Source organism: Ananas comosus, linkage group 24, assembly GCF_001540865.1.
Source record: "Ananas comosus cultivar F153 linkage group 24, ASM154086v1, whole genome shotgun sequence".
Classification (NCBI taxonomy): domain Eukaryota; kingdom Viridiplantae; phylum Streptophyta; class Magnoliopsida; order Poales; family Bromeliaceae; genus Ananas; species Ananas comosus.
Genome location: NC_033644.1, coordinates 3,246,485 through 3,318,573, shown reverse-complemented (window position 1 = coordinate 3,318,573; position 72,089 = coordinate 3,246,485). Strand labels below are relative to the sequence as shown.

Below are 72,089 nucleotides of genomic sequence, written 5' to 3'. Positions count from 1 at the left end.
TCCTGTTCATCATATGCATAAAAATAAAATACTACTTGCATTTGCTTTCTAGATGCATAGACTATTACATACAGTTGGAATAGTTCATGTTGTTTCCATGCACATAGAATAGTTCATTTACCTTTTTGCTTAAAAGTTTACTTTGGTTATATCATGCTTCAGTCCTTGTTCTATATTACTCTTTACCGCTCTTTCACTTAATCGTGTTCAATGAGACCTAGTGGGAAGGTCGTTGTTGTCGCCGACCGTACCCACTGGGAACTGCTATTAGTAGTTCTCATACCCTCTTGTGGTTTGCTTTCTAAAGATAGGTGCACCATCCACTAATCGAGATAAGGGGATCACGCTGTAGATAGCATCTCCTACTATCATTCTTAGACTGTAGTGGACTACCAAATAGAGAGCTACACTGAACCACCTTTTGGACTGGCGAGGGCCAGGCCCATCTATTTGTACTTAGTTTTTGGGATTTGAGTTTTATATGATGTTACTATCCTATGAACAGTGGATCAGCTTGTATATAGTGCTCTAATACATATCGTTTGGTTCCTTAATAGTTCCTTTTGGTTCTTGCAATGTGAAAAATATTCGGGATAACCCCTTGTATTACTTCATGATTGTTTAGTTATGTTGCCACTTCGTTCGGATAGGAAAAACTCTGTCCGTTCGGCGGGTCTGTTAGCGCCCCGTAGCCTTCCGCTACAAACTCGTGGCGTGACAGCCTATGTCACTTAGTGACAGGCATGCTGGGTCTTTTAGAGACAGGTGTCGACAATTGCCAATAGCCTAGGTCATCGACGTGTCAGGGACTTAGAAAAATTTCTGCGCAGCATAGTCCCTTGCCCAACTCTGCAAGCTGAAACAGGTTGTCAATGAGACCCGATTCCAGCCCTTCTATCGGAGAAGAAAGGTTACAAAACTGCTACCATTATGTCTTGAAAAACTGCCAAGAGTCATAGAAAACTCTTGGGCTTTGTATTCATGAGGGCACATTACTATGTATTAATGGGTGAGTTAGCAGATGAGTTATGGTAGACTAAATTTATTGTATCTTAGGCCTATAAATTGTGGGAATGGCTAAGGCCAAAGCACATAAGAGAGAGAGTGTGTTGTAATCCTCCTTTTCTAAATAATTGAGAGTACTTAGTTTTTTTTTTGGATAACCTCTATCCCTCTCTTTTCTTTCATTTGCATACTTAGTCGTAGGACGGAAAGGTCCAGACTAGCAACAGGGAGCAAGGCTTGTCCATCTATGCGAAGAAAGGTGGGTGCCGCACGGGCTTTGCGAGCAAAATTTCTATGTCCATGACAAACGGCTCTCCTCCTCCACGACGGCAGCTAGCACCCACGGGTGCAACCGAGTGCTCACCTCCTCAAGCCGATCTTTCCTTTGCCCTCGGTCTTGTGCGACCGTGGCCAAGCTCCGCAATCACCGCAATTTCTTCTTCCTTTGGTCAACAACAACGCGCCAGAACCATCGAATGGCCGAGACGAAAGCCAGAGTCGTCGACATTCCCTATGCGCGCCTCAGGTCGAAGCCAAGGCTTGGACGTAGGTAAATAATCTCAACTCCCCTATTTGATTCATTGTCGCATGTGTTTACATAATTAGTGTTGTTGTTTTCATCGTTGCGTTTTGGGTGTCGTTAGACATCATAGGAGAGTTGAACATGTTGAATCTGGATGAAAACATTTGGCCTTCTTGCTAGCCAAGTATTCATGGTCGAGCCCTCGTAGGCGCGTTTTGCTAGGACGAAAGCTTTAGGGCTCATCGTGTGCACGTACTGTCTCGGCACCAAAATCAGCGCAATCCAGGACCTCGGAGCCTCATTTGGAGCCAAGCCTTGTGGTCATGTCTTGTATTGCCATGCACTATCCGCAGGGGTGGAAACGAGCCGAGCTCGAGCGAGCTTATCTCGGCTCAAGTTCGGCTTGAAATTAATTTCGAGCCGAATTAATTCGAGTCGAGCTCGAGCGAGCTTAATTTTGAGTCGAGCGAGCTCGAGCCTTAAACGAGCCGTTTGAAATTCTCAACATCATATGATCAATAGTTTAATTTGTGTAGAACATTATCTACAATTTAATACAAAAATATATCTAATAGTTCAAAGTACAAAATAATTATATGAAATACGATATTATAATATGAAGAAAAATAATTTATGAGTTGAATAATTTTGGACAGTCTATCCATAACGCTGTCCCGACGCCAAAGATGGTGCATTTCGTCACCTCTTGTGGCTAAAGTGATGTGCCGGTGACATGGATCGATTATTAGTGTCATTTCGAACGCCGATTAGCGAAAACGACATCCTAAGCACGAGTAATTGGTCTTTCTGCATCCTAAACTTATCGTTTAGTGTCGAACTTGTGTTTGAGGGCTGAAGCGATGATTCGGAAAGTTGTTTTGACTATGTAATACCAAATTATTTTTATTTTTATTTATTTGATAAAGCCGGCTTATTTTGCTCAATTTAAAAAATCTATGGCAAGGATCAAAGTGCCTATCGGCACGGGCCGTATCCACTGTGTCGTATCGTACCAGTAAAAAATCAGCACGATACAGCCCCTGTGTCGAAGGCACGACTCAAACTCCTCTATTCTTGAAATTAGTAACTAATATTCTCAATGCAATTCAAAAGATTTAATAAAAATACATAATAAATAATTGGCATATTTTGTTGCTAAAAAAAATATATATTTCATGCCATTACTTGTCGACACACATATTTTTTGTGACCGGCACACATCAGCATGCATCATGCCGACAAGTTTTCGGCACGACCCCGTGCCACAGGACTTAAATCCTTGGTCTATGGGTTTATATGCAATTATACAACCCTAATTAATAAAAAGGCTCCTAATCTCTCTTTTTCTCCCTAACCCGTCGTTCTCTCTCCTTCTCTCGTTCAACCTTATTTACGCCACACCTTTCGCACACGTGCACAATCTCTCTCTTTCTCACACAATCCTCAATCTTGTCTTTCGACACTGCTGCCAACGTCGCACTCTTTCATCGTCGTCGTCGTCATTTTGTTTGGGGTCGACATTGTTGGATCATCAAAAGGCACCTCGTTCGTCGTTGTTTTCCTTTATCGTCTTAAAAAATATTTCGATGATTAATTTGATTAGCGATGTTTGACCGAATGATACTCGAATTAATTAGAGGTAAGCAACAAAACGCCTGTTAATTTATTTTTAATAAAAATTATAGAAATTTGTTATAAATGGAAATCCCTTATTAAGTAGTTTTTTAGAATAAGGGTTAAGCACGCTTATATAAATTACAAATTGTTGCTACAATGATGTTGGCCATGTCAGCATGAATTTTGTGATAGAAGCTAGCTTCGATTTTGTGCACCTCCGAGTGCAATTTTTTGACGTGCCTTCAAGTACAATTTTGTGATGAGCCTCCGCATGTTATTTAGATTCATCTTCGGGTTTGTGATCGTGCCTTCGGTGCCTCTAATGTGTGTTTAGGACCTCAGCCAATGAGTAGCTAGTTACTGAATACTTTCATTTCGAATTCTAATTCTTGAAATAAGAATGTTTTTGTTAAAACCTTATTTCTCTTAGTCTTTTGTAAAACATGCTTCTTTAAGACTCAAAATTCTGAAACGTGATTTCTAAAAGTTTGTGAAAATCAGTCATCACTATTATATTTTCAGTATGAAGATTTCTATTTGATTATTTAGAAAATTTTTTGTTTTGCATGCTTAATCATACTAATGTGGTGTATGGTTGCTTATCCAGATTTCGAGACTCTTCTACCGAGCAAGGGCGAGACTGAGTGAACGCTAGTCGAAGTTTGTCGTTTGAGTTGCTTTCTTTTGTTATTTTGTCTGTGTAGTAATGTAGATGTAAAGGGGGTTTCCGTGAATTATCATCTGATTGTTTTTTTTTTGTTTTGTTCTTTGCTCTGTACCACATAATTTAGTAAATTTTTGTGACTAACGTTTTGTCTGATTCTTGTTAGGTTTTGTAGCCTTACATATTTGTTGTTCTAGTAGGTATGTGGCACCTGTTACGTCTCGGATTTGGGGCGTGACAAAAAAAGGGTATCTGAGCTTAGGTTTAAGATTTACAGGGATTGTAGAAAATTGATCAATAGGATAATAACTAATAAGGTTCATCTTAGAACATGCAAGAATGTGCGAGTGGGGTAGAGGTTTGGTTTTGGAAGGTTAGAATTTTGATTATGTTTTTTATTCTGATATCATAAGTAATCGTGATTGAAATTCATTATTTCTATCTTAGTAATAGTTTTGACCTTATGTGTATTCTTCTTCTTTATTTTGTTGGCTAATCTTTGTTATTTGTTTGATCATGAGCTATGGTTAATCCAGTTAAGGTTCTAATCTTTTTATTTTGATTCACAATTGTAATGCATAAGCTAAGAATCTTGTCATTGTGCTGTATTCAATAAAGTTCATTTCATTAAAAAGTTTCTCACTATGAATTCGATTTTCAATGTGCTATATTTTATTCTTTGATTATGTGATTGAGAAAGTATGTTGTGCCTTTTCACATGTTTCTGTCTTACTGCAAATCTTTAATATACGTGAGAAGGTATTTCATTTCATAAATTAATTATATCTGTATTATTGTTGCTCTATTTTTTGATCAAACCCTTAGCTTAGTCAACTTGATTGACCTATGAAATAGGGTGATTTTATATTGTGGTTGCAATTAGATTAATCTTTCTAATGATTTGTCTCGAATTGTGTTAGGCCTTTCCGTTATGATTAATTCCTTCATATGGCATTTTGTTAGTGATGATTGTACTTGTCTTGTCCTTTCATGATGGATATGTTATGATTAGATTTTAACTAGTCAGCCCAAAATTTAATTGAGTTCTAGAATATTATATTGTTAAGTTTGATTTTACAATCACAGAATGATACAATTGAGACTATAATTTACTTGTTTCGTGATTCAGGACTTAGGAACTATTAGTAATCTCTATGGTATCTCATATATATTGTATGAAGTTCATGAAAATTATTTCATAAGCATAATATTTGCAGAAAACAAAAGTAGAGGATAATTATGAGTGACTTGCTAAACGTTTAGAGACCAAAATTTGATATCATGAAAGGAAGGGAAATGTACTGATGGAATTTCAAATATTTGTGAGATAAGGAAAGCATTTTATATGTAAACGATAATAGAATGATGCAAGAGTATTGAAGACATTATTCCACTGTTTTGTTTGAATGAAATATAAGTTGGAGGATCAGAATTTGATTTGAAAATCTTTTTATTGAATTGGAGTGAGATTACATACAGTAGAATTCTAGCAAAATGTTACGAATTATTATTTTGTTAAAGAGTTATTCGATATTAATATTCGATAAGTATTAGAGTGCACAGCAAAAGCACAATGTAAAATTCGATGATCGATATTAATTTTTGGCTAAATTACAGAAAACCTCCCTATCCAATACCTCTTTTTCCCCATTATTTAAAAAGCTACACTTTGCCCCCTTGAAAAATGAAAAAATGTTCACAGGGGGGTACACCGTGACAAAATGACCAAAATGCCCCTCACCATCTTCGTCTTCTCCCCCAACCTCGCTCAGTCGTCGCCCCTCCTCTTCCGTTCTTCGCGCCTCGCTCAACCGCAGCTCCGACTCCATTTTCCTCCACATGCTCCCACGCTCTTCCTGCACTCGTGTTGCCGCTCCATTTCGGCGACGATAGGGAAGAGATCGGAGTGGGCATGGACGAAGAGGCGTGCGAGGGCGAGGGCGAAGGAGCACGAGAGCATGTGTGTAGACGCGAATGGAGGAGTAGGCAAGGGCGAGGTGGCAGAGGAGGGCGAGGCGGCTGTGTAGGGCGAGGCGGCGGTGTAGGGCGGCGAGGAAGGAGGCGGCAGGGAGGTGAGGGTATTTTGGGTATAAAAATATATAATAATAGGATATAAACGGAACCCTAACGGAATACTGACGGCGGGGGGCCAAAGTGAACATTTCTCATTTTTCAAAGGGGCAAAGTGTAGGTTTTTAAATGACAGGGGGGGAAAGTGAAAAAGCGGGTATTGACAAAGGGGTTTTCTGTAATTTAGCCTTAATTTTTTTTATATTTGTATATGAGATAAGCAGGTAGATTATATTTTATAAAATTTTATTAGCGATTGTCATGTGAACTTCAATATCAGAACAATAAGACGAAATGAGTAATTGTCATATCAACTGTCTGAGCAAACTATTCGGATTTCGAGGACAGAAGTTATATTAAAATGGAATATGAATTATTTTGTTCTTAAAACTTCTCATTTAGCTCGACAGTAAAAATTTCGAGGGCGAAATTTTTGTTGGGAGGAAAATGTAATACCCAATTTTTTTATTCTTATTTATTTGATAAAAGAGGCTTATTTTACTCAACTTAAAAAAGTTATTTTACTCAACTTAAAAAGTCTAGGGGTTTATGTGCAATTATGCAACCCTAATTAATAAAAAGGCTAATAATCTCTCTTTTTCTCCCCAACCGGTTGTTCTTTCTCCTGCTCTGGTTCAACCTAATATGCACGCACATCTTTCGCACATGCGCGCGATCTCTCTTTTTCTTGCACGATCCTCAATCTCGTCTTTCGACAGCAAAGCCACCGCCGCCAATAACGCACTCTTTGATCTTCGTCAGCATCTTTTTGTTTGGGGCCAACATCGTTGGATCGCCAAAGGCACCTCGTTCGTCGTTGTTTCCTTCATCGCCATCAAAAATATTTCGTTGATTAATTTGATACTCGATGTTTGACCGAAAGATACTCGGATTAATTAGAGGTAAGCGACCTAACGCCTGTTAGTTTATTTTTCATAAAAATTATTGAAATATGTTACCGAACAAAATGCACTTTTTGTATAGTTTTTCAAAATAAGGACTAAGCGTGCTTATATAAATTACAAATCGTCGAAAGATAAAAACTACTAAAAAAATTTTATTTGGCTGCTGTGTAATTTTTAGAAAAATATGTGCTTTAGAAATTGTACTTATTTGATAAAATCTTGGTATATTGTTATAACAATGTTGGCCATATCAACATGAATTTTGTGATGGAAGCTATCTTCGAATTTTTGATGCATCTCCTAGTGCAATTTTGTGACACGCATTTGGGTACAATTTTGTGATGCGCCTCCCGGTGCTATTTAGATTCATCTCGAGTGCTTGCGCTTCATGATCATGCCTTCGGTGTCTCTAATGTGTCTAGGACCTCAACCAACGGGTCGCTAGTTATTGGAGACTTTCGTTTCAAATTCTAATTTTTGAAATAAGAATGCTTTTGTTAAAATTTTATTTCTCTTAGTCTTTTGTAAAACATGCTTGTTTAAGATTCATAAATTCTGAAACGTAATATGTAAAAGTTTGTAAAACTCAATCATCACTATTATATTTTCAGTATGAAAATTTATATTTGATTATTTAGAAAATTTTCTATTTTGCATGCTTAATCATACTAATGTGGTGTATTGTTGCTTATCTAGGTTTCAAGACTCTTTTGCCGAGCAAGGGGGAGACCAAGTGAACGCTAGTTGTAGTTTGTCGTTTGAGTTGCTTTCTTTTGTTATTTTGTCTGTATAGTTAGGTAGATGTAAAGTGGGTTCCTGTGGATTATCATCTGATTTTATTTCTTTCTGTTTTGTTCTTTTCTCAGTATCGCATAATTTAGTGAATTTTTGTGATTATCATTTTGTTTGATTCTTGTTAGGTTCTGTAGCCTTACATATTTGTTGTTCTAGCAAGTATGTAGCGTCTGTTACTCATCGGTTTTGGGGCGTGACAGACTATCAATGTCAATCCTGAAGCTTTTTCTAGCTAGACTTGCGCAAAGCTGGTTCCGACATCAAAATCGATGTTTTTCTGTTGGAGGGCAAGTTTTGTGGCCAGCACCTATAATGATGCAACTTATGTGCCGCTATCCCTCACTTAAAATGGTGTTTCGGGATTGTGTAGGGCTGAAACATTTGAAGCATCAGGCGATGTTCAGAGTCTATTCGGGAGTCGGTTAGCGGAATCGACGCTCCAAAAGCCCCAGAGCTAAATGTTATGCAACCTATATGAATCGCAGCCAAGAACTTTGGGTGCGGCTCTCCCGACACCTAAGATCAAGGATTTAAATGCCCATCAGCACACGTCGTATGCCTGTGCCATATCGTGTGAACAAGATATCGGCACGATACCGCCACCGTATCTATGGCACAACTCAACCTCTGTTCTTTAAATTAGTAGTTCAAAAGATTTGATAATGATACATAATAAGCAATTAGAAATTTAGAATATTTTGTTGCTAAAGAAAATAAATATTTTATGGCATTATGTGTCGGCACACATGCATTTTTCGCGACCAGTACGCATCGGCATGACCCATCACGCACCGTGTCGTGCCGTACTAACAAATTTTCGGCACAAACCCATGCCACGACACTTAAGCAAACTTATTCTTTTTTTAAAAACAAAGGAGCAAAGCAAGGAAAAAACAAAAAAACTAACAAAATTTCATCTTTTTTGGCCAAACAAGTGGCATAAATGTGTCATTTCATAACAATCTATCGTGCTAGTGTCCTCCATTCAAAATTTGAGTTTTAGAAAAATAAAAACAAAAGGGAAGCATAATTCCACCAGNACGCTTATATAAATTACAAATTGTTGCTACAATGATGTTGGCCATGTCAGCATGAATTTTGTGATAGAAGCTAGCTTCGATTTTGTGCACCTCCGAGTGCAATTTTTTGACGTGCCTTCAAGTACAATTTTGTGATGAGCCTCCGCATGTTATTTAGATTCATCTTCGGGTTTGTGATCGTGCCTTCGGTGCCTCTAATGTGTGTTTAGGACCTCAGCCAATGAGTAGCTAGTTACTGAATACTTTCATTTCGAATTCTAATTCTTGAAATAAGAATGTTTTTGTTAAAACCTTATTTCTCTTAGTCTTTTGTAAAACATGCTTGTTTAAGATTCATAAATTCTGAAACGTAATATGTAAAAGTTTGTAAAACTCAATCATCACTATTATATTTTCAGTATGAAAATTTATATTTGATTATTTAGAAAATTTTCTATTTTGCATGCTTAATCATACTAATGTGGTGTATGGTTGCTTATCCAGATTTCGAGACTCTTCTACCGAGCAAGGGCGAGACTGAGTGAACGCTAGTCGAAGTTTGTCGTTTGAGTTGCTTTCTTTTGTTATTTTGTCTGTATAGTTAGGTAGATGTAAAGTGGGTTCCTGTGGATTATCATCTGATTTTATTTCTTTCTGTTTTGTTCTTTTCTCAGTATCGCATAATTTAGTGAATTTTTGTGATTATCATTTTGTTTGATTCTTGTTAGGTTCTGTAGCCTTACATATTTGTTGTTCTAGCAAGTATGTAGCGTCTGTTACTCATCGGTTTTGGGGCGTGACAGACTATCAATGTCAATCCTGAAGCTTTTTCTAGCTAGACTTGCGCAAAGCTGGTTCCGACATCAAAATCGATGTTTTTCTGTTGGAGGGCAAGTTTTGTGGCCAGCACCTATAATGATGCAACTTATGTGCCGCTATCCCTCACTTAAAATGGTGTTTCGGGATTGTGTAGGGCTGAAACATTTGAAGCATCAGGCGATGTTCAGAGTCTATTCGGGAGTCGGTTAGCGGAATCGACGCTCCAAAAGCCCCAGAGCTAAATGTTATGCAACCTAGATGAATCGCAGCCAAGAACTTTGGGTGCGGCTCTCCCGACACCTATGATCAAGGATTTAAATGCCCATCAGCACACGTCGTATGCCTATGCCATATCGTGTGAACAAGATATCGGCACGATACCGCCACCGTATCTATGGCACAACTCAACCTCTGTTCTTTAAATTAGTAGTTCAAAAGATTTGATAATGATACATAATAAGCAATTAGAAATTTAGAATATTTTGTTGCTAAAGAAAATAAATATTTTATGGCATTATGTGTCGGCACACATGCATTTTTCGCGACCAGTACGCATCGGCATGACCCATCACGCACCGTGTCGTGCCGTACTAACAAATTTTCGGCACAAACCCATGCCACGACACTTAAGCAAACTTATTCTTTTTTAAAAAACAAAGGAGCAAAGCAAGGAAAAAACAAAAAAACTAACAAAATTTCATCTTTTTTGGCCAAACAAGTGGCATAAATGTGTCATTTCATAACAATCTATCGTGCTAGTGTCCTCCATTCAAAATTTGAGTTTTAGAAAAATAAAAACAAAAGGGAAGCATAATTCCACCAGAGAGTAACTATTGAAATATTGCCAATGTAAAGAGAAGCAGACCAATCTATTTAATTGAAGACAGAGAACTGTAGAGAATGAAAATTACCTCCAACTGCTTCAACATTGATTCATCTAACAAATTGCACAGTGCAAATAGAACGGAGGCATTAAACTTGTCAATAATGGAGATAGCATTATGTACATTCTTCAGCAGTACCTTCAGCTGCAAAAATGCCATTGAAGCGAGAAGTTTCTCGAGAATACGAAAAGCAAAAGCAACGCACAATAATGAGTACAAGATCTGACCTCAAATCCAGTTAGTCCAACCTCAAAATGGTCATATAGATATTGAAATTGATAACCGAGAGAGGTGTTATCGACTGAACCGCTCAGCCATTCCTTAGATATAAAATCATCACTGTAATCATTATTAGATATGAGAGAACCATGCTTGTGCTTATCCACAGATCTTACATATAAAGCTTCAACTCCCACAACCTATCAAGCATGGTTATTATAAATGTTCAGACAATATTAATCAATATGACCGAATCTACAAAATGAATTCTCATACTATGAGATGAATTAAGCTGAAAAAGAGTTAAAATCACCAAAAATTGAGCATAGCAATACAATCTAAAAAAATTGTGTGTCTTCCTATCTAACCTCCAAATAATCAACTACACAAGGATTGTCGTGCCACCGGCACGACCCGTGTCGCTATGCCATCGGCACGGCATGGCAAAGCAGCATGGGTCATACCCATGTACAGCCCCCTGTGCTAGTGGCACGCTAGTAGGGTTTAGCAGGGATTTTTTAAAACTTTTTTAAAAGTAATGTTAGCTTTTTAGGATATTTTAAGATTTGTAATGCATATAAACTTGATCCAAATTGTATCTATCATCTAGTCCATGTAAAAATGGTCATATACAACTCATGAAAGCACCTAAATACTAGTATATGACCAATAATTAACAACAAATAATATTAGAGATAAATTCAATATGCTCAAATCATAACTCTAAAGTCTAAACATTTATCTTTCATCACTAGTAGTACATTGAGGGCGTGTTTGGTTCGCTTCTTTTTCACCCTGAAATCGGAATCGGAATGGGTGAATCCGTTTGTGGGTGTTTGGTACGCGGGAGTCCCATTCCGATTCCAATTCCCGAGTGGAATGGGAATCCCCCAATCACCTCTTTTTTCAATCCGGCCTAAGAAGTCGGATTGGACGTTGAATCCGGACGGAATGGATATTTATTCCAATTAAATTTATTTTTTCAACTTTTTAAATTAAAATATGAGTTAAAATTTAAAAATTAAATATATAATTTTAAATTTTAATTTGAACTTAAATTAAAAATTAAAATTTAATCAAGTATTTCGAATCTAACTTATGAATTTGAATTTAAATTAAATTTTAATTTATATAAAGTTTTATTCAAATTTTATTTCAAACTTAAATTAAATTTATGAATTCTAATTAAAATTTAAATTGTAATTTTATGTTTGAATTTGAATAAATCAAAATTTAGTTTCATATTTTGAATTATCCACTCAACTTCAAAGATTAAATTTTTTTTAAAAAAATAGATTTAAAATTTTGACATTATTCCAAAAGTTTGATGTAAATTTTTAATATTTAATTTTTAATTTAAATTTAAATTAATATATTATAAAGATAATGTTAATATATTAATTTGATTACGTTTTTTATATCCACCTGAACCAAACACCGACAATGAGAATGATTTATTCCGATTTCGATTCAGGTGATGAACCAAACAGAATTAGGTAATGAGTCATTCCGATTCCGATTCCAGCTTATTTTGATTCCGATTCCGATTCCGACTCCGACTTCAAACCAAACACACCCAGAGTGTCTAGGTGGATCATATTGGTGATTGTCATCATTAGTTACTAGATTGATCCCTTGACTATATAAATATTGCTGATACAGGTGAAAGCCCATTTTGTGCTAGTACAGCTCGTAATCATTGCGAATATATTCAATATAGCGAATTGTATCGTGATGTACATATACTATCGTAACCGACACTGGTATAGGAACAACGATGACACCATCAAAGATCTCTTTTGACCCCTTAAAATTAAAAAAAAAAACCAATAAATAGATCCATGTCAAACCGTGCTAGTTCAGCATGAATAGGCACGGGGTGATATAGGGGCGGCACGCCGCTATACGAGGCGATACGAGGGTGGTACCCCGCAATACAAGGTGGCATGCCCACAGTTTCCGAGTACCAGGTGGCACGGACCCATGCCATGTGCCAGGCCCATGCCACCGACACAGGCGATCCTTGCCGGTACATAACTACATATAAATAAAATTCCAATTAAGATAAAAAGATGCTACATTTAAAATAGTTTTTTCACACCTTTCAGCCTGTTTTTTAAATTCACTAAAAAGAATTTGGTGATTTTTCAACATGTAAGATGCTTTCAAAACATTTTGAAAATGTAAGTACTTGGAAAACCTAAATATGAGATACTACTATAGGTCATTGATTTGAAAGGGTCAATCATATAACTCACCAGTCAGAACCAAACAAAATAGTTTTCCGCCACCGTCCTAACTTTTTTACTCACAAACATCATATCACAATCCTTTGTGTCATAGATTAGTTTAAATTGAAAAATACAAATACAGGGAAAAGAAAGTTGTGTATCCTATCAATACATACCATTATTAGTGCTTCGAAACCTTCACTATGCGATGGAAGTTTAATGATAATATTGCAAAAACTAACGTCCCAATGAAGCTTTTTACGATTATGAGATATATACCTACAACAAAGTAGAAAGTGAGAATATTTACAGACAAGAAAGTTCAATGTTATTGACTTAAGTTAAATGAAACCACTTTGATAAAGATAACATACTCAGTTTTTGATAGTACTCTGGCCTTATAATTATCAAACCTGTTGAGTGAAGACAGCACCTTCAAATCATAGAGTAAATTAAAAAAAATTAATAAAACAGAGTTGCTAGAAGTAGTATCAAATAGCACCATTATGATACAGCCTATTTACACTTTATGAAAACTGTAACAGTTTGCCAACTACACTTGTTGTTCACATTTAGGGCATGTTCGGTTGCTCGCAAGCCACTGAAGTGAAAAAGTCACCTCTAAGAAAGTCACGTTTAAAAAAGTGACTTTTGACTTTAGTTATTTGGTTCACTGTAAAGTGAAAAAGGAAAATCTGTAGTATCGTGGCTACTTCTGTTTGGTTGTACATGAGTCGTAAGTTTAAATTCAATTTAAAATTTAAGTTCAATTTTGTCACAATTTAAATTTAAAATTTTGATTTGAGTGTGAAATTATATTTACATTTTAAATTTACAACTCAAATTCCAAATGTATAATTGAACTGTAAATTTCAAATTAAAACTCATAACAGAAATCAAATTTAGAAATCAAACTTGAACTTAAATTTAAATTCAAATCTGCTTGATCGTGAAATGACATTTGAATTCATAATTCATAATTTGAATGTAAACTTTGAATTTGAAGTTAGATTCAAAACTTTAAAATTTAAATTCATAATGTCCAATTGGACTCACAATTCAAATTCAAAGTTCTAATTGAAACTCATAACTAAATTAAATTAAAAAATTAAACATAAATTTGAATTAACATTTATAGTTAAAAATTAAAACTTCAATTTAAATCTAAATCAACACACAATTTGAATTAAAAAATTAAATTAAAATGTGAATTTCTTAAACTTTAAATTTGAATTCAAACATGAATTTAAAGATGAATTTACAATTTAAAGTCAAAACATACAATCACACTTTACGGTAAATTACACTTTTGGTCTTCAAACCATGAGGCACATGACACTTTGGTCCTCAAACTTTAATTTGTTGCAATTTCATGCTCGTACTTTCTAAATTGTTACAATCAGTCCCAAAATACAATTTAGTTGGCCAAATGTTGACAAATTGTTGATGACGAAATGATGTGGAAGTACTGTGATTGATGATGTGAAAATAATCAAGATACTACATCACTTATACATTAACAATTTGTCAATACTTAGCCAACTAAATTGGGTTGTGAAACTGATTGCAACAATTCAAAAAGTTTGAGCCAGAATTGCAACAAATTAAATTTTGGCACCAAAATGTCATGCATCTCATAGTTTGAGGACCAAAAGTGTAATTTACCCTGGATTTTAAATTCAATTTTAAAGTTCAAGTTGAAAACCATAAATGAAATTATATATAAAAAATCAAAATTAAATTTGAAGTGACAATTAAACTCAAAAATCAAATTTTGAATTTAAAATAAAACCTAATAATCAATCATTAAATTCAAATTTGAATACATAGGTTGCATTCAAATCTTAATTCGTAATGAACTTATGATAATATTTTTTACTTTGAATTCATAATTTGAATTCCAAATGTAAATTCGGATTTACCGTTCAAATTTCAAAATAATTTAAGTATAGATCGAAAATTAAAAATAATTCAATTATTAAGATTAAGAACAAAATTTGTTTTTCATCAAACTCCATCACTTTACATGGATTTTCCACTTTCGATGATTTCGGAATATTTTGAGCCGAAGTCAAGAAAGAGTTAGTTATAAACATATAATTCACTTTTGTTGTCCACTTTTAAAAAGTGACTTGCTTATTTACTTCGAGAAACCAAACTATGAAGTGATCTCACTTTTGAGAGTGCCACTTTCGTCCTTTCACTTACGGATAACCAAACATGCCCTTACAATAAGAACTTTTCAGAATTGTACAGTGTGACAATCACATGACTTGCTGAAGTGATGAAACCACCATAAATTAGATAAATCAGATAAATTTAGTGACCTATGTTCTAATTTACAATGTTTTAAAGATTCATGACTCATGATTCGTGGGATTGTCAACCATCCAATTTAAACATTTTAACAGCAGTAATGGCAGACTGATGGACAACCAAAATATTATCTGCGAATAGTAATGTGTAGACCTTGAATCATTTATAGCTAATTAAAAAAGACAGCATTTATAAAGCCAATAAAGAAAAGACGGGAGTTTTGATCACTTAGAGAGTTACTATTATCTGAGAACAGATATACTATTACACATGAGAGTTGAGACATGTGGGCCCACAGGTGAATAGATCATCTAAATAAGAATACTAATCTATTTCGTCAAATTATTTTCCTCATTCTTGGCACTGGCAAAAGTGAAAATACTTCTGTATTTCCAATTTAAAGCGTGATTAATGGCATATAATGCACAAAATAGAATTTCATATAGCCAATACCAAGAATGAGGTGCATTAAGGTAAATAATTGATACAACAAAGCACAATAGCTTTTGAATCAAAGGCAGCTGCATGAAATCTTCACGCCCACTCACACCTGGATTACCATGCAATTAATCATTGTGAGAGCTACCACATCCTTTACTACTGCTTTAATCTAAGCCCTTGCTCACCTTGTTCTGGAGTTTCCAAGCTAATCATTCCACCTCACTAGTAAACTGTATGCTCTTTGTTTGACATAATCTGAACCATCTTATGCAAATTTATAGCATATTATCTTTTATTCATTCCACACAACACTAAGAGATTAAAAAAAAATAACACTGATACATCTTAGAAAGATGAAAAGGAAAATTAAAAAGACATTTGGCACAAAGTAATTTACCCTATCGTGCTGAAACTGGAACGAAGCCAACACTTCGTAAAGTTGCAAAAGGTTGAGGAAGAAATCTGATTCATAGGAAACTTCAAAAGGTTGAACCATAACCTGAGCCACAGACACCATTACTTCAATGACAGACTTTAAAAAATGTTACAGCTGACCATGCAAAGCACCGTGAGGCTTCATATAGGGTATGAAAAGAACATCTAAGTACGTTTACTGAAAGTTGCGATTGATGATTCGACTCTGTTAAGTCGATCTGAACACTGAAGAAGGGTAGCCAACGCATTGCCAAGCCATCCTGAATGGCAATCTACAAGCAAATGAAATTATAAAGGTACCACCGCAGGAAAAAAAAAATAAAGGAAAAGATAACAAATCAAAAGAATAGTACAAAAAAGCTGACCTTTTCAGCTATTAAAATCATATTATCATTCACAGGGTTGGCTATCTTAACAGAATCAATCGAGGCAAGAATAGCAGCCGAATCTTTCAAAAATTCACATTCAATACCAAGTCCACTGAACTGTACTTCAGCAATTTTTTGGTTACACATCCTATAGTATAACATTGGGAATAAATATTAACACACTGATGAAAGATTGAAAAAATTAACTTTAAACAAATGATTGTGAATTCATGAGGCAAGTGAATGCATAATTCATAAAGAAACAAGAAAAAAAAGATTGCATAGCGATACTACAAAATGAAAATAATTCACTTGAATCTTCTTTGCACAGTTCAAATGCGAGGAAAATCTCATGAAGAAAAATGACACAACTTGTTAACTTATGATAATGGATTATTCCATGGCAAATATGTCTAACATTCTCTTCATGTGAAAGTAGGGAGGGCACTATTTTGACTAAAATCTCGAGCAGTCAATACTATACACAGTATTATTCTCAGCTAAAGCCAAAGACTTAATTTATTAGTCTTGAATCAGTTTCACCCAGTATCTAGGAGCATCCATGTTGGAACCTAGAAATCAAAGCTTCAGACACTTTGCTATGTTGCACAGCTTATCGAATAAATAAGATAAAAAAAGTAAATATAAATAAGATAAATAAAAGTAAATAATTGGAAAGATGTCATAGAAGAGCTTAATAACATTTTGATCTGTATCAAATTTCCATTATTAATTTCATCCCTCTAGGTATCCTTATCATGTTTTTTTTTTTTTCATTCTCATTCTCCGAATATTTTTTTTCCATTATACTATCATTGAATCATAATAATCAAATGTTCTTATCATATTAGGATATTTTGTCTATATATAAAAAACTTAATTCCATTTTGTACCATAACACGAGAATTAAGTTTCCAATGTAGTATATATTTACAGTAATTAGAATGTTAGATTGAAAGTGTTACGACCCAATTCCCATGTGGTCACCCATGACAGAGCCCACGGCTCGATTTAACTGGGTACCCTGGACCAATAACGTGATAGGCCAAAATCCACTGGCCCAAAATGTTTAAGCCTAGTTATTCGTCTAGCCTATCCAGCCTTATGTACCCCTACGTCTAGCCATGGCTATCTGAAGCAGGACTATTATGGGACTATTCTCAAATCTTGGAATGCCACAGACTCCCCTCCCCCTCTTTTATGACCTAACATCTTCGTCGGGCTCAATTACGCACACTACCCAAGATCACCAGGTAATGTAAGACTTGTCTCCGTAGCCTTGTCATTCTCAAACCCTGACTTAGCCCGTCATTCAGGCCTTGGCTCAGCCGAAATTCATCTCTCATTTCCTACTAGTGAACCGGCTCTGATATCATAATTATCACGACCCAATTCCCAGATTGGTCGCCCATCACAGAGCCCACGGCTCAATTAACTGGGCATTGTGGACCCAATAACTCATTGGGCCAAATTCACGGCACAAAATGCTTAAACCCAATTATTATGTCTAGCCTATCCAGCCTTATATACCCCCACATCTAGTTGTCGATATGGGACTATTCTCAAGCCTTAGGATGTCACAGAAGGAGCCCCTTCAACAGCAAGAGAAGAAATTAGAGGCATCATCAAAAAGGTTGATACGTGTTAGAGAAAGATGAAACCCTAAAATATTGACAATGCAAGGTCCATATTACTTCTAAGATTTCTATTACTATGGCAATAGGACATGCCAACAACTAGTTGGAAGTTAGACACAGGTGGAGACATGCTACAACATACAGCTCCTAGCAAAGCTTCATAACAACATGAGGCATGTCTAATTATTATCTTATTGTTATTGTGCATGGTATTGGAAGTTAGATAACAAATGATAAAACAAAATGTAAAATAGATCAAATGGAACAGAAGCCCTACCACTTCACTGATATCTACGCTGCATATCTACATATCTAGTCATGATAGGTCATATGAAATAGAAAGCATTCTAATGAAGTCAATAGTATGTCTATCGTCAGTGTTAATGTAATCACTATGTTATATTTCTAAGATTGGTTACTTAAATTCAAGGTGGAATGTCCCATTTCTTTATCACACTCATTGTCTCACAACCAAAGATGTTAGGAAGTAAATGATCTATATGTAAGGCTGGCATACTAATATTGGTGTGACAGTTCAACATTTTTGCACCAATTTGATAGACTTGTTCATATTGCCACCAAACTGCAGATATCATAAGTTATGTCTAGTCCAGGGAGCAAAGAGAATATCTATTATGAAAGAACTAGGAGACCAGTGAGAAAATCACATAAAGATGTGAAGTTCTCTAACAAGGGAGTTTGTCACACCGCATTGGTTCGACATAAGAAAATGTTAGAAACATGAAGAATATGTTCTTTTAGAGCTAGCTTACTAGCATTACAGCTTGATTAAGCATTTTATTCTATGCCAACAGACCCTTAAATACGCTTGGCTAGTTAGTAGGCCAGTTAGGCCTTATAAGACACAACTATATATTGAAATCCGTTTTTAATATCTATTGATATTTCTATACTGCTAAAACAGTGAACTCCAAGAAATCACAAATTCTAATTATGTCAATCATGAAAATAAAGAAATTACTTGCCATAAACTTCAATGTACCTGGACTAACCGTCCAATAACCACATGAGCAGAGAGCCACTAATAAGCTGCTATAAGTATCTCTCTAGAAGCTAAAATTATTTCAAATTTTCTCTACAGATTAAAAAGTTTAAAGGCGCAAATAGTTTGGGAAATGTAAAGATTACCATAAACGATTCACATATAACAAATTTTAGCCAACAAAAGTAACCATTTCTTTATGAACCTTTGATCGAAACCAATATATTTTATTTTCCGACCATTAGCTGATATGTTGTGGTCTCAAATTGGTAATCATGTGAAACTTACAAGGGAAAAGAGTTGACAGTTAGAGTCCTGTAGGGACCAAGCACACAATTGGCCTTCAAATAACAAAACTGTATACATAAGTTGACCAACACAATTTTGTCACAGCTCGTCTAACAAGCGTTGCTTAGTTATTATACATAAAAAAATTTGTGAAGCTAATACCGTAGTTCTCCCAACTTCCAGTATATAAGAAGGCAAAAAAGGAGCATCGATAAAGAGTCTCAAATTAGTGAATACTTAACCAATTACATATATCAAGTGACCCTTGTGCTGAGAAATGTGCCTCCAAACAAAGCCTAAATTAGCAAAATTAGTTTCTCTTAAAATCGCAATCTACTAGAACAATAAATTTAGCCACATCATCCTTCAATGGAAATTAACTCAATACTATGGCAAATAAGTCATTCCTCACGGCACTATGAAATATCGGAATCACTTCAAGATGGATTTTACTTTATGTCAAATGAGTCCGTTCTTCACAACACTATCAAGTGCTGGAATCACTTCAAGATGGATTTTACGTGAACATTACCGATTAGTACCCACTTTTCAAAACATATATATCATATAATACATTTCATGGGCAAATGTAATAATTTATAATGATGTCGCGAGCATAATAAATAAACTTAGAGATATGCAAGAAAGGTAACAGTGCCTGGAATTGATTGAGGTTAGTATTCTCAAGACACTGAGCCTTATAGATGATGAAAGACATTTATCTCTATCTGAAGAATCTCCATTACAAGAAGACATTGGATGAAATTCAGTTGCCTCATATATATCCTGAAAAAAATAAAATAAAATGAATAAGCTCCAAGAACTACACAGAACATACTATACAGGAACCAAAACTGACCTTAATAATTTCATCTGAAACGACACCAGCAAACGAACTAGTGTCGGCTGTTCCGCCAGCTCCAAGCATGCCAAGAGATAACCAGTTTAACCACCGGCGTGCTCTACTCGCAGATTGTTCATCATTCTGGTTCTTTTCTTGAGAAGACATAATATTGTTTGCTCCGGAAGTAGAAGATTTTGATTTTAACAAAAGATCCTGTAATGGAGGCTCAGAAGAAAGCAAGCAAACAGGAGCATAGAACAAGATAAGACTGAAAACAACATAACTGGTAAAGCATTTATAGAATAGCAATGCATAACCAGCAGATACCTGCAGTTGTCGCTCAGCAAAAGATCTGTAGCTCAGAATATCATCAATGTCACACTCTTTATCCATCTTTTCTAGCTCTTGCAGGATATCTTTGCTGACAACCTGCAAATATTCCAATTTTTAATGTAAGAGCCTTAATAACACTAATAACTCAAATAAAAAATGACAAGCATAAAACACAAATCTGAAAAATGACAAATTGATGGCGGGGAAAAAAGTCAAAGATGCTAATAACCTATATTCCGCAGAAACAGGTAAAATATACGAATATCCACATGATAGGGATATGGTGATACGACAAACTCCAAAATAATAAGATACGATGTGTGAGATACGAGAATAAAAAATAACTATATTTATCATTTAGCTACAAATTTATAGCATTGTAAAATGGCACAATTCAAAATTATAATTTATTTGTGCTGAAAGTATAAAGCAATGAACCAGAAAAATTGGTTGTTTAAAAATTTGTTAAGGGCCGTTGAATATGGGCAATGGATAGGGATCAAATACAACTTTAAAACCAACCCATTATGTCGTTCCAGGATACCACCCGTATCAATGCCATATCACGCGACTGTATCGAAGACATAAATAGGCAGGGTTTATAGTATTGCCCCGTGCCGACCATGCCTATAAGGGCATGCAACGTTTTAAATTTTAACCCCCTTTTTTATTCTTTGGGCCTACTTTTGGATTATTTTTTTTGCCCCACACACATCGCTCTCTTTCATTCTCTTCTACTTATCTTCTCCTCAACTCACTCTTGCAGTCTTTCCTTTTCTTCTCACTATCTCTTTCTATCTTTTTTTTCTTTCTATTTTTCCCACCATTTTTTTATTATAATTTTTTTCTCTAATTTCTTCTTTTAGTCCCTTCTATTTCTACTTTGTTTCTACTTTAATCACTTCAATCTTATAAGAAAAGGCAAAGAAAAAGAAAATCGAAGATATACCTCTTAGGTAAGTAAAAAAAAATTACAATTTTAAATTTTTCATACATTTTGAATGTTTCTAACTTTAAACTTCCAGTTTTTAAGTAATTTAAAATTATGCAAAAATTTTATTTATAGTTTACAAAAATGTAAAAATAGATCTATTTGATTAAGTCATTATGTAGTCTGATTTTTAATTATTTTAGATAAATCTAGCATTGGGTATGAGATTTACGACATAAATTTTTTAACTTTGACAATTCTATTTTTGGATTTAGAAGAAGGAAAATACTAATAAAATAAAAAAACTAAATTGAAGCAATTGATATTTAAATTTGATTAATTATTCGTCATATGATTTATTGTTAAATTTTTAGGGATAGACCTCACAATTTTTCTTAAAAAAATAAAAAATAATTTTTTCTTCAATTTTTTAATAAATATTTTTAAAAGATTCAAAATTAAAAGAAATTATTAACAATTGTAGTGCGATTCTAGTTAATCTAGTCATCAAGCAGTCTCTCATCAAATCAATATGGATGAATCTTGCAAATTCCATAAATATTTTAAGAAAAAAAAATTTTCCCTAATTTTGTATTTTAATAATTTTTAACATTCTGAAAGAAAAGGTAAAATCAAAAGAATTTTCAAAGTTAATCGATTTTTAATTTTTATTCTCTATGAGCAATAGTTAATATTTTACTTTACATATATAAAAAACCTACTACTATATTAATTGCCGAGTGTAGTAAGCTATACATAGCCAATATTTATAATTATTTTCTAAATCTTGCAAAATAACATTATAAAAGTTTATCGGGAACAAAAAAATTAAAGAAAAATGGTGTCAAAGCGTGCCACTAGGAGGTCATGCGTATCAATTGGCACGCAAGCGTCCTACGTGTCAGCATGGAGGCTTGCCTATGCCCATACTGTGCCAGGCAACAATTGGCACACCTTCATGCCGCGGCACTTTAATCCTTGTATATATATATTATCTTTTCAGTTTTTAGAGAATCAGATACTTCTCATGTTGTGTCTCACATAGAATCGACCGCTATCGGGTACATAACTATATCCAGTAGATATTGTATACAGCCAGGGCACTCAAATACAACCATCCATGCATCATAGCTAATAACTAATCATTGTCTATAACACTATGACGCCTCGACTTCCCGGGGGTCACCTATCCTAGGACTATTTCCATCCTAGCATGCTTAACTCTCTTAACCTCTTGGGCGTAGCCATCACCCAAAATGCTTAAGCCGGGTTAAGAGTTTTAGCCCTATTATATCTTACATATAGGACTACTTGGGGTCTCACATTCTAACCTTGTGGCGAGCTACGCTCCACCCACAACAGTCAACAGCATGAGAGTCTCGCTCTCCTCGCTGTACAATCCTTGCTCAGCCGAGACTCATCTCACACTTCCGGCTAGTAATTGGCTCTGATACCAGCTGTGACGCCCCGACTTCCCAACGGGTCACCTATCCTAGGACTACTCTCATCCTAGCACGCTTAACTCTGTTAACCTCTTGGGCCTAGCCACTGCCCAAAATGCTTAAGCCAGGTTAAGAGTTTTAGCTCTATTATATCTTATATATATGACTACTTAGGGTCTCACAAACACACTAAATAACTAAAACCGAACCAGTGTCTATAACACTTCAAATAATTAAAACCAAACTGTAACTGCAGATTCCTATATATGCATTACCTGACATGAAATATACAATTGTCGACTAGAATATTTAGGTTCATAAAAGCTGAAAGGCACCAAAAGCAAATATGAAGTGTCAAAAATTTCTTCAGTGTCACCAGTTAATTTTATTTATCCCAAAAATGTGTAATGCACAAGCTATCAAAACAAAATGGCACAAGACAGAAACCATAAAACAAGTGAAACCAAGATAACGAGAATCAAGAATATAGTGCAGCTATTGTGTAAAGCATTTGTTGTACATGGAAATGATACAAATAACAAATCAGCTCCATAAGCTGCTTCTAACGAAAAGAGAAGAAACAAAAAGGAGAGAGAACATACAATCTGTGATTAGATGCATCAAGGAACTGGAGTAGCTTCTAAATATTGCTTCCTATGTTGATTTAGTGGAAATTCCCATGTGACTCATTTATATTAATTCCAAAACAGAAAATATGCATGTAAAGAATTACCTGTAGTGTATCAAGAAAAGGACAAAAGAATTCTAGCTACTTATGAATTGGATTTAAAACCACCAAATAGCTATAATAACATGTATATAAAATCCTGCTTATTGAAAGACATCTGAGCAATCAGACAAGTAGTTTTGTGTCGTTGAAAAAAGGAATTCAATATAAATAAGAGAAAAAGGTGTATATTGCATCAAAAGAAAGAAGTACCTGCTCATTTTGTAGTAGTTCCAGCTTTCTCCTATACAAATCGATGTACCTCCGACGGTAGTTTCTGTTCATCAAATGAAGCATTTAAGATAGTTTCTATACTCATGTTAAATAGCATGAAGTCTGATAACTGAACAGAAAGTCAGAGATTTGTCTAGAAATAGAAGTTTATCTGCTAGAATGCACTTGGTAAAGACATTGTTTCCCTAACAAACACTTCAATAATTAAGTCTCCAAGACAAACAGAGTGACAACAATTGCAACACATCCATCGAGTGTCAAGAATTGCACCACATGCATAAAAGCGAAGACCAAGGACAGGAAAACACAAACTTAGTTTATATACTGCAGAAAGTTAGAAAGCAGAAATTAGGAATTACATACTGGAGAACTTACCTGTCCAGAAAAAAAGGCTGATTACAGTCTGTAATCTACACAAAGCCATGAAACGAGGTACGCGCAAGATAAATGATCGGACAAGTTCTCTTTACTAAGAATGGTCATTGGAGAACAGCATTAGTCTAAAAAATTATTTAATCTATGTGACTGTAAGTGCTATATTGAAATCACCGATAATTATCTAGGTCAACCTTCTACTAGCTAAAGGTTTTATTCTAGATTTCCATTCGTACCTTAGAACAGCACCGATAGCACAGGAGATTGAAAGCTATCTACTCTGCCTCCAGGGAGGCCATCAAGGGGGCAAATCAAGAGTATTGAAGAGCTATAGCCAATTTTGCAGTGTTTGAAATCATTATCGCATTTTTGAGTCACTAAACGGGTATTTACTATAGATTATTAGCAGTCAAGACCTATAACTGGCATGGGACATTTTAGATTGCAATGGTGCTTATTAGCACAAAATTAGGACATTTAGAACAGCATATTAGAGTCAACTGTAAGTTAATCCCAGCTTAGTTATTTTTGGTCTTGAACTAATTATGTTGGGTTCAATTTGTGCCTTAGATTAGTTTATTTGAGTCAATTAGGGTTTAATTTTTGGATTATGTCCTGCCAAAATTAAGATTTGAGCTCTCCTTTTCCCATAATAGGACTGATATGTATTTAAATTTTGATTATTGGATTAGGCGGGTTTCCCTAATTGGTAGTTTGGTTTCCCTAATTGTAAATCCCCCTCTTGGCCAAGCTTCCTTCTCTTCTTCTTCACTCAGCTATCTCTACCATGAGAAGACCTTTCCCTCACTGAAGAAACGATGAAAATCTCACCGCATTACCAACACCCTACAGCTACTGCTACATACAAATACCCAAGCAGAATTGTGCCCTATTTTTCTCCATACAGCACGGTAGGCTCCCTCGTCAAATATTGAGGAAAAGAATTCTTTGTGTTTTTCCTCCTTGAATTCCACTCTTGTTTGTTAATTTCTGGTTTTCTAATTCTCCTCCATTACTTCATTCTCTAGGAACTTTATTCTCCTTTCAATGCTAACGATTCCTTCCAAGCCCTAAGTAGCTCCAAAAAGAAAACAAAAATCCCTTTAACATAGAAAGAAAAACTCTTTCAAATCCTCAAGTATTTCTTAGGTCATTGAAAGAAAATGATAGTCACTTCTCTTAGAGTTTCGAGAGTTGGGAAGATCCGTAAGACCACCTCTTGTGAGACAGTTCAGATACACAATTACACATCCTTCAAAGTTTTTACAATTAAATCCTGAACTAGACACCAAACTCTCTCCTGCATCAAGTATTTATTAGTTATTAGAGTTACAAGTTAAGAAGAATTAAAATAGGTTGTGTTGAAAAGGTGAACAAGGTTCAGCAAACCTAGTTTAAGTATTAGCAAACTCTTAGGCCGTGGATTTTTCACTCCGTTCCAGACTGCTACACTGAATTGCTTATCCTCAGGTAACACAACCCAGAAAAGCTGGCTAAATGGATCTCATTGTGTATCAACCAGAGTACATCTTCCATATCCCAGTATTAAGAACTAAATAGAGGTATAATCAAGCTTAAGAACAATCTTGCTTTAACTGTTTAGAAATGGAAACAAAGAAGTGAAATGAAGCAAACTTATTATCATTAAGAGGTTTAAGAGTAGTAGTGATTTCTCTAGCAAAAAGCCATACATGCCATGATATAGAAGACCTAAAGGTAAAAAGCAAATATCAGATATGAATATATGATAATCAAAGAACTCACAATCTCTGACCAAGATTACTCCATGAAATTCTTCTTAATCTTTGACGAACATCTGCTAAAATAGCTTGTTGTGCATAATGCCACCACAATATCTGCCATCCTTCAACTTTCTTCGATAAAGAGCTTTGAGATGGACGGTAACGCCCATATCTGCAGAAATCAATAAAGAGAATATAAGAGTTGACGATAAACATATATACGGAAAATTTTTGTTACTTTACCCTGCAGATCATATTTTGGTTCACCAATAGATTAAATCAGTAGGATCTTATCAACACAAATTTTATTAGAAGGTAAAAATATACAGAACTAACAAAAACTTGAGTAAATTAGAAATGACTACCCACCATTACAATTTTTTATTTCACTACCCAACATTTCAAATCATTCAATTCACATCCTAAAAGGTCATTTCCCACACCTGGTGCATCCATAAATCTGTGCACCACATCTTCATAAACCATCAATGCATCTTGTACTGTTAAGTGTTAACCCAATTATCCAATTATTAAGCAAAAGAAACTACAACTCATTGTATGACGGAGATTGAACAATTGAATGTAATGGACAGAATAAATTTGCAATGCACAAATTTACAGATGCATGGTTACATGCAATAGTTTCTCAGAGCCAATAAAACCAAACAATTAGGTAGTAGAATCAATATATTCAATGGTAAGGAAGTTATTTTCAAATTATCAAAGTTCCATTAGTTGCATACTTTTTACATATTTAGAACATAAAGATTCAATCAGATAGGTTCTAACGCTATACATCAATCAAGGAAATAACTTTCTCACTTGGAAAGAAGCATTGTACTCAGATATTCTTTTATTCAATAGGACTTAAGAGGCTGATTAAATGCATGGACATCTCGTTAGGCACTTCTTTTTTCTACTAAAAGGCAATGCATTGGCAGATGAGTATGATTAAATGCCTATAAAAGCATAAAAATGCTACCTTGAAGCCATTTTATGAGTACAAGATAAATAAACCCATAGGCGGAATGTAATATCCTAAAAAAATCATGAAAATCACAACCTTGCATGGACTAATAGTAAGGTGGTAGGTTGCAATGCTCAAAGAATATCCCCACACACCCACAGAGCACAAGTTTTCAGTGAAATACTCATTTGGACGTCCATATAGGGCCTAAATAATTTAAACAGCCTTTAACAGGTTCAGGTTATCTGATCTGTAGGTAAGACACCTAAATATTCCAATGAGAGCATAATGGTAACTTTGATAAAGAAAATAATTAGTTTATTTATATTAGACTTTAGAATTTTCAAACACTTCCAGTCTAGAAGTAGAAAAGTTGAAACGGATCCGCCAAAGATGTTTGTAAAATCATAAAATATAAAGAGTCCACAGTGAAGTAGATATAAAACTGTTCATGTATAGGGGTCATGTAGAAGGTAATATGCATCACCAGTTCCTGAATTTACAGTCTTGGCGTGGTACCCTAATTTTAGAGCATGCATTAGACACCTCATACTATTTGTACTATTAACCCCCCATCGTCAATCACAACAGAAATTATTGCCTGCATCCATGCATCGCCCCATTCATCAACCCATCATCCTCTCTCTCAATCATACCATTCACAGAGCTGAGGCCATTCCTTTATTTAAAATTGGATGGCCAGATTGATTTTTTCAGAACAGCACTTTAAAAGTCCAGAGGCCAAAATGAAAGTCTGCCTTAAGTTAAGGGACTAATGATGCAATGTACCCATAATGTAAAATGCAAAATTACTTATACAACTGGAGTGCCAAAAATAGTAAATTTTATATAAAGTTATAAACATAGCAAACTGAATGCTATCACCAAGGATTTAAGTGCCGTGGAACGGGGTCGTGCCGAAAACTTGCCGGCACGGTGCGTGCCGAGTAGTGTCGATGTGTGCCGGTCAAAAAAATTCTTATGTGCCGACACATAACAGCATGAAATATTTATTTTCTTTCGCAACAAAATATTCTAACTATTTATTATGTCTTTTTATCACATCTTTTGAACTTTATTGAGGAAATTACTTACTAAATTCAAGAATAGAGAGTTTTGAGCTGTGCCTTTGGCACGGAGTCTGTATCGTGCCGGTATCTTGTTGACACGGCACGGCACGGTGGATACGGCCCGTGCCGACGGGCACTTAAAACCTTGCCTATCACACTGCTATTTACATATATCTGAGAAGTTGGATGTTTATATCAAGGATTAAAGTGCCCACCCATGCCATATGGCACGGTCGTGCCCCTAAAAAAGGGGCATGGTACAACCCCTTTACTGCAAGGAGAGGAATATCGCGATATGTATAGTGGTACCCTGCGATACTTTCAGTTGGGCACACAGGTGCCGCGATACGCTGTAGTATCCAAGATATGTTTACGGTAAACTTTTAAAAAAGGGGTTGTATTTTGCAATCTGATGCGGTTTTCGATGAAACGAAAAGTGCCACTTTCATGGTCCGCCAGAATAGTAAGTCCAATAATGGAGCCCAATGCAATTTGGCACGATTTGGTGATATTCTGGAGAAGAAATTGCAATTTTTGCGAAATGTGAAAATAGGGCAATGCGCGAAAGGGTTATCATTTCATGTGAGAAATTCTAGAATTTCTATGAGTGGATGGACTCTTGTGGAAAAAGACTCAAGGAGGATCGTGTGGACTCAAGTTTTTCGAAATTTTGAAACTTATGTGGAAACTGGCATACAGTTGAAGCAGGAGAGGGAAAAATCAGTTGAAGGATCTTTTTAAGAGAAGTATGGCATTTTGTATGCTAAACTGCAAAATTTATTATGGGAGGGACTTCTGCGCAAAAGGGGTGTTAGATGCAATTGTTACAATAGTAGTATTTGTATATATATAAAGAGCACGTCTCCTGTACTTTCGAAAGTACGGAGACCTCCGTGCTTGTAAGTTGTTTTCGATAACAGGACATCCAATTTGACGATCGGCTCCGTTAGGTATAATCTATCCTATTGGAACTATCTAGAAACCAAATTTTATAATTTTTTGGCATCATTTACCAAGCGATCAAAAGGTCCAAAAAATGACTATTTTAATGGCTAATGTAGCACATTTTTAAGTTCAACGGTGTAGAAGTATCCAAATTACATGAAAATTTAATAGAAAATGCTACTTAACATCAATAGCAAGATCAATACTTTCAATTTGAAATTTGAGTCCTTTATCATTGTTTTTTATGAGATTTTTATTTTCAGTCGTTCATTTTGGGGCTACTCATTCACTAGATAAACGAAGTCAAAAAATTATGAAATTTGGTTTCTAAATAGTTCCAATAGCGTAGATCATGTCTAACAAAACCGATCAGAGGCTTCCGTACTTTCGAAAGCATAGGAGCCTAGCGCTCTCTCTCTCTCTCTCTCTCTCTCTCTCTCTCTCTCTCTANGCACGTCTCATGTACTTTCGAAATTACGGAGACCTCCGTGCTTGTAAGTTGTTTTCAATGATAGGATATCCGATTCGACGATCAGCTCCGTTAGGTATAATCTACCCTATTGGAACTATCTAGAAACCAAATTTTATAATTTTTTGACATTATTTACCAAGCGATCAAAAGGTCCAAAAAATGACTATTTTAATGGCCGATGTGACACGTTTTTAAGTCAACGATGTAGAAGTATCCAAATTACATGAAAATTTAATAGAAAATTCTACTTAACATCAATAGCAAGATCAATACTTTCGATTTGAAATTTGAGTCCTTTATCATTGTTTTTTATGAGATTTTTATTTCCAGTCGTTCATTTTGAGGCTACTCATTCACTAGACAAACGAAGTCAAAAAATTATGAAATTTGGTTTCTAAATAGTTCCAATAGCATAGATCATGTCTAATGGAACCGATCACCAAATCGAATGTCCCATCATCGAAAACAACTTACAAGCACGGAGGTCTCCGTACTTTCGAAGCATAGGAGCCTAGCTACATATATATATATATATATAAAGGTTAGGGGATACCTAATTAACCACCTAATTAACCTAGCCTGCACACCCTCCCACCTGGTGCCGCCGCCGCCGCCGCCACCCCTTTGTTCTTCGTCGGCGTTCGACGTGCTCCGGCAAGACTCCGGCCGAGAGTCCCTCCATCTTTCTCTCCCTGCATATTGATACCTATATAGAGAGAGGTGACAGCACCCCCTTCTTCCCTCCTTCCTCGGCTTGAAGCTGACGCCGCCGACGCCTCACCAGCGCCTCGCTGCCGTCACGTCTGAGCGTGAGAACCCCTGCGGCCACCTACCCCAACCGTGCCACCCCCGCGCGACGGTAGTGCACGACCCGTTTTGGGTCGTTGCTTCTGTTGCAGCCGCCGCGGCCCCAAGCGCCGCCGCCGTCCGCCGGACCTCCGATGGCCTCCCCCTGCGGGTTAGTGTCCCTCTACAACTCTTCCAACCCTCCATTAGGCTTGCTAACCCCCGGTTGAAGCTATTTTATTACCGCTGCCCTGACTTGACTTATAGGCCTTGATCTTTACCGAAGAACCGTCCCAGCCATCCGACTTCTCCGGTGACTATCTGTTGGTAAGCACGGCACTTCTTGGCATTTGTGCTAACCCGTGCTCCCCTGATTTTCAGGTAACGATACCCCGAACCACTGTTTTCAATAGTGCCCACCATGTGTTCGGCAAATTGACAGTTCTTGTTTTGGCTTTTCTGGGCAATCCAGTGGTCGGATTTGGCAACCTTGGGAGCACGACGATCAGCGAACATCCATCTTCGCAATGCTCACCTCGGTGGAGTGATACGGACATCTAGCTGAGACGCGCATCTATCGTGTACCCGTTTTGACTTCGCGCAACCGTTTCTTGTCTTCGGATTCTTCATGGTAGCTCCACTGTTGATCTGTGGCAGCTAGCAACAAGTCATATACCTCGATGCACCATTGGTTGACTCCCGGTTCATGCAAAGTTGGTAAGATTTCCGAAAACTCCATTTTCGCATCATGAAATGTGTTGGGCAGTAGTGCTTGATGGTATTAAATGTTCAGACTTAGTGTTCGAGGTTTAGAAACATTCCATGGTCGATTTGGTGCGAAATGACACAAAATCGAGTCGAAATCGTATCAATTGCGCGGTTCTCTACTTCGTTATCACGAAGTTGATTATGTGGCTGTCCGGAATGTTTGTTGAGCCTCATTGGCTGGTATATCCTTGTGTTTTGTGTCCCCTTTGGCAACGAGTGCGTTGTGGGTGGTTCGAATGCCGATAGGTACCGCCGGACCCACTTCAAGCCATATTTGGAGCTATGGCTCCCGTTTTGGTTCGCTTTGTCTGCGGCTGTTCCAACACCTTAAATAGGGTGTTTGGGGACAGTGGATGCGAGTTTAAGATGTTTTGGGTGTGTCTCAGAATGCTTCTTGATCAAAGTGGGATCCCGGTGGGTTTATATGAAAATCGACGGGTTCGGCAGAACGGTAGGAATGTTCAATGTTCCGCTTGTGTCGTGGCACATAGTGGGTGCACATTGTGGGTGGCTTTATGTCACCAATTGGTGATGTTGCAATATTGCGAGCATCATCGAGCCAATTGTACAATGTGTGCATGGTTCGACACCAAAGTGGTGTTCGGATCATCGGAACGACACCTATAGGTTCAATTGTAGCCTTGTATGATGGTTGTAGTTCAGTTTATCGAGCACTGGATGTGCGATCGTCCCAATACCTAAGGTGGTGCTTTATGGGACAGTGTATGCATTGAGGTGACTCCTAGTCGAGTCGACTTGGCTTGTATGCCGGTTTATGGAACTAATGTTCCAATCGCACAATGTTATAGTAGTACAGGTTGATCGTGTCGAATTGATATAGATGACATGTAGGAGACTCATTGTGGCATTTGGTGATCGCATGTCCTGTACAGGTGACCGTTAGATACACTGATCGAGTCGAGGACTCGGGTAGTTGGTGAGGTGGGTGCTCCATTCCTCTTGTCGATAAAGTTGTATCTTACTCGGTTTTCTTTTCGCTTGATCCCTTCTATTAATTGAGTAGGACAACTTTTGACTTCACATTGGTTCATGCTTTTACTCTACATGCTTATTGATTGTCATGTTGATTATCATATAGATTGGTAGACTCTTGATTGAGCTCTCTCGTATCTCGTGTATGACATGTAGAGTAGGTGAAGATCTAGTAGAATATCCACCTATGTATGATTAGATCTGATAGATCGGTGCGTACTCCTTGTTGAGATATGATCATGTTGATCGGTTGATTTATCTTCGGTGAAACCTGACCTTATTGTTGGAGAGTTACTCCATGAGATTGACCTAGTCGGTCGGTGTTCAGTTCCGCAGATTTTGGCCTAAGGGTCGAATGACGTATTTCATCGTGATTGGGTCTTTAGCATGCTCACCTCTGTCACTTGTATTATCCTTATCCTTCCTACATACTCGTTTAGTATAGCATGCTAGTCGATCCGGACAGTTGGATGTTGGTATTTTCATTGGCATCCAGTGTGATTATCTCTTAGCTCCTATTGTCGCCTACGGGCAGTGATTTGACTGTTGAGTCTAGATTATTGGAGCTTTGAGCATATACATATGACTATAGGTTGTACGGCACTGAAGGAGTCTTAGACAGAGTTACTAACCCAGGGTACTTCAGTTGCCAGCCCAGTGGGAGGTGATGTTTCATAGACAGGGTTCGCCACCCTGAGTTCTCACCCTCAGACTTGATTTACACCACTCTTAGACAGAGTTAGCGACTTTGGGTGCAGGTTGATGTGTCCCTCCGGAGTGGTACTTAATTTGCGGTCCTCGAGACCTATGGGCGAGCTTAGGACGGGTCTTTATAACGGACCATAGAGAGTGGGTATACCTTGGACTATTCGTATGTCCAGTTGATGCATAGTCTCTCGATTTGAGTCTTGCATGGTATCTAGCAGTTGTTTGGCCTACGGTAGCAACTTCCATCATGAGTGGGTCATGTTATTGTGCATTCTCCATCTTGCTACCGTAGTTGGTGGTCCTTTATGTTAGCATGACTTGTTTACAGTAGCGGTACTTCGTACATGATTGTTCGTGATGACTACTCACTAGTTTTCTTTGCTATTGTGGTTGATTTGTATTCTTCGTTTCAGTATCTGATTCATGTTACAATAGCGATACTATTCTTGTACTCAGTTCATGACATCTGTTTGTCTAACCTTTTTGCTACTGTGGTTGATTACTCATTTACAGCTATCTTGCTTATCGTACTCCTTGGTTTGCCAGTGAGTGCGGCTTGCCCTCGTCGGCTGGTTGCCCCTACTGGGAAACATATTTATATGTTTCTCACCCCACTGTTTTTACAGGTATCGCTGACAGTGCAGGTCTGAGCGCAGTGTGAGGACACGGTTGGTTAGCGCCTAGATAGCTTGTGCCATGGATCTCAGCGTCAAATTTTACTTATCTCAGTACCTTGTCATCTTGTTGTGACTATGTGATATCATGTGTGTTTGGAGTTTAGTTTCTTTTGGGTTCTTCCTAATATAGTGGTTTAGTCGGTTCTGGATTTTGGTATTGGGTTGATTGGTAGTTGTACAATTAAATTATCTTGTTCACTTGCTTGTGGTTCTGTATCTGTGCTCCAACGTCGTGCATGTACAAGGGAGACTCTGTCCGCATGGACAGAGGATACCTTGTGTGTGTGGCGGGTCTGTGCATGTCTCGGGCAAGGTTTACAACAAAAAAAAAAAAAGCTTTCCGCAACTCTCTTTTCAACTTGGATGGATTTTCCAAAAATTAGCTTTCCAAAAGGACCTGAGGCGTGACATATGCACCGTGCGTGCCGACTATATCTTAATATTTGTTATTATTTTCCTATTTTTTTATATAGTACGTGAATTTCTCTCTCTTTTGTTTTTTTGTTCTTTTTGCTTCTATACCCTCTAACTTCCTCACCATTATCACTTGATTTACAAATATAATCTATTTTAATATATTAAGCTAATCTAAAATCTGATCAGGTTTAAAATAACTTATCTAATCTAGGAAATTTAATCTAATTATGGACTTGGAATCTAATCTAATTTACTGTATATTTAAATTACCAAATCCAATATCTAATCTAAACTTTTCTAATCTAGAATCATGCAGCCTCATCTAATTTAATCTAAATCAGAAGCCTAGATTACATTAAACTAGTTTAAATTTAAATTTAAATATTACGATTTAAAATTAGATTTGATTTAGGTGATTTTATATTTCCTAAATTTACCTAATCTAGATTACTTACTCTAATGTAATGTAATGTCTAACTTAATCTGATATAGAATTACTAAAGTTGTACTTATATTAACCTAATCTGATATCTCATATAATCTAATCTAATCTAAACTAGAATTACCTAACCTAAGGTAATATAATCTAGAATTGGCTAGATTAGATTAAATTATTTTAAAAATAAATATTTTTTATTTACTGGTTTGCTTTGATTTTGTTCTTTCTAGATTATCCAAATTACTCTAATCTACTATACATAAACTCTACTCTAATCCATATATGCTAATCTACTCTAAATTTTAACTAATCTAGCTATATTTAAATAATTTAATATAGAATTAGCCAAGAATTTATTAGGTAATTTTATCTAATACAGCCGTAAAATTAACTAATCTAGCTAAATTTTAACTAATCTAGCTATACTTAAATACTTTAATATAGAATTAGCCAAGAATATATTAGGTAATTTTATCAAATACAGCTGTAAAATTAAAGGTCATTATTTAATTTTAGATTAGCAAATTGGTAAATCTGATATGAGATAATTATAACTCTAAACTTTTAAAATAACATCATAAGACCTTATTGGGACCAAAAAAAATTAAAATAGAGTCGTGCCAACGCGTGCCATTAGGAGGTCACGTGTGCTCATCGGCACACAAGCGTGCGCCATGCGTCGGCACGTAACCGTGCCCGTGCCTTACCGTGCCAGCTACCTACCGGCACGTCCCCGTGCCACGGCACTTTAATCCTTTATACAATTAATAAGACTGCATATGAAAGAATCTAAGCTAATATGGAAAAATAGAAATTAGAAGATCAAATGCTGATCTTAGAAAAACTCACGTGCTAAGTAAATAACAACTAAAAAATCATAGTAAGGACATTAAGCAGTGTTAATGCTTTATCTATAAATAATAGAGCCTGAACTGTAACAATAATTTAGATTAATCATTCTAACTATTATTCTCAATTTAGAAATGCCATGAACTTAAATAAATACTCACCATAGTTTTGTCACTAGGCCTATGAAATACCGCTTGTCAAAAAAAATCTCATTAATAAGTTTGGTCCTAAAGGATGTAGTGCTTAGATAGGAGTAGGACAACACAATAGCATTAATCAGACAGAAAAACCAAGCGAACAGACCAAAGACACAAGCGGCCAAGCAATATAGCTGTCAGCATTGTAGGCAATACATATGTACAGTTCTCCACAAGCTTCATAAACGTCTCAAAAGAGCTAATAACATAAATTAATAAAAACTTGCATTCACACGATTCTCAAATTTCATGCTTGATTATTGTAATTGTAAATCTAATGGACAAGCAGGAAAAATATATATATTCTATCAATAAAACGTAATATAAATGTGCATACTTCTTTCGAAGTCCACAAATAGTGAAGTAATCCCAAAGGCCAAAAATTTGTCGTAACTGAATTTCGTTCAACGATAGAACCTAAAAGATTAAAAATATATATATATCAACTTATGTTAACTCAATGAAAACAATTCAAAAAGAATCAATAATGTAAGTTTTGCCTGTGTTTTGTTAGGGAACAAACCAAATCACTTAGCTCAACAGTAATATCATATTGAGGTATACCACCATCAACCATCCCAGATTTATTAGCCTACATACAAAAGCAAATATCTCTTACTTAACAAGTAACTGAAATAATTTAAAGAACCCCATAATTGGCGTGCAAGAAACCAAGTCTTGTACAAAACTACAAATAACTATCATGAGAAAAACTGGCTACAGACTATATTTGAGGAGAACATAAAAACTAACAACTCACTTACTCGCACAGACACCAATACATCAAAAGGGTTTATGATGTAGTCCTCTCTTTCATGGTCCAAATTGCAACATAGCTGAGACTCGGTGAGATCATCAATACTGAAAAAATTGTGTTCTTCAAGCCGTTTACAGTAGAATTCAACAGTAGAGATCACAACAATCTTATTGACTTGGCCAACTCTTGATCTCCCAATTGATGACCTGTATCATTGAAAAGTAAAATTCCCATTCAACTTAAGCAACACTAGAAGCTAAACAACAACAGATAAGTACATGGAACCATAGAACTATAGAAGTAACAAGAAGGGCACAGAGAAAACATAAATACATCATCTGTAGACGCTCATAGATAAAACAAAGAGTATAGATACACAAATATTACATAAAAATACAGACCAGCTACCACTGCTTCCACCTCCCGCTCTTCCTGTAGATAACTGTTGTCATGGTCTAGTGCTATAAAACAAATCCACTAAGAGAGATGTTGTCTAGATGAAATATTATAATTACAGGTCCCATGAAAGAATGCTTGCGGTTGGATAACTGAATGTATTGCCAAGTACTAAAATCCAATCTGTCCATACTCAGACCAGCATTGAAACAAAGAAAGTTATTTGCAAACAGCAAGGATTAAAGTGTCGTGGCACGGGGGTGTGCTAGCTATCAACACGGGAAGGCACGGGCACGGTGCCATGCCGACACACGGCATGCTTGCATGCAGATGAGCATGCACGCCGCACGGTCTCCTAATGGCATGCTTTGGCACGGCTGTATTTTAATTTCTTTTGGTCCCAATAAAGTCTTATGATGTTATTTTAGGATAACAATTATCTCATATCAAACATACCAATTGGCTAATATAATGAGCTTTAATCTTACGGTTGTATTTGATAAAATTACCTAATATATTCTTGGCTAATTCTATATTAAACTATTTAAAAATAGCAACATTAGTTAAAATTTGTAGTAGATTTGTGAGGACTGAGATTTTCCCCTATGTAAAATTGACATCTTTTTAAATGTTATCGTGTGTATTTTAATTTTAAAACTACCCGTCAAATTTCAGCGAAAAATGATTTAAAATAAAGATTTTACACAATTATTACTTTTCACTTAAAATGAATAGTAACCCGCGTTTCCGATTGTGATCGAGGAGAGAGGTGGGCTTCAGACGCAAATTGGACTCCATTTCGGACGATCCAATAGCTTATTTTTGATGGTCTGACTGTGCCAGAGCCAATGGCATTGACGGATTTCATGTTCAACCCACGATTTTCAAGAAAAACAGCTTTTATCGCTGTGAGGGCATTTATTCCGCATTGTTCTTGCTTTTTAGAGGCGATTGGTGCTCTGTTTTGCGTGGAAAACTCGCAGGCAGGGACCTTTCTGCGAGAGGAACGTAATGAAGAGGGACTGGAAGGCAAATTTTGAGAGTTGGGGGACTTTGGAGCAATTATCCCCTATAAATAGTGGTATATAGGATTAGAGTGTGGATTTGGGGATTTTGGGAACCCAAAACCCTAGACCCCAACCTTCCTCCTCTCTTTCTTTTCCACCTGAGAGGTCAGCCACCGCCGTCATCGCTGTCGCCGGCTGCCGGAGAAGAAGAAGAAGGGCCTTTCGTCTTTCTCTTCCTCTCACTCTCCAACATTGAGAGGTGTGAAGGGTAGGAGCCCGAGCACCCTTAATACCGTGCCACCGACCACCGGGACCGCCGCCATCATCCTCCCGAACCCCGGGCAACCGCCCCCGACATTTCCCCGGCACCGTCGTGCCCTAGGGAGCCGCCATGGCTGAGGAGGAGCTTCGCAGAGCTGTGCGGCCATGGGGAGACACCCGACCGCCGCCGCACCGCATTGCCACAAGACGACGCCGAAGGTCCCAAAGAGTCCACCGGCGCCGCCGCTCACCGTCCCAACCCGCTGCTGCAGGGATCTACAATGCCCTAGCCGCATGTCCACTTTAGGGTGCCGCCGCCACGCCGCCAGTGCCTCCAGCCGCCGGCTAGGGGTCCCGACCGACTCCCCTGACAGCGGCGACCCTCCCCTGGCCGGAGCACCCCCATGCCGTGCCGCCAGTTGTCGGCCCCGTGATGCCCTAGCCCTATGTTGGATGCTGCCAAGGTGGATTTCAAGGGCTAATTTGGGCGATCTTTGTTTTTCGACCACCAAAGACTTCAGCAAGCACCCGAGATGTGAGCACCGCACTCCTGGGATCACGTGGAGTCCCGTACTCACCTTTGCTGCGATCAATGAAGCTCCGGTGCGCGTATGGGACTCGGCCGCTTCCGGGATCAAGCAATTGGGGGGCTTGTTTCCGCTGCTTCGAAGCCTTCCGGTCGTCAATTGTGACAGCGAGCACGAGCATCATCACGTCGAGACGAATCAAATTGACTGGTTGGTTAGATCCGTTGTGACACGGATCGGGGTAATGAGCTCGAAACTCGTGTTTATGTATTATTTGTATAGTAATTAATGCTATAATGGGTTTTTTGCAAGTTGTATGCAATAGGGACCCTGCGCACAGCCTCGTACAGCGTGTAATCGCTATTAGTGACCTCTTCACTGATCGTCAAAGGTCCGGGAGCCGTTGTGGGGAGCCGTTGTGGAGTGAAAATAGGGTCCCATGAGTCCATGACATCGTTTTGCGAATATTCGCCGATCGGAGGCGGTTTAAGTTGCGGATTTCGCATATTTGCAATCCGGATGCCCTAGAGACCCCGCCAAGACTTGTTGGCTGGTAGCTACCGCCACCTTCAAAGTCCGGAGGCGGTGGATGAGCGGCGGAGGGGTTTCAGTGCGTTTTCCAGCGAAAACGACAGTAGAACGCGATTTCGCGCCGCAATAAGTTTCGGGCTGCGTGGGCGCCCCAGAAATCATCCCCTAGCCTCGTTGGCTCGCCGCCGGGATCGCTTTGTGTGTTCGGAGGCGACAGGTGAGCAGTGAGGCTTCCGGTGCCAAAGTGGACACTTTCGGAAGCCCGGAGCGGAGCGGTCGACCGACGACGACCGAGTTGACCTTGGTGCTTGTGTTTGCTGCCCGGACACTCAAATGGATGTGTTTCAAAGCAGCGGGTGACTCACGGCATGAGTCAGTGTGTTTCGGGAGGTTTCATGGGTCCCACGAGCATCCCGGTGCATTTTCAGGATTCCCGGTGAGTTCGGGAATCGATTTTGGGAAACCAAAACCGATCCCGCAGGTGGTTTTGGATTTGTGGGCGATATATTTTGAGTCGATAGGTTTGGTTTCTGACTCGATGGACCTGTCGTAGGTCCGATCATCGGTTCTGCACATCGCAGGAGCTAGGTGCAACTGCGACACACGTGGATACTTCAATCCGAAATCGGTTTAGTGGTGCACGCTTGGCGATGTTTCCTCCACCCTTTCCTCTTACTTGCTGCATATCTTATACTTGAGCCTTACACCACATGACTTCGACTGTAGCTCTACTTAGCATACTCCTCTTTCGCTTGTCATAACATAGAAGTAGAGCAGTAAAGGTTGCCTGTAATACCTGAGTTTTTGAAATTTGAATTTTTGATTTTGAATTTGAATTTATATATAACTTATATATATATATATAGTGGATAAGAGGAATGGCTTTTGTCGCGAATCGCCAAGGCGAAAAAAAATCGCAGGTTTGATGGTCTGGTAGTGCCGAAAGTGTTGGTGCGATCCGTTCATAAATCCAATGAGCCGATCATCCGAAATAGCACGTTGTTCGAGGAAGGGTCAATATGGCATATTGGGATTTTTTTGCGAAAAACCCAATATTTTATGTATCGAATCGCGTGGGATCGCAAGTGGATGTGCGTTCGCACGTTTTACATGCGCGCCCTGAAGGAGTCGGGTAGGAATTTTGATCTTTCAGGGCGTTTTCTGCAATTATTTTCTGCAATTATACTTTTGTGTATAAAAGAAGCACCTAGGGTTTTCTCCTTATAACCCTAACCCTAGCATTCCCCTCTCCTTCCCGGAGCCCTAATCGCCTCCCCTCCCTCCTCTGACAGTGCCGCGCACACCCTAGCCGCCGGTGACCCTTCTCCGGCTGGCCAAACCTCAGCCACCATCTCTCTCTCTCTCCCTCTCAAGGTTTTCCCCTCCCTCTCCCTTCCCTTCTTCGGCTCAGGCAGCCTCGAGGAGACCGCATCTAAGGATCACCGCCGTCGGCACCCCTAGACATCAAGCACCCCCCTCTAACAACCCCCATCACCGCCGTGGCCGCTGCAGCCTTCCTTGGTTGGGTGCGGGCAGAGGCAGCCGCGCCTCACTGCAACACCGCCACCGCCGCCGCCCTTGCCTTCCCGACCGTCGCCCTCACTGGGAAGATCCTCCTAAGCCGAACCCTAGCTCGAGTGGACCAAGCTCCTCCCAGCGCCGCCGCTGCCGTCGCCGCCACCGCTCCCCGCCGCCGGCCAAGGTGAGTACCACACTCCCCTCACCCTCAGCACTCACCCCTGGGCCGTGCGCTCGCCGTCATGCCGCCAGCAGCCGATCGGAGCTTGTTGCTCCCTACATTGCCCAAAATAGGGAGGTTTTGGCCATATCTACTATTCCAGCTATCCGGGAACCCTCTACTCTCCGGAAGGTGAGCACGATGACCTAGAGTCATCACCGATCACCGTGCTGACCTCGGTTTCTATCGGAGAAGCATCGGCTTGCTGTTTTTTGCGTTGTCGCTCCCGAGGCCTTATTTATTTGCTGTAATCTTGGCCCCGAAGCGCTCCTCGGCTGTTTTTCTTGCCCCAGACAGTAAGCACAGGCTTCGCTACGTCGAGACCTATCCACTGGTGCCCTCGGTTGGTCTCGCAGACGCGCAATGTTCTCTTTCGGCACTATTTAATGTGTATTTTAGCTTATATCTCTTATTTAGGGGCCTTTATGTAATTGTGACAATAGAGGTTGTCTTGGGCAGCGTGAGGCCACTTAGTGTAACCCTCTGGACTAGTTGTCCAAGCTTCCGATGCCCTCACAGAATCAAATTCGATTTCCAAAGTGTTTTCCGACAAAATTGTCGACGAAACGCAGTGACCGTTGTGGGGTCCACTTGCTAGTAGTGTTATCACCCCAGATTTGTCACGAAGCCTTGTTGGCTGGTTACACTCGTTGTCTCGAGTTTATGAAGACAGAGTGAGCGACGGAGGGTTCCAGTATCGAAAACAACATTTTCGGGAACCCGGACTGGCATTAAGTGCACTTTTGCATATCTGTATTCTTTGGACTAGCGGCTATCCGAACACCCATATTGGTGCGTTTCGAGACAGCCGGTGACTAGATTTGTGCTATGGTACCTTCTGAAACACTCTGTGGCAATCAGAAGTAGGGGTGTAAACGAGCCGAACACGAGCGAGCTAACCCCAGCTCGTGTTCAGCTCGTTTATTAAACGAGCCAAAAAATTCAGCTCTTGTTCGGCTCGTTTATTAACGAGCCGAACACGAGCTAGCTCACGAGCTGGCCAACGAACAATAAATTAAAAATGATTAGATTAAATATATATAAAAAATAAATTTATAAAATCTTATTCATTAGACTTTGATCTAATAGTTGAAACTTTATATATAAATGAGTCTTTTTATAATTAAACTTACATTTATATTTTTATTTTTCTAAAAATTAAATAATAAAATTATATATTATATATTATTATATATTTATATATAAAAATATAAATTAAATAAATTATATAAATATAAAATATATGTATTCGAGCTGTTATCGAGCCGAACACGAGCGAGCTAACCCCAGCTCATGTTCGACTCGTTTATTAAACGAGCTGAATCTTTCAGCTCGTGTTCGGGTCGTTTACTAAACGAGCGATTCGATCTCGAGCTCATTTCGAGTCGAACACGAGCTGGCTCGCGAACAGCGAGCTGGATTGAAACCCCTAATCGGAAGTGCTTCGGTGGACTTTTTGGAACTTTCGGCAGTTCTGGGGTTGTGTGTTTAGTGTTTTGAAGTCAACTTAATGGATCTTGACTTCGTGGGTCATTCGTAGATTCAGTTGACGTCCCAGCACACCTTCAGTGTTAGACGCTGCTATGATTACAGGTAGGTGCTTCGCTCCAAAGTCGGTACAGTGGTGCTAGCTTGGTAATTTTCCTGTTACTTTTGCATACTTGATGAGTATTAAACCACTAGACTTTCGATTTATTTACTCTACTTTCGTTCTTTCGCATATTAGCAGTAGAGTGGTGTTGGATTATTGCATGATCTCTATCTGTGCGACCTGATTGGTCGGTGTTGGTCGGTTCGCCGATCTGGTGATCTAGTTTGGACATGTGTGGGTTATCAACTTACTCTCAGCTTTTTGCTGTCTTGTTGACTATTGAGCATTTCGCGTTGATCGTCACATCTCATGTGGCACGTCACGTACACCAATAGTTTGGCCACCGTGTAGGTGTTCTTTTCTGGAAAAGTAGTCATCTTTTCGACCCGTGAGCCCCTACAAGGTGCTAGCTGAGGTTGTGTGCCAGTAGGTGAGCATACTGTGGCACTGCTTGCGGTCTTTAGACCTATATAGCGAGATGTTTGGATATCAGTTTTCATACGGTTGATGCATATGTTTATTATTTACAGTAGCGGTAGGTGATTATTGTTGTTCATATCTATATTTCCTTATCCACTATTGCACATGAGTAGCTATCTATCTCAGTTGTATTTCTCTTTCCAGTGAATACACTCGCCCTCATCGGCTTGGGGTACCCACTGAGAGACCGTTGTTGGTTTCTCACCCCTCCCTTTTCAGGTGATCTTGGTGGTGGGAGTCGGGACGGTACGTGAGGTGCGATAGCTAGCGAGCTCTAAAGGTTCCAACATATCTTCATCAGTTATGGTTATCTCGATTCGACCCATTTCATTTATTGCTAATAAATTAGAAAGTGTGGTTCAGTTATCTATTTGTGTTGTTGTTGGTTCTTGAACATTCCTTGTGGTGGATATTAATTTATTTGCAAGTATTTGGGATGGTGATTCTTTTGGGATTCCAGGTGATATAGTATTTTCGGTTTTATGATATGTGGTTTTCTATCCCTCGAGGTAGTCTGTTTTTTTAAAAGAATGATTTTCCGTGTGGGAGACCGTTTTCAAATGATTTCTACAACTTCATCGATTCTTAGTATTTCAAAATAAAGTTTCTGGGTGGGAAACATTTGTAAATGATAGAGTTGATTGTTGTAATGTGCGTTTGCATCGTCCTTCACCTAAGGAGTGCTTAAAGTATGCATCATCTCAAGGATTGCTAGCTGATTGATTATTGAGAGCATCTGCATTGTGAATGCTGTTTATGCGATTGAATGTTAGTATTGCAACAACTCGTATAGTTTGAATGTTAGTGTTGCAACAACTTGTGTAGTGGTACGCTGTACAAATATATGGAAGACTCTATCCTCGTGGACAGAGGAAAACCTGTATTTGTGGCAGGTCTGTTCTGTCCCATGGCAAGTTTGTATTTAAAAAAAAAAAAATAAAGGCATTTTCCACTGGCTTTACTTTCAAACTGGACTATTCTTTGAAAAAGCTTTACAAAAGAGGCCCCGGGGCGTGACATTGCCTATACATGATCGTATATATATTATTGTTAACCTGAGTGGTCGGTTCCCCTAGATGCGCCATTGTTGACCTAAGTGGTTGGTTCTTGTGCATACCTCATTGTTGACCTGAGTGATCGGCTCTCTTGGACTCGTTGTTGTTGACCTGAGTGGTCGATTCTCGTGGATACATCCTAGATGACCAGGGTGGCCAGTTCCTTTATACTCTTGTCATTGTTAACCTCATACTTTTTTGTTGACCTAAGGGGTCGGTACTTGCATACTTGTGAGGATGTTGACCTTATCCATCCCGGTTGACCGAGTGGTCGGTGCTCGTATATCAGTGTTGTTTCGATGACCTATTGGTCGGTGTTCCCTGAGGGGCGGTGATTGTCGGCTATTCGCCGAGGGCTGGCTATTGATCATACTCGCATCGATCGCCATAGCTCGACAGCATTTCACGAACATCAGCGGTCTGATCCCCCGTAGGAGGGTGTTTTTTTTCGGAAAAGTGGTTGGTTGCCAATCCATGAGCCCAACTGATGCAGGCCGTGACCCGTCCTGCATCACCAACGGCTATTTGCTAGGGTTATATGCCAGACAGAGCGATTGTGGCTTACCTGAGGTCGTTGGACCGACACGGCGGTACAGATTCGGTACATTTGGACTTTCCGTCCGGTTGACGCATATAGCTACAGTAGTGGTTGTTGTATGCTTACTTACAGTTCATCTCTCTTCACACTTACATTACTACAGTAGGCCTTTATTTACCTATATCTGGTTACCGGTGAGTACGCTTGCCTTCGTCAGCTTGCGGTACCCACTAGGAGACCCTTTGTTGGTTTCTCATCCCCATTTTTCCATAGGTGACCAGGTAGGATTGGTCGGGATGGTGCGTGAGGCCATAGTTAGAGTGCCTAGATAGAGTTTCCCGACATACGGTATACGATTTGATTATACTCAATACTTAGCATAGACATACTTGTGGATAGTATAGTGTTACCCTATTACACCGTTAGTAGAGGCTTATATGTGGTTCAGTAGATATTCTATACCTTCGAATTTTAGATATTGTACTTATGACGGTTTTGGGTGCTCATAGTTTTGGACATTCGTGGTTTTTTAACACATTGGTTTTGAACTCGGATTTCTATCGATGGTTTTCCACCCCTCGTGGTAGCGTTTTCAAAATAATGGTTTTCGTGTGGGAACGTTTTTAAAAGGTTTTCTTGAGATTTTTCGCAAAGTTAAGAGTTTTAAAAAGTAAGACTTCGTGTGGGAGACAATTTCAACTTCTAGGATGAATGTGAATCAATGTGGAATGGATGTGACTAAGGACAACTAGCTGTTTGATGTAATATGATGATCCTTATACATCCTGTTGTTGTGTATGTGAATGGAGATCTGGTTGTTAAATTGGATTATATACTATACCGTGCAAATACAGGGATGCTCTGTCCGTTTGTTCCGAAAATTTTCTGTATTTGTGGCTGGTCTTTTGCATGTCTTTGGGTTCCAGGTTTCAAAAAAAAAAGGGGCAGTTTTTCGCTAACTCTGATTTATAAAGATAGCCCTTTTTGAATTGGCTTTCAAAAATGGTCCCCGGGGCATGACAAGATTAGCTTATGATTAGATCAGGTAATTCTAAATTAGATTACATATATAGTAGATTAGAGTAATTTGGACAATTTAGAAAGAAAAATATCAAAGCTAACCAGTAAACAAAAAATATCTATTTCTAAAATAATTCCATCTAATCTAGCCAATTCTAGATTATATTACCTTTGGTTAGGTAATTCTAGATTAGATAGATTAGATTATATGAGATAATGGGTTAAGTAAATATAGGTATAAACTAAGGGTGGCAATCCAGCTCGCTGTTCGCAAGCCAGCTCATGTTCGGCTCGAAATGAGTTCAAGATCGAATCGCTCGTTTAATAAACGGGCCGAACACGAGTTGAATTTTTTTGCTCGTTTAATAAACGAGCCGAACACGAGCTAAATTTTTCGGCTCGTTTAATAAACGAGCCGAACATGAGTTAGGGTCTGTTCGCTCGTGTTCGGCTCGATAACAGCTCGAATACTTATATTTTATATTTATATAATTTATCTAATATATATTTATATATATAAATAAACAATTATATATATAATGTATATATTTTTATTATTTTAATTTTTAGCAAAATAAAATATAAATGGGCGTTTAATTATAAAAGACTCATTTATATGTAAGTTTCAAATATTAAGATCAAAGTCTAATGGATAAAATTTTATAAATTTATTTTTATATATATATTTAATTAATTCTTTTTAATTTATTGTTTCGTTCGCTAGCTCGAAGCCAGCTCGTGTTCGGCTCGTTATATAACGAGCCGAACATGCGAGCTGAATTTTTCGGCTCGATACTTTAACGAGCCAGCTCGTGTTCGGCTCATTTACACCCCTAGTATAAACTAGGTTAAATTTAGTAATTCTATAATCATAGATAGTTTATACATTGCGTCTATATTAATAGTAATTAGATAGTAAATTTAGGATGTAAAAATTTATATTTAAACTAGTTTCATGTAATCTAGGCTTTAATTAGATATTGGATCTGATAATTTAAATCTACAGTAGATTAGATTAGATTCCAAATCCATAATTAGATTAAATTAACTAGATTAGATAAGTAATTTTAAATTTGATTAAATTTTAAATTAGCTTAATATATTAAAATAGATTTTATCTACAAATTAAATGATAACAGGAAGTTAGAGGGTATAAAAGAAAAAAGAACCAAAAAAACAAATGAGAGAGATAAAAACTCATGTACTACATAAAAAAGGGAAAATAATAACAAATATTAAGATATAGGTCGGCGTACATGGTACGTATTGTGGCACCCGCGCGCCCAACTAAAAGTATCGCATGGTACCATGATATGTATCACAGTATTCCGCTAGGTGCAGGAAAGGGGTTTTACACTTTAATCCTTGTGCAAACTATAGTTCATCTCCAACCAAACATTTTGACGAAGTTACGGAGAGAACTAAAAGATAACTAAGCAGGGAGAAAGTGACTCATTAATTCTTAAAACTAGCCAAATTTGTTGCCCCTGCTTTAAACTGTTAAGTTTTTCTTGCAACCTCCTTGCGCATAAAAAAAATCAAGGTAGCCATAGTTTTTAACGAGGTTAATAAAAGCAGCCAGACAAACTAATATAAACCACCTTTCATTATAAAGACAAAGCCAAACAAAATTTGCAACAGAAAGAAGATAACTTGCATGGTATACTTATTAAATTGAATGCACGCAAAGATAGACAAACATGTGATGATCATATCCATCACGGACCACTTTCTCATGGCACCGCCAAGATCTATGCTGCTAATTGAAGGGCCTTTATGGTTCGCGAGTTTCTATGACAGTCTAGTTGCTTCGGTAGGATATATCAACTCTTGATTTGAGTTGGGAGGGGCATCGATGGCCAAAGTCGGTTGAGACAATGCGGTTTGAATAGGTTTTGAGGTAAACCTACACGAGCTTCGCTTTGCATCCAAGTCCATTAGAAACCCATATTTTATATCAAATCAAATTTAGGGTCTGTACTCCTCTTTATTCTTCGATGCATCTACAACCGCTGCCCGCCTCCCTTAATCATCTTCATTGAAGATATTGGACCGCAATACAAGCTCGCAAAAGCACTCAAGCCAGTCATTCGCCATTACCAATGTCGATTCACCACCAGCACGACACATGCTGACCAGCACAAATAGTATCTCACAGCACAGACAATCCATGACATAATTATCAAGACACAATACATGAAAGGATGATTGTAATTATGAACTCACATAGAAAAAACAAGCTTGCGGGTGTCCGTCGTTATTGTTAGAGTAGAGAACCTCAAACCAAATATAAAGTTTTCCTACAAAACATCAAAATAAAAAAATAAAAAAAAAATCATAGGTAACATAGAATCATAGGTAACATAGAAACTACTCTCTCTTGGATAGAAAATTGAGAAATTTGAGAGCATATAAGAAAAGACATGCAAATGAGAGAACTATAGAAATAATTCCTAACAATGGCAAGAAAAGAAATTCTAATGGCATACAAAGTTATAGATTATACATAGAGAGGTATGGATTATCAAGGAGGTCCTTACAACTGAGACCATGGGCCATATGTACTTCCATCGTGCCTTGCTGAAAGTGCTTGCTTCCATATCAAATAATAGGTGTGAAGTTAAATGCAGCCATCATTTCCAACATATTTGGAATAGAGCTTATACAAACATCTAAATTAAAGGCCAAACAAAAATAACCATTTATTTTCTTATATACTCTTGTAAAATTTGAATTATTTCTTAAATTTGCAACTTCTTGCTAAGGTACCCTCATTGAAAGTTAAAGAAGTTACCCAACTCGTGCAGGAATTGGTTTGAACTACATAATGATTTCTAAAGAAGGGTATCCTGATAAGGATATGGCTATATCCATGCAAGTTATCAAGTTTATGGAGAGCATATGAAATTTCAGATTTTACAGGAATACAGATGTAAAAAGATACACTTCTATAAGGCTATCAGCATGTATATCGCAAACTTTTATCTTGGATTTGTAAAGACTATTTGGATGATTTACTTAAAAAGAAGTCGACAAAGTTAAGAAACCTGAAGTTCTTGAACAGTGTGAAATGGTGACACTTTATAAAACAGTATATAACCAAGTTCATAAAAAGCAATGAGACTTCTAGTCATTGAAAAGTCCCCGCTAAATAATCCAAAAGCAACGCAGCATTAGAGTTTCCACCTTAAATAATGATAATTATAACATTGCTCAAAAAAGTAGCTATCATGATAGGTATATCAGCAGCCATGAGGGAAACCTAAACCACTACCAATTATAGGACACGTTGGGCTCGAAATAGAAATTAGAATCTGCGACACCCCTACAATTTGGAATAGTCCTATATCTAAGATATAATAGGGCTAAATCTCTTAACCCACCTATAGCATTTTGGGTGGTGGCAGGTTTTAAGTGACCGTCGGCACAAGCCATATCCACCGTGCTGCACCGTGCCAATAAGATACTAGCACGATACAGACCTCGTGCCGATGGCACAACTCAAAACCCTCTATTCTTTAAATTAGTAAGTAATTACCTCAACAAAGTTCAAAAGATGTGATAAAAAGACATAATAAAAAGTTAGAATATTTTGTTGCTAAAGAAAATAAATATTTCATAGTATTATGTGTCGGCACACAAGAATTTTTTTGACCGGCACGCATCAGCACAGCTCGGCATGCACCGTGTCGTACCATGCCGACAAGTCTCCAGCACGACCCCGTGCCACGGCACTTAAATCCTTGGGTGGTGGCTAGACCCAAGAGCAAAAAATTAAGTGTCGTGGCACAGGGTCGTGCCGGAAACTTGCCGGCACGGTGCGTGCCAGGTCGTGCCAATGCGTGCCGGTCACAAAAAAATACATGTGTGCCGACACATAATGACATGAATATTTATTTTCTTTAGCAACAAAATATTCTAATTGTTTATCATGTATCTTTATCAAATCTTTTGAATTTTATTGAGAAAATTACTTACTAATTTAAAGAATAAAGGGTTTTGAACTGTGTCATTAGCACGGGGGCTGTATCGTACCGATATCTTGTTGGCATGATACACCACGGTAGATACGGCCCGTGCCGATGAACACTTAAATCCTTATTACCAAGTGTTCGACGTAATGCCTAAGAGAATATAGATATAAATTTTGTTTCCAAATTTGGCCTATTTGGATTACAATTAGGAAATATATGATTTAAAAATTATCCTTTTGAGCATTTAAGCCTTCATTTTCTATTTTTCTTTAAAAACTTAATCCTATTCATGTTGCACTATCTTTTTGAATAAGATAGCCCATCAAATTCTTTCTTTTAATTGATAGTTGTTATTCCTCAACTTATCATGTTCGAAATCTTTTTCCTATATAAGATTGGCCTTTTAGCAACTTTATCTTGTGGTAGTATTCTATTTGAGCCTATCCAAATTATGTTGTTGGGAGTTAATCTTTTTCCTATATAAGATTGGCCTTTTAGCAACTTCATCTTGTGGTAGTATTCTATTTGAGCCTATCCAAATTATGTTGTTGGGAGTTACTTTATTTCTTATGAACTAATTAGTCCTATGTTAGATGTATTGAATGTTTTTTAGAAACTCATTCGGAACCAAGCTTTGGCTATTTTCGTGTTTTGCTTTTATAATGATATTTTGTTCTTACATTAGGTTCCATTGATTAATTTGATACCCAACCTTTGACTGATCAATACTCGGGTTAATTAGAGGTAAGTGACCTAACGCCTGTTAGTTTATTTTGGTAAAATTCTAGTAATATGTTATGAAAACAAGAACTCTCTTTTGTGTAGATTTTTATTTAATGGGTTAAATTACAAATCGTCAAAAGATTTCTAAAAGGCTTGAATCTAATTGCTATGCAATTTCAGAAAATGTGTACTTTCGATATTGTGCTTATTTGGCAAAAATTTAGTATTCGATAATTGCTCTCTTTTAAATATTGACTCGGTAAATAATCTCAAAAGATGATGTCTCTTGGTATATTGCTATGAATATTGTTGGCCATGTCAGCATGAACTTTGTGATAGAAGCTAGCTTCGATTTTGTGATGCACCACCGGTGCAATTTTGTGACGCGCCATTTTGTGACGCACCTGCAGGTGTTCTTTAGATACACCTTCAGGTGATTTTGTTATGCGATCACGCCTTCGGGTGCTTTTAATGTGTGTTTTAGGACCTTTGTCAACAGGTCGCTAGTTACCGTTTTAAATTCTAATTTTAGAATAAGAATGCTTTTGGTTAAATTTCATTATTCTTTATCCTTTTGTGAAATATAATTATAAAGCTCAAAATTCCAAATGAGACTTTGAATTTTGCTAAACTCAGTCATCTTTATATTTTTGGTAACTAAGTTACAACTGAATATTTATAAAACATTTTGTTTCCATGCTTAATCAATTAATGTGGTGTATGGTTGCTTATCCAGGAATGGAGTCTGATCAGCTTGTGGGGGATAGGACCGAGTGAATGCTAGACATTGAGATTCGTTTGTTTCGGAGCTATTAACTATTGTTAACAAATTGGATAGTTTAGTTAGTTTAAATTTTACTTGTGACTGACATTTAATATTTATGCTTGGTTAGAATTATTATAAAATTTGGTGAATTTAGTTGATTATTTGTGGAACTTTCAACTATAAATTTAGTTTTATGGATTCAAATTGAATTGGTATTTAATGTAAATTCGTGATAGATTATTTTTGCTCAATATCGGCATGTTTTGTTGCCTTGCATGTTTGTAATTGAATAATTGCAGATATACGTCGTCTGTTACGTCTCGGGCTCGCGGCGTGACACTAGAGTAGTTCTAGGATTAGTGACCCCTCTGGGAAGCAAGGCGTCACATGGTCGTTGTTTGCCCACCATCGCTGAATAATGTTGAAGGTGGTATGGTTATCGCATTTAACCAACTTGAAAAAAAAAATTTGAATTTGGACATTAATGGGTATTTGGCCATTAATTAACACACAGCATGTCTTCGTGTACAAAAATATAGTAGAGGATGTTGAAATTTGTCGGAGGTAAGGAGTAAGAGTGACTAAAGACAAAAGAAGAGGAGACGCAGTATACAGTAAAATAATTAGGGTGAATTAGCTAGTTTTCTTGTTGGTGATTTGACAAGCTACAAATTCTTTATATCAAGGATTGAAGTGCCCATTGGTACGGGCCGTATCCACCGTGTCATATCGCACCAGCAAGATATCGGCACAATACGGCCCCCTTGCCAATGGCACAACTCAAAACCCTCTATAAAGTTCAAAAGATTTGATAAAAATACATAATAAATAATTGGCATATTTTGTTGCTAAAGAAAATAAATATTTCATGCCGTTACGTGTCGGCACACATTTTTTGTAACCGGCACTCATCAGCACGGCCCGGTACGCACCATGCCGTACCGTACTGGCAAATTTCCGGCACAACCCCGTGCCACGACAGTTAAATCCTTGCTTTACATAGTAAATTGGTGATTTGCAAAGCTACAAATTCTTTACATAGTAGATTTTATTGTTAATTACATAGTGGAAGTTGATTTTCTGCAAAAAAGTGAGTTAGTAACAACATTTTCAATGCCTTCACGGCTTCACCTTCATAACAGCTATGTATTTGCTATGTGCTTTTTCAAACATTGATTATTAGTTAGTAATTCAGAATGTAGTATCATGTTATATTGTTTTTCACAATAATAATGCACTTGGTGTTGCCCTGTGGACCTACAAGAAGTATCATTCTTGCTACTATGTAAGTAGCCTTTTTAATCTGCTTAAAAAAATCTCCACATCTTCTGCAGTGTTGTCAGAAGCAACCGCTAGACACTTTTTGAGCAAAACCACCTAGTTGTATGCCTATTAGATTAGCAATTGCAATAACCTTAGTTTCAGCTTACATACTCTCAACTAATGGTTGTAATAGAGTAAAAAGGAGCACAACATTGATGTTTAGATTTTAGTGCACAGCACCACTGGATAAAACCATCTCCTTTCACAAAGTGAAGGTCAATTCCTTACAGCTCAAAAGGAGGGATGTTAATATGTTTGCTAAGGCACCTCTCATCACAGCACGTTGCTATCTAATTTGCTTCTTAAATGATAAATAGTAATAACATTAATAGAAAAAATGGCCATTTAAAAAGCATAGACTGTACACCAAGTGTGGACATTTTTAAGTGATTATAAACAACTAATCAGTTAGTAAGGAGGCTCAAAATGGCAAGATGTTTTAAGTTGCCTGAATGATCAAGTGGTGTAGTATGAAAAAGGACAGAGGAAGCGAAGTTTCTAAGTTAAAATAGACACGAGATACTTAATGGCCTTCCACAAGATATGTGTGATAGATTTGATAAGGGATTAGCTCTAAGTTTGTCTAAAATCTTAGCACCAGTAATTGTTGCAGAAGTAGGCAGTAGGCACCACTATAGTTCCAGCCAAAAAAACGAAAGGAAAAGATGAGAAATCACAGAGAAATAAGAAAACAATAGAAGAAATGCAAGATGGCCGAAGGGCATCTTAATTAATTATCTGTTTGTCACTTTGTTGTCACCTTATTGACCACTCCTTTTATTAATTGTGTGGAAAATCACTGATAGATAAAAGTTCTTTAAGATGAAAATAGTGTTTATCATTATCTAGAACTTTCAAACATGATCATATATGTCTGTAACCTCGTCTTACTTTTTAAATATAGATAAGTTCGAGTAGATAATCTCCTAACCAACTACTTCAGAGGATTTGCCAACATTTTGTGAATCAGAGACTTGGAGTGCTTCAAAGCTCAACAAAAATCCAAAAGAATTTCAGCGCCCTACTCCTACTTGCTCTGATCCTACGAAAGGATGGTCAGATCTATGTTCAAGTAAGATTTCACCAGCACAAGGCCCCACCAACATCTCATTGCAAACAAGCACGGTAACAGATGGGAACTCTAAAGCACTTTCTGATTTCTGTGGAGCTCCAAAAATCAGTTGATATGACTATATGAGTTGATATGACCACAGATTCCCAAATTTAGCCTGCCTTAATCTTCAGAATTTTGGCTCTAGCATGAAATTCCAAACCATGCTAAAATATAGATGAAAATTTATCTCAAAACTCGAAAACTAACAGGAAAACATGAGCAACAACCAAAAGCACCTGATTCATGTACCATTAACCAACTCAAATGCACTAAATGCAGATCTAGCTGGAGTTACTGAACTCACATTTATGCAATTATCCGACTCTAATAAACTAAAACCAACTTGTAGGTTAATGATTACCAATTAATAGTCACAACTGACAAGGAAGACAAGGATATTCACAATTCACGTTGCTTATGAATTATACATTTCTTAAGATTTTAAATTCAGTGAAATAGTGTTAATCATTGTTGACTTTCTACCATGTAGACGCAGTTGCCGGAAGTTTGCAAGTAACAACCAATAGATACATGAGCGGAACAGTGAAAGATAAAGAGTTAGAATAATAAAATCAGAATCTGTTGATTGATATATCCGGAGAACATGAAACTACCATAGAATTATAGTTATAGAATATACATGAAAGAGAGAATCGTCACCTGATCTTCATGAGAATCGATGTATATGATGTGAACATTTTGGATTGAAACTTGGATGTTGTCAAGAATCTGTAGATTGAGATGGTGATTGGAGTGAATTTGCATCAAGTAGTTTTGTTAACCATGGGTCAACACAAATTTAAAGAGTACTGTAGTCTATACAGACTTTGTTAGCTCCTTCTTAAGGCCAAAAAGAAAAATGCACTTACCTTTGCAGAAACGTAAGAAATGAATGACTGGCCAGTTTGATTATCTAGAGAAAAGAGAATCAATTAGAACTTAGGTAGCAATAACTGATAAAGGTATTTCTTGCAAGAAAAGAAAAAATTTCTTGCTGATAAGATTCCAGCAACTAATGACTAGGGATGTGCTATCACATGCTGAGCACGCACCACAACCACAACATTAAGATGAAAAGAACGAACAAAAATTTGAATCATGTACGCAAGTTAATGTTGCTAACCAGGTTTTTTTTAACTAATACCATAAAATATATAGAACCAGCAGTGAAGAGCACCTATAATAAGCATGAGCTTTTTGTTCAGAACAAGGATTTAAGTGCCGTAGCACAGGGTCATGCCGGAAACTTGCCGGCACGGTGTGTGCCGGACTGTGCCGATGCGTGTCAGTCACAAAAAATATGTGTGCCGACACATAATGCATTGAAATATTTATTTTCTTTAGCAACAAAATATTCTAACTGTTTATTATGTATCTTTATCAAATCTTTTGAACTTTATTGAGAAAATTAATTACTAATTTAAAGAATAGAGGGTTTTGAACTGTGCCATCGGCACGGGGGCTGTATCGTGCCAATAACTTGTTGGCACGATACGATACGGTGGATACGGCCCATGCCGATAGGCACTTTAATCCTTGGTTCAAAACAAACTTTGGCAAGCTATATTTTTCAAGCATAAATTCTAAAGCAAGAATTTAAGTGCCCATCGGCATGGGTCGTATCTACCATGTCGTATCGTGCCAACAAGATATCGGCACGATACAAACCCCGTACTGATGACACATCTCAAAACCCTCTATTCTTTAAATTAGTAAGTAATTTCTCAATAAAGTTCAAAAGATTTGATAAAAATACATAATAAACAGTTAGAATATTTTGTTGCTAAAGAAAATAAATATTTCAATGCATTATGTGTCGGCACACATATTTTTTGTGACCGACACGCATCGGCACGGCCCGGCACACACCATGTCGTATCGTGCTAGCAAGTTTCGAGCACGACCCCGTGTCACGACACTTAAATCCTTGTTCTAAAGTATAAAGACAAGTAATGAGGCACATATCATTTAACAGAAATTCTATGCCATCTACCTGGTATCCTGCCAGGACTAGACCACTTTGTCAATTAATGTCAATCATATCTTTTGCAGTAATTGTTAGGTAACAGTATTTCCCACCTTTCCACAAGAGCTCAATCAATCCACTAAAGAGCAAGCACTTAGAAAATGATGCACTGTAACATAAAGAACCAACCACTAATGAGGTCACTAAATCAGCACTACAATAACTTCTATTTTTCTAGGCATATTGTATTTTTGACTCGGCTAGTTACAATTTCCACCTCATCCATAGCCATCCTAATTATAGTTAATGGAGACCGGTGGACTTCTGTAGTTCAAGTTCATGAATACTATCAATATCTAATGAAGGACCAGCAATAAAGGCGATAATAAATACAGAAGTTGTGGTCGATACGGTAGGGATCATCAAACACCGAACCATTCAATGTAAAGACGATTCAGCATTGATTATCCTGTTGCAAAAGCGACCTCATAGGCTTATGGATCTTTCTGTTTTACTACTCTATCTAAGAGTCATCAGTAGTTACCAAATTTATTTCTAAGGGACCATTATTAGATCAAATGATAAGGGCATTGTTGAGAAAGAGATGGCTCTTACATTTTCATACCTAACGATTTCCACAAAGTGGTGACAAAACATATAACTTCTAGAAATCTTTCCATTATCCAATTCAATCCGATCTGTTTGTTCGTAGAGCTATTTACTCAATTTTAGCTAATAAGCGCGTTGATATTGAAGTTCCTCAGCAATGCTTTCTGAATATATTAAAGTAGTGGTCCAAATTCCTCACGATATTTAGCTAAAACAAGTTCTTGCTAATGGTTAGAAAGGAGGTTTGAATATGGGTGTTGATCTAATCCATTCATTCTCAACCTTTCAATTGATGCTTTTCCATAATATGCTCTTCCTTTTGCTTATCTAGCTTCATATTGGCGAGTGCCCTATCCACTTTTATGCAACGGGTATCAAACCACCCTTTCACTAATCATTTTATAGAGACAGTTCTAATCACCAAAAAATGATGATGAAACCACAGAATAAAGATATCTAACAAAGAACTATTCCAAATACATTGCAAATACAGTCCCAAAAGCAGATTCGACTTCACTTTCTCTTGTATCTGTTCTAGCCTACTATTTACATAAATTCCAACACATAAAAAAAAAACAATGGGGGATCGAGTTTATTCAAGCTTTAGTGCACGAGTAATCCTCTAGGTGGTTTAATACTCACACAATTGATGTTCAGTGCCTACGAAAATGATTGGTGGATTAGATTTTTTTTTTTCCTTCTTTACAGGAGTCCGCCCTAATTTTACTAAAAACAGGTAAATAGGCCACCAGGATAAGAATGTACTCAGTTACAGCGGATACTACTGTTGGATAATTAGTTCTAATTATTGACCAGAAAGGAGACTAGTTTGCATGTTATCTATTTTCTTGCTTCTTTTCTTCTTCAACCAATAGCTTTGGCTATATTCACTTGTCTCTGTGATTTAATTTCCAGCAAAGCAAACTATTAGATCAGTCATTAGGAGGTGAATTAGAACTAACTACTTCCTAATTCTTCAAAGCAGCATGCAGCACACCAAGGTTTTGACAAGGTAGACTGTCGTATATGTCACTTGACATCACAACCACATCACAGTGATAGATGGTCATGGATCATCTTGTGGGAAACCCAAGCATTATCCAAATTCAATGGTAGATTAGCTAGCAAGTTGCCAAGGGATAGTCTAGAAGAAGAGTATTGAACTAGAAAAGCAAGAAAATAAGCCAATGAAGCAAGGACAGATAAAATAGTTCAAGCCACATTAGTTCGAAGGATTGAACTGCTACCTATGAAGCACCGCTTCTTCAAATTTCATGACGTACACATATCGGACACGTATCGGATACTGATATGCGGCCGTACGTGTCCGATACGGGAATGAAGTATCCGGCATTTTTTAAAAAATAAAAAATATATATATCGGATACAGCTCAAATATGGGAGCGATACCAGGGGAGGGGGTGTTATGGCAAGATGATCGGAACTTAAAAATTTTTCGAAAAGTCCACATCCAAACCTATTGGAAATAAGGAAAAGAGTGAGAAAAATGTGAATCTCTATTCAATTTGTCATTTCTTCCATCTTTTTTCTCTTGAATGGTAGAAGGCGCTCCCTTTCGTTCTATCTCCACAAAATATTAACCCATGGTTCAGTACTTTACTGCTTCTCTTTTACTCTCTTTCATCTAATTTATCAACCTAGCACTAAGTAACAAAAGCTATAGAGAATGATTTTTCGTCTTCTATTAAATTGTTAGCATATTTTTCTTTTATTACTGTTTTAATAATAGAACTAATAAAACAGGCATACACGTTAAATGGCTAATTATCTAGTTTGTGTGACTAAATATCTATAGTTATCATTTGATCAAGTTGGATGATAGTTGGTTGATACATGTTGAATTATTATTTCATACCAGTGATAATCTTTTTTTTATGAGCAGGTGTAGAACAATTATAAAAAGATAATGTGTATCAGAATATATTCCTTAATGTAATCCAGATATCCTGAATCAACATATATTTAAATATATTTAAAATAAGATTTTATTCAAGTATTCCCCACATATCTTATTCTAGAAGTTTTAGGAATTGTCGTGTTATCGTATCCGTATCGTATCGTATCCATATCCCTGTATTCGTATCTGTGCAACATAGACTGCTACACTATAAAAAGAAATCCATAAGAATGAAACCTGAGATTGGAGATTTTGAAATCTACTGAAAGAATCAAAGAGCAATTGGAAATTGCTTATCACAAAGGCTTACCAGATACTCTTCTCGAAAACTTTGCAAGCTCAATTGCGTTAAGCTTTGCCAATTTTCCAGCTAATTCTCTTCTATCAATTGAATCTGAACTCCACTGCATGAGAAGAATAACAAAAAGAAAAATTTTATCCAAACAAATACAACCTTCATATTATTGATTATCCATAGAAGCTAAGCATAAGAATGAAGCTACGAAGTGTAATTCGTATAAGCATGAGAATGAAGCTATCAAGTGTAATTCGTATATCAGAAAACATGCTAAGATCCAAATAAATAAACATGCCTCACTCTCCTCTCGTTGGCAAGCACAGATAAAGACATCTTCCAACACAACTATGATAGGGTCCCATCCAAGCTTTTTCCATGGAATCTTGATGCTCAATTTCCCAACCTTGCCTGCAATATTATAGAAGTCAATTGCAGAAATGAGATCAGGCAAATAAACACCATAGAAGGTAATTCATGTGTAATGGTACAAAAAATTCTCCAATTCATCTATTCACCAGCACATATGTAATACCTCATATTTTACTTATTTATATATTTGGACTTAGCATCAATTATAAGCATTGAGGGTTTATGTGAAAATTGGCCCATAACCTGATTAATATAAGATAAAATCTCTATCTTTTTATCGTATCCGTACACCCTCTCCAACCAACCGCTTCTCTCTCTTATGCATATTACCGTCTCTCTCTCTCTCTCTCTCTCTCTCTCTCTCTCTCTCTCTCTCATACACATACTCGCGCTCAGCTTCTTGCTTCCCCTCGTCCTTCGACACCGTTGCCATCGTTCTTGGTCGGTGTTGCAATTCTTGATCGTCATTGGTGCAATTTGATTCGTAGTCGACGACATCTTGTTCGACATCATTTCGTTTTGAAAAGATTTCGTTGATTAAATTGATACTTGGCTTTCGGCTGAACTATACTCAAATTATTTAGAGGTAAGCGACCCACCATCAGTTAGTTTATTTGTGTTATCCCTTTTTGTATGGTTTTTCAAAATAAGGCTTAAGCATGTTTCTATAAATTACAAATCGTTGAAAGAAAAGGATATCTCAAAAGCTTTGATTTGGCTGTTGCGCAATTTTAGAAAATATGTGCTTTACAAAATATGTGCACGTTTTATAGACTACTATGGAGTCCATGAGATGTACCTTTGATGTATACTATGAGTTGTATTCATTTTGGAGATGTTGTATGTAGTGGATTATGTACTTGAGAGATGTACTTGTGATGCTAGTTGTTTGATGTGTATTTATTCTAGTTTAGTTTATGTTTTCTCGCTCTGATCACCATGTTTAGGATATGTATTTCATCTTGGTGGATATTATGATTGTAGATGCCTTGTGTGTAATGGGGGATACCCTTGTGCACACGGCAGGTCTCTGCACGTGCAGGGTAGGCTTCCGCTGGGGTCCAGGATGTGACAAGGACATCTAGAAAAGAGAACATTCTAAGCTAGACAGGTCACCAATTAAAGAAAAAGAAATGTTAAGCCTTCTGGATATGAGACAATTACTGTGAGTTGTCGAATAATCTAAAGCATCAATAATAATAAGGTGATAATAATCTAAATCAAACCACACAGCATGTTTTATACTTTAAGGTAATAATATGAATCGGAACCATATGCAGATCTACAAGAGCAAATAAAAAGCCACATAAAAAATAGATAAGGTGGGTGATTAATCAACATTGCTAATTACATGGTAAAAGTTTCATGGTACATTCCAATATAATCTTTGCAAAGCCACATCCAAATTATTCAGATTTCTTGGAATATGAGAAAGATTGGGCATGCTTTACGAAAGATAAAACATAAAGCTCAATATGCTAAAAGAAAATAGATGACTATAGATGCAAAAAATCAACATAGATAACCAATGAAAAGAGCAATACCACTCTTTAAAGCAAAAGGCAACTGCAGATAGTCAAAGGCCTCGAGAATAAGTTCTACATTTTCCAGTAATATTTCCTCTGCACAATAAGCAAAGTCGTGTAAGCCCTTCAAATCCATGACATATAGAAATAGACTCTCTTTACCTTGAAACACTTGGTTTACCACAAGAAGATAATATTCATCTAATTGATTATCCAAGTGAGATCAAACAGACAACTTGTTGATTTATAGTATTAAAGATAGGCAATTGTTTCCACGATGAACAAACTATAAGCCACACCTTAACTTGAACCTGCATCAATTTTTACATAATCACTAAGGCTTTATTCACAGTATCTAACTACAAGAGAAATTAAATAAGCATAACAATGAATCAAGAAAACGCATCATAGAACCAACATACTTCAAATTTCTAAGTATTAGCAAGCATGGCTTTTTCAACCGTCCTATTAGCACAAGTCAAAAACATTGGCAATCAGAACTATGTTCTTTACCCACTTTTTATCACAATATATGTTGGAAAGCAATGACTTTCACCCTTTATTTTCATATTATGTTGCAAATAAGTTGTAACAGAATTACGGATACGTAAAGTGGAATGTTGTCATCCTTGCCAAAAAGATAAATAACACAATGTCTAATTTTGAATCATTTCAAAGTAATGGATAGATCAATTTAGATACCACCAAAATTTAAAAACAAATAAAAAATAAAAAATCAATAAGGAAGTTTCCTAAAAGTTTTATTTTTTAATTCAATATACAAGTTAAATATCCTCAAAACTAAAACAGGAATAGACCACCCTTCTATAACCCCAATAAACATAGTCTCTAAGAGGATTGACCTACTCAATTAATCAATGAACTTGATAACCTACAAATCTGCACTAGATCTTCGACCGCCACCCCCCTAGCTTCCAAGGCTAGGACTTCCTAAATTTCACGCAACCATTAATTTTGTCTGTTCATAAACCTCACTCAAAGGAAGACAATTTCCGCCAACATAATTCCTCAATAAACAAATCATCTCTCATTCATCTTATGCAATGTGATACATAATGAGTGTTTCTCCCATCAAAAGGGGGGTTGTTCAGTCCTACAAGTACCAACCCAAGCGTGTCAACACAACTTCTAGAATGCTTAACAATTTCAATAGCAAGGAGGAGAATCAAATGAATCAAAGGACGGCAAGCCACTCGAGCTCTGCTCAAGTTTGCTATTGTATTGTACCTCAAGCTAGAATTTCAAGTTTAATAAACAAAATGAGCCTTAGCTTGACAGTAAAAGAGCTCGCTCAAGCATATTTGTGTTAGAGAGAGAGAGAGAGAGAGAGAGAGAGAAACATCTACTCCTGCAACCTGCTCTAAGCCATCTGGCTGCAACGCATCTTCATGATTCACCTTCTTCTTCCATTAACATGACTACAGAATATGAAGTCTTCTACTTCCATCGGTGACACGACTTTGCAGAAAATGAAATTTTTCCAACTTTATAGATTGCATTACACACTAAAATAAGACCGTTGTTATCTACAAACATCTTAATAATTCCAACTATCTTAATATACAGACGCCTATAACAAATCGGAAATGGAAGATACAGCAATGTAAATGTGTCAATGTTCAAATTAGGTTTCCAGAGCATACTCGAGGGTGGGTACTCTCTCTTCGCCACTCCAGGAGCCCCCAAAGATCCCAAAGGCGGCGACGTGAACCGCTCCGGCTCGGTACAAGCTCCCGCACCACTCGGTTCAGGAACGACCTATGGAACCGGCGATGCAGTTCCCGTAGGTTTTCCTGGTCGAGTTTTAGCCGTAAACCTTGCCATGGAGAGAAGCGAGTTTACAACGAGAAGATATAGAGATAAATGAGACTTTAGNAGAGACTGAGATAGCAGTACCCGAGTTGGTGGTCTAGCTTGGGAGGTTTAAAGACAAGAACAAACTTTTATTTAAGCTGTAAAAGAATCTGTAATAATTATGATTGTATCGGGAATTTGATTGAAGAAGTAAAATAATGTTGTAAAATGCATCTAAGTTGAATGCTGTAATAACTTAGTAGTTTATGTTTTTGATACTTTCTTATGCAATCTGTGAGTGAATACTGTTCCTGGTTGGAAACCTCTCGTATTGTTTGATTGCGACGCCTTGGATGTACAGGAGAGACCCTGTCCGTCCGGCGGTCTGTCGGCGGCGCCGCGACCCGGCCAAATTGGTGGGTGGTCGCGGGTCGTGACACATGGGGCTTTTTTTGTATATAGCCCCCCTGGCAAATTTTTATTTTAAAATTAGCCTTGAAATTGCAAAAACGGTCCTGCCCTTGCCACACAGGCGCCACGTCGGCGCCACACAGGCAGGCTGGGGCCAGGTATGTAAGTTGAACACGGTGAATCCGAATTCAAACACGGTGAATGATTCACCGTGTCCAATGTATTATACGCCCCATGCTAGTGTGTATAATACATTGGACATGGTGAACAGGTCACCGTGTCTAAACATGGTGAACGGGTCACCGTGTCTAAACACGGTGAACCATTCCCAGTGTCTAATACAAAATTCCTAGAACTTAGCCATCTTTTGGCTAAGGGGCAGGTAGTTGTATTGGACACGGTGAATAGTTCACCGTGTCCAATACAACTATCTGCGACTTAGCCATTTTTTGGCTAAGATGCAGTTATTTGTATTGGACAGGGTGAATGGTTCACCGTGTCCAATACAACTACCAGCACTTAACCATTTTCTGGCGCAAAAAACCAGATCAATCAACAATACAACATCACAACGAGGTCAGCACAACAATACAATACAACATCACAACGCAACAACAAATTCAATCCAACAATACAAATAATTCAGCATTAACAATACACACATCAGTACCAACAGAATCTCAATAAAGTATCAATACCTGATAATCACAACAGAATATCAAAAATTAAAGCAAGTTTTACAATAATATAGAAATATAATATCATGCTCTCCTCCTACTCCATCGACCACGTCACCTACCACGTCCGCGACTGTGAGACCCCAGATAGTCCTATATATATGATATAATAGGGCTAAACTCTTAACCCGGCTTAAGCTTTTTGGGTGGTGGCAAGGCCCAATAGGTTAAGAGAGTTAAGCGTGCTAGGACGGGAGTAGTCCTAGGATGGGTGACCCCCTGGGAAGTCGGGGCGTCACAGCGACTACGATCAACATCATGCTCATCAAAAGGCTCTAATGTAAGGAAGTGAATTTTCGAAATCCGAGGATTGTACTTCATCCAGGATCGACTAACTGTCGAGTGAATACCCATGGTCGGAGTTAGAAATATCCAAAGCATAAAAAATGCCTTGGAGTTGAGTCCACGAGAGCAAATGATGCAAACTGCATCATTGGGCTGATGTTACTCTCGGGGACCGGTCTCTGGAAGTGAGAGACCGATTCCATTGGCTGGGTGTAGCGGGGTTGCTAGATGCAACCGGTCCCTGGCAGGGAGGGACCGGTTCCCGAACGTGGTCCCAGCGAGAAATGCCGAAATTTGATTAAGTCCTGAAAATCGAGCTCTTGGGGACCGGTCTCTCAGCTGAGGACCGGTCTCCCGGGGAGAGACCGGTTTCCGAACGCGTGCGCCCGAGGGAGGCCCTCGAGGACCGGTCCCAAGTCGGGGAGATCGGTCCCTCTGCGCGAAAACTGCCCAGTAAGGGTTGTGCAATAGATGGAAAATTGAGGGGTTTAAGTACAAAATGGCCCTCATTAGAGGGTGCTGAGTCCTCTCTTTCTCCCTCACACCCTCATTTCCCTCTCTATCTCTCTTTCTCTCTTGCTCTCTCTCTCTCTAGAAAGGAAAAGAGAAGAAGAAGAACAAGAAGGAGAGGAAGGAAAAAAAAAAAAAGGAAGAACAAGAAGGAGAAGAAGAAGGAGATCAAGAGGAAGGCCTTGGACACCTTCATCTCCCTCTTCTCTTCTCTTTGGTGTAGCACAAGAGGTAGGCTCTTGAACCCTAACTTCTCAACTTTGGAGTTTTGGGTTTTGATGCTTTGGAATTGGTCAAATGGACCCTAAACATGCTTCTAAATAGATCAATCCCATGATTCTAGGGATTTATTGGTGGTTTGCTATAGGTGCAAACCTAGGGCTCCAAAATGGGGTTTTTGTGAAAGTATGAGATTGATCACATTTGAAGTCTTGGAAACCCTATTGTTAGATCAGAAAACGTGGAGGCGAAGTCGGTTTCGGCATTCGGCGAACCGGCGTGAAGTTCTCGGCAAAATAGGGCCGGACTAGGGTTGACTTGGGCAAGGAAGGCTAAAAGCCTTTTCGTAAAGTTCGCCAAGAAGGATTTTCGAAGCCTCTACATCGATTAAAGGTGGGGGGTGCCATCTCGAAGCTTTTGGACTCCTTTCTATGTCTTAGATTGCATTTAATCTCATCTCTTCATGTTGCATTGTGGGATTACATAGTAACTCCATTCCTTATGCTTTCTAAATGATAACCTAGTGTACTTGGAACGCTTGGTGACTTAGATAGGTGAGGATTGGGTCAGAACGTGGATCCTATGATGCGAAAAAAAAGAGATGTACCCGATGGGGGTGTTGATGTCACGCCCCGAGCTCCGCCAATTTGGTCGGATTCGAGCACGCGACAAACGCCGAACGGACAGTACCCCTCCTGTCCGCCCAAGGCTCCAACAATAAGTATAATGCAAGCAAAACCTCAAGGAGAATTGCGAGATATACAAGGTTTGCACGAAGGCAAACAACAACTATAGTGAAAGCATCGAAACTAATTAAGCATTTAATACACATGTCATTTGATTACATTTGAATCAAACACAAGTAGTCCAACACATTTACATTCTTCTTGTATTACCCAAAATATAATTTACATTACATTACTTTTACTTTACAATTTCAACAAACAAAAGTTGAATACATCAAGAGTAGGGTATGCCTATATAACTCCGGGGTCGCTATCTACGGCGCGACTCCCTTGCCTCGATCCTCCGCCGCCCCGCTCGCGTATGGATCTGCAGGGTTAGTGGTAATGAGAACTAGAAGAAGTTCCCAGTGGGTTCGGCCACCAACCACGCCGATTCGCCCACTAGGTCTAATTCAGGCATATGTATTTCAATAAAGAAGAATAACAAACCAACTAATGCACTTCTAATATAATGCCTGCACGAAAGCAAATCATAGATAGATATTCATATTCAAATACATGATAATTATGCATGCATGTCCTTTTTCACTTTCCCTTGGCCTTTACCCAATTCAACCTGGGGTGCTCCTGGTTTACCCCAACTCACAGTCCACGTATCCATCTAACGGGGGAGGCACGAGGCACAACCACCCGAAGGATCTTCGCCAGGCACGTCCACCCGTGGTGCATTTCTTCTCCGGAGTACACCGCTCGTGGAGGAGCGACCTCACACAAGCCGGAACCAATACCTGTGAGTATGATCCCATCCTCAATTTGAGGAGGTATGGCCAACCTGTCACAATTCTTACTGTCTCAATGCCGATGAATGGTTAATACCTATTCACGCACATAATGTCACTTGCCATTGTCATGGTGGTCCTGATGCCACAATTCTCATAATATCACTTGGGTTAAACCTTGTTTAACTATTCACTTATCGATCTCAATCGAGTCACTAATGTCCATGTTGCCTTTGTTTACTACGGTCACGGTCATTTCTTACATTCACATGCATATAGGGCATTTCACTTTCCTTTTCTACACAGTTCAATATCACTACAATGATCTCAAGCAGATAATTGTTACAACCAACACATGCTGTTCATTACCCTACATGCAAGAATGCTATAATATCAATATGCTCAAATAAAAGAACATAGACATAGAAAGAGATCCGGTGTTTCCGGATAGCACCCCCCACCTTTATGTGTCACAAGGATGCCACGGTTCCGATTCCACGATTTTTGGGCTTGTTCGCCGCGAGTTACGACGATCTGTACTATTTCAGCTTATTTTCTTAATATCTTTGCGCACGCTCGTCGTATCGCCGAACTGAGCGCACCGATGTGTTCGTAGACCTACCAATTAGGTTAAAATGAGATCAAATCCAAGTTTGAACCTCAAAATTACAAAATCCTAAATATAGGTCTCTTAACAAAGTCATCTTCCCCAATATAGGTCCTTACACATGAGAAACTTGGGGAAAATACTCTAATCCATCTCCTAGAAGCATACTAGAAGGAAAAATCCAAACTCTAGCACAAAACCCATGAGAACTCACCTTTGGAGTCCAAAGCTTCCTTCAAAAGCCTTGATCAACCTTGCTCTACACCTTGGAGAGCTTCTTCTCCAAGCTTTTCTCCTCCAAAACCCTTCTTAGTCCAAGCCCTAGAGAGAGAGGGAGAGAGAAGAGAAGGATTTTAGAGAGAGAGAGGGAAAGTTTGTGTTGAGGTGTGAGGAAATGAGAGCTAACCCTAACCCTTAGCTCTATACAACCATCTCATGCAACATTTGCACTTAAACCCCTCTCAACTTCATATTTGCAACTAGCCCTTACTGGGCATTTCCGGGCTTGGGGACCAGTCTCTCCCCTCCAGGGATCGGTTCCCGAGAACTACCCTGCAACCTGCGTAGAAGGGGACCGGTCTCCCCCCGATGAAATCGGTCTCCGGGGACCGGTGTCCCGCCGAAGGACCGGTTCCCGAGAGCTCAGTTTCCAGGACTTAGCCGATTTTTTCCTCTGCTCAGCTGACCAACGTTCGGGAACCGGTCTCTCACCCAAGGGACCGGTCCCCGAGAGTAAAATTTCTGGAATTCTTCTAGAATTACAGTTTCACTCTCTTGGGTCCCTTTATACTCTATATATAGGCTCCAATGCACTTTTAGCCTATAGCAACTCATTCCTTTCCGCGTTCCGCTCATTTCAACGGAACTCGGCATGACTTACGGGGAAGTGATAGTGATATGTTACAATTTTGGGCATTTTGGATTTAGGGCTTTTGGAGCTTGATTAATTGGATTAGAACCTTCCTTTGGCTTAGATTGAAAGGATTCTAGCTTCCTTTTGGAGCTTGTGAGAGTTTTTCTTCACCCTATGTGAGATTTTAGCCCTTTTGCCTTGATGGTTAATGTTTGATCTTATAATTGATCGTAATGCCCGTGTATCTCTTCGCTCATTACTTTTAGGGTATTTTGAGACTCGTGGACAACTCCGTTCGGCAAAACGAGGGACTACGCGACGGTTTGGTGGGTTTGATCTAGCCACACAATGAGAAAATCTCATTTGTGATGATTTGAGTAACGTTAAATGATTAAACATGCGTAATCATGTTAGATATATTTATTATGAATTTTAGAATACTTAACGTGCCTATGTAATGTATAGTACATTTTTGGACCTCTATGTGGTAGAGTGCATGCATGTGAGATATAGCATTCTAGTTGAGACTTGGAACCATGATTCCTATTATGAAAATGAACATTACTTTCATGCATTTAATCTTTATGCCCAATTGTGACATTAGAGACTTTGGAAGCCTAGAGAGGCTTGGGGACTTGGACTATTTGAGAAATTGGGCCAATGTCATAAAGAGGCATTGGGCCCGAGTTATAGTGAACATTGGTATTAATGTCTTAATTGGAACATAGCATATGAATTGGGCTTGATTAGTTGTGATGCTTAAGTGTCATAAAGAGGCACTAAGCCAGTGGGTGTTGGGTTATCACATTGTGACATAGAGCTAGACCGTTGGTTTACTAGTAGCTATTGCCATGTTTGAGACATGAGGGTTGGATACTTTAGCCTTTGACTACGCTTGCTTGCTATTTGTGCTCATTCGCACATGCTTGTGAGGGTCGCTCCCTACAAGCCGGCACTCCGGAGTTAGCCTACGCGACTTATGTTTGCTCGTGCGGTATTGAGAAGCCTACGGGGTTGAATGGAACAGACACATTCCAAGAGCAGGAATGTTGGGCTATCATAGGCACTTAGGCGGCACAAGCTGGACTATCTTGGGTAGGTCCTTAATTGGAAATGGAAATCGACACAGCGTTGAGTGTGTTATAATCACTACTAAATAGAGAGTAGTAGTTGGATTACTTGGACTTGCTTCTAGCATAGTGTTGGACACTTGAGTATACATACATACATGAAGCATGCTAGGAGATGTTGCTTATTGCATTCATGTAAACATTGTTTACCATAGTAGAGCATGATCTTCATAATTTCATAAAACAAATCATGATTGTTACTTGTGGTCATGTAGGGACATATTTGTTCATTATGAAATAAATGTGTATCTTAGCATTTTAATTATGCTTTCTTAAATGCAAATTATTCATTATTATTGCCCTCGTTTTGACTTACCCTTTCTTTGGGGCCTAGTGGTGCATTGCGCTGAGGTCAGTAATTGCCCACTGGGAACTATAAATTATAGTTCTCACGCCCTCTGTTTTATATTTTCTTTCAGAGCCTTCCACGCCGGGAGAGGCTAGAGACTGTGGGAAGGGCGTTGCTTCGAGCTAGCTCTTCTGCGAGTGACGAGTTGATAGGTGGTCTACCTCTCGATATTTTATTTTGGAGAAATTGAGAGCTGTACCAGTGTATTAGAGACCACCCTTTTTTGTGTACTTTTTGGACAGATATTGTATAACTTTATGATTCACTCTTATTGCTTTAGTATTATCCTTTTACCTTGTTGTAGATGATAGATCTATTTGTGCTATGATATCTCTAGGTGTTGTTTATCTTTGGTTTATTTTCCGCTGTTGATGTAGACGCCTTATATGTGTTGACATATGGCGGGTCTGGGCACACTACCGGGAGGGCCTTTGCCGGTCCCGGGACGTGACAATGCTTCTGTGCTGTTTCTCATCCACACTCTGTCCCTCCGAATTCAATCCAAGTCCTTTGTTACTTGTACCCATTAGAGTGTCAAAATCCTTTGCATTGTCGAATCCAAATTTCTTAACCAAATCTTTCGCATATTTGGATTGACACAAGTGAATTCCGACTTTAGCTTGTTTAACTTGAAGTCCAAGGAAATAATTAAGCTCCTCCATTATCGACATCTCAAACTCGCTTGTCATCAACTTTGCAAAATCATTAGCATCCTTATCTTTAGTTGCCCCAAAGACAATGTCATCAACATAAATTTGTGCCACAATGAAATTATTTTTCGAGTGCTTTACAAAAAGAGTTCTATCCGCTCCCCCTCGGTTGTAGCCCTTTTCTAAAAGATATTTTGTGAAACGCTCGTACCATGCCCGCGGTGCCTGTTTAAGTCCATAAAGTGCCTTTTTCAGTCGAAAAACATGATTTGAAAATTTTGAGTCTATGAAACCTTTCGGTTGTTCAACATAAACTTCCTCTTTTAAAAATTTGTTTAGAAATGCATTTTTAATATCCATTTGAAAAAGAGTAATTTTAAAATGGCAGGCAATCGCGAACAAAATACGAATTGATTCAAGCTGAGCAACCGGGGCAAAGGTTTCATCAAAATCTATTTCCTCAATTTGTGAGTAGCCCTTAGCAACAAGTCTCGCTTTGTTTCAAACAATAGTACCATCCTCATTTTTCTTATTCTTAAAAATCCATTTGATACCAATTATGTGTTGTTGCTCAGGACGTGGCACTAATTCTCAGACATCATTACGTGTGAATTGACCAAGTTCGTCTTGCATAGCATTAATCCAATATTCATCGAGAAGAGCTTCGTCAATATTCTTTGGCTCAACTAAAGAGACATAACAAGCAAATTCACACTAAAGCTGTCTCCTAGTTTTCACACTAGTAAGAGGGTCTCCAATAACATTTGACAATGAGTGATCTTTCACAAGTGTAAGTTCAGAAGAAGTGATAGGGGTTTCAGATGAATCATGTGATGCAATAGTATCAATAGTTTCAGCAGATTTATCAGACACAGAAATACTCGGTAATATCTTGAAGACAAGTATAATACTCGGTAAAGGTTTCATTCTCTTCCATACGAATAGAATCAAAACGACTAGTCAACATTTGTAATTTCTGAACCTTTACCAAGCTTGTACCCTCATGAGTGATTTGTAAAGTATCCCAAATTTCTTTGGCGGTTTCACACGCCGAGACTCGAGAGAATTCGGTTTGATTCAAAGCATTGAACAAAACATTGATACCCTTCCTATTGAACGAGGATAGTTCATTTTCCTCTTTCATCCACTTGTTTCTAGGTTTGGGACCCGTAACATTTTCGACTACTTCAGTAGGTGTTTCCATTCGAATTCAACAGCTTGCCAAACCCTCTCGTCAATGGCAATAAGAAATGCTCTCATACGAACTTTCCAATAAGCGTAATTAGTGCCATTAAAGAGAGGGGGTCGATTAATGTTACCTCCCTCAGCCATAGTTTACAACCTATACCCGCTTTGATACCACTTGTTAGATATGAATCCCAAGAATCTAAGAGGTAAATAACACCTAGAGGGGGGTGAATAGGTGTAAACGGTAAAAATCAATAAACTCGATGCGAATTAAAAGCGAATGCGGAAAATAAAGTCAGCACACCGAGAATTAACGTGGGAAAACTTCAAACCGAAGAGAAAAACCCACGGGACCAATCACACAAAAAAATCCACTAAGAAAACATGAGTACAAGTGATTTAACAAAAATACATGACTCAATTTATCGAATTCTCGTTGTAGATTGTCTTTGGCGGTCCTCGATCGCTTGGACTCCTCCAACCGACCACACCGCATGTCATACCCTGGAATTCTCCAAATCCGAGAGTCGTGCTTCGTCCAGAATCGACCAAGGGTCGAGTTGATAAGCTTTGGAAAAGCTAATGGTGCACGAGACCCAAGAAATGCATTGGAATGGAGTCCGCGAGAGCAAATAATGCAATCTGCATTTTTGGGCTGAAGTTGCTCTTAGGGACCGGTCTCTGGAAGTGAGAGACCGGTCCCATCAGCTGAAGGCAGTGGGGTTGCTGATGTAACCGGTCCCTGGCAGAGGAGGGACCGGTCCGAGCCTGCGACACCAGTGAGAAGAGCCGAAAATCGGCTAAGTCCCGAAAGTTCAGCTCTCGGGAACCGGTCTCCCTGAAAGGAACCGATCTCCCGAGGACCGGTCTCTCAAGAAGAGACCGGTTCCCGAACGCATGCCCGCGGGGGGAGGCCCCGGGGACCAGTCCCAGGTCGGGGAGACCGGTCCCTCAGCGCGCAGAACGCCCAGTGAGGGCTATGTAAGAGATAAAAAGTGGAGGGGCTTATGTGCAAAATGGCCATATGAGGGGTTATTTGAGAGAGGCCTTTCTCTCTCTCTCTCTCTATCTCACTCCCTCACACTCTCCATCACTATTTTTTTCTCTCTCTCTCTCTCTCTCCGTTCATAGCAGAGGAAAAGGGGCAAGAAGAGAAGAAGGAAAAAGAGAAGAAGAAAAAGAGAAAGGGAAGGAGAAGAAGGAGAGGACCAAGGAGGAGAGCCTCTTCCTCATCTTCATCTTCATCTTCCTCTCATCTTGGAGCTCTTGGAGAGGTAAGCTTCCAAGCCCTCTCATGGTAAATCCTTAAAGATAGGGTTTTGATCTCTAAAAATGGTTTGTTTGGAACCCTTGCATGCTATTTTGATGGGTTATACCCAAATCATAGATCGATTTGGTGGATTTGCTAGTAATGGCATCTAGGGCACCCAAAATGGAGTTTTTGTAAACAGATGAGTTTGATCTCATTTGACCATTCGTAAACCTAATTGGTAGGTAACGAAACACGTTGGCGAAGTCGGTTCGGCAATCCGACAAGCCGTTGCGAGGATATTGAAGAAACGGGCGCTCGGAGCTTCGTTTCCGCCTGGGAGGCCGAGGCGACGTCCATAAATCGTGAAATCGGATCCCGAGCACCGTAGCGGCAAGGCGAAGATCGCTAGCACTTGAAGCGGCGAAGCGGCGCGCTCTTGGGGAGCAACTGTGAGATCGGGCCCAAACGGGTGCCGAGTGCCGCGGGAGGCCGATTGCGAGTGTCGACGAGCAATCGAAAAAGCTAACTAAGGTGGGTATGCTTACCGAAGCAACTAGGTCGCCCTTTATGTCTTAGCAATGTATCTCCATGTTGATGCATGTGCATGTAGACAAGGACAAGAAATGCATGATGAATGATAATGCATAGAGAGTAAAATGCTAAGTAGAAAGCATGATGAATGAGACGTTAAAATGCTAAGTAGTAAGCATGATAGACATGACATGTGAATAATGTTAGCTAAAGTAAAGAATGCATAATCGGTATTAGGGAATATGCTAGGAGTATATGTATATGAACTAGACAATAACTCTAGTGCGAGTAGAGTCGATTGGACAACTAGGTTGTCAGGTAGATCGAGTAGCATCAAACCTAGTGTTAAACAAGTGAACCTAGAGTCGAGCAATCTAGGTGCGTGGCATCGAACCTAGTGTTAGTAAACCTAGGCCGAACTAGTAAACCTAGAAGTGGACATTTA

General features: G+C 38.2%; 2 protein-coding genes across 3 annotated transcripts in view; both read right to left on the bottom strand.

The window, feature by feature from the left end:
• LOC109728736 overlaps nt 1-10,445 on the bottom strand; it is a 63,756-nt gene extending 53,311 nt beyond the window's left edge. For both annotated transcript variants that reach the window (XM_020259242.1, XM_020259243.1), the window contains exon 1: nt 10,329-10,445. The gene's annotated coding sequence lies outside the window, so the exon portion shown is untranslated. The remainder of the gene's footprint in view (nt 1-10,328) is intronic.
• On the bottom strand, nt 16,330-59,738 carry LOC109728737 (putative vacuolar protein sorting-associated protein 13A; the record flags this gene model as incomplete). Its single annotated transcript, XM_020259244.1, is given in 14 exon segments — nt 16,330-16,459; nt 20,099-20,296; nt 20,411-20,512; nt 23,730-23,793; nt 25,890-26,039; nt 35,493-35,572; nt 35,679-35,747; nt 35,920-36,118; nt 47,283-47,356; nt 53,617-53,685; nt 53,826-53,869; nt 57,760-57,853; nt 58,043-58,155; nt 59,661-59,738. Coding segments are annotated over 14 exon segments (1,343 nt in total), but the record flags the coding sequence as incomplete, so codon positions are not given.